Here is a 64,465-nt window from a genome sequence, read left to right as displayed (position 1 = left end):
TTAAAAAAATTACATAATTAAAGAAAAACTAACTCCGTGCAGTCTTCCGCGCCCATAACTCTTCAATTAAATCCTTTTGGAGTTTAATATGAGCATCCGTTTGGCGCATGTCGGCATGTGCTTGGAGGAGGCCGGCTTCATCGCGAGGTACCCCACTCCGTATGTTGGGGGCGGCCACGCCGTGGCTTGGACCGGCTTCATTATCGTCGTTGGCCCAACTAGTCAGTTGTACACCTTCATCTTCGACAATCATGTTGTGCATGATAATACAGACGTACATTATATCAGCAATGCAGTCGACATGCCACAAACGCGTTGGACCCCTAACTGCCGCCCATCGAGACTGGAGCACACCAAATGCCCGCTCCACGTCCTTGCGCGCCGACTCCTGTCGTGCCGCAAAATAGGTCTTCCTCTCATCTGATGCGCATCGGATCGTCTTCACAAAGACGGGCCACCTAGGGTATATCTCATCCACCAAGTAGTAGCCCATATCATGCCGGTTGCCGTTGGCGACAAAACGGATGGCCGGACCGATGCCCTGGCACTGCTCGTTGAAAAGGGGCGACGAGTTGAGGACGTTGAGGTCGTTGTTCGAATCGGTTACCCCAAAATACGCATGCCAAATCCACAGCCGGTAATCAGCTACGGCCTGGAGGATCATTGTGGGATTCTTTCCCTTGTAGCCGGTCGTGTAGAACCCCTTCCAGGAAGCGGGACAGTTCTTCCACTCCCAATGCATACAATCTATGCTGCCTAACATTCCCGGGAACCCATGCTTCCACTGAATATTTCAAGAGCTCTTTCTACTTTTGTTCTAGTCTAGTAATGGAATTCCATTTTAATGAAGAGGTTTAGATGTATTCCGACTCAGGGAGTGACGCACAACAATTATGCGTCGTTATTAATGAACGACGCACAACCCTTATGCGTCTTTGGTTAATGACGCACAAGGGTTATGCGTCGTTCAAAGACGCATAAGAATTATGCGTCTTACCCTAGTGACGCATAACCCTTATGCGTCACACTGGTAAGCATTTCCGCCTGTCACCTGGGTGACCCGGGTTCGATCCCCGGCAACGGCGCAATTTTTTAAGTGATTAGTATTTGATAAAAATGAGTTATTCTAAACATTTATTTTTGGCAAATAGATATTACTCTTATAAAAGAATTATGCGCCTTTGCCGGGGATCGAACCCGGGTCACCCGGGTGACAGGCGGGAATGCTTACCAGTGTGACGCATAAGGGTTATGCGTCATTAGGGTAAGACGCATAATTCTTATGCGTCTTTAAACGACGCATAACCCTTGTGCGTCATTAACCAAAGACGCATAAGGGTTGTGCGTCGTTCATTAATAACGACGCATAACTGTTGTGCGTCACTCCCTGAGTCGGAATACAACTAAACTTCTTCATTAAAATGGAATTTCATTAACATGCATTACCCAAAAAAGAATTGTTCCAATATTTCAATCACGCCCTGACAGAAAAACTTCTACATTCCTGGGCAGTCGTCTCACCGATGTGGAGGTACTCGTCCCACATGTCTGCCGCGCCTCCGTAGGCCAACTGCCGGATTGCCACAGTGTACTTTTGAATAGGTGTGTGGCCGGGTCTGCCAGCCGCATCGTGCCTGAAGCGGAAATACAGATATCGATGCTACAAAGCGTTAACAATACGCATAAACAGGGCCCTGCTCATCCTAAAACGTCGCCTAAAAAGGTTGGAGTTGAACCGCGACTCCTCTGCGAAGTAGTCTTCGTATAGACGCTGATGTGCAGCTACGTGATCACGATCAATCACTTCTCGGCGGTGGACAACTGGGCGAGGTCGAGGTACCGCAGGCTGCAAGGCTCTTTGCATCCATTGGTTTATCTCGCGGGTCGTATAGGCCTACAACGCTTCGGATAGAGAGAAAAATTAAGATAGAGAGAAAACTCGTTAAAACAAGTGGTGCGAATGAAAATGAAGTGCAAAGCGCGCATAAATAGTGTTTCGAAAATTAAAAAATAAAAAATAAAAAATCCGTTGGGTGATGCGCTCGGCGATCTGGAGCCTGCAATGGCGCCGAGCGGATCGCCCAGAGCATCGCCCAACGTCGCCTAGCACTAGGTGTTTTTTCCGGAAACCGGCTCGGCGGTTACAGTGGTTAGCCGAGCGCACCGCCTAGCGCCGGGGCTCGGCTAGGCGCCACTGTGGATGCTCCTACAAATGATTTAATGTCGAATAAAATATTACCAATTCTATTTACGTGTTCAAGAGTCCGAAATTATTGCATAAAAACGGCACTTAGATTTCGATAAGAATATTAGCACACTGCACAAACTCCTTCACTCTCTCTCTCCGACTCTACCATATTAGTTGCAAGAATAGTTATGGAAGAGAGTGGGCGGGCGAGTTTCCGATCCGTGGGGGAAGAAATAGTGAGCGGAAGAGGCAACTACCAAATGCAGCCGGCGACGATTTTCCGTGCTGAGTCGCCACCGGTGCCAAGTCAGGTGCCGTGGGGATTGGGAGACCCGGAGATGAAGCGGCGGAAGCGGGTTGCTAAATACAAAGTCTACTCTGTTGAAGGTAGGGTTAAAGCTTCCCTCAGAAACGGTCTGCGTTGGATCAAAAATAAATGCTCCCAAATCATCCATGCCTACTGATTCATTTTCCCTTTTTATTCATTTCACCCAATTCAATACAAATGTTTCATTTCTTACATGATTTTTTTAATTACTTTTTTTTGGGTTTGTAATTCATCTTTTATTTAATTTGTGGCATATACACATTATTGTGTGTGATTTCATATGATACAAATATTGTATCCAATGAAACATTTCATCATTGCATATTACTACTATTTAGCTTTTACACTAAGGGTGTCCACGATAAGGCGGACACGCCCAATAGCCCCGCCCCAGTTTTTGTCTATAGCCCCAATTTTATTGTCTATAGCCCCAAAATTTTGTGTCCGCCACTATAGTGGACACCTCCAATAGCCCCCAAATTTTATAATCAACTTTCATTTTATAATATTTCAAGTAATTATGAACAAATTTATCGGGCTCTTAGTGGATTAGAAGAAGCCGACTATACGAACTAAAAATAAAAATAAAAATAAAATACAAATTAAAAGTAAAATTAGAATTACACACTAAATTAAAATTAAAATCACACACTACATTGAATCTAGTACAAATCACTACCAAGTTTACACAACGCCACTACCTCCCCTACGTGCCCACACTTCTTCAATCAAATCGGCCTGCAGTGTGTTATGTGATGTGGTCCTGCGCATATCAGCGAAGCGTTGGATCAAATATTCATTGCTCCGTGGTACGCCCATCTGGATCGGCGCGGACGCGACACCGTGACTTGTACTTGCACCCTCTTCCAGCGCCCATCGCTCTGCCGCAAATCCTTCATCTTCTATTATCATATTATGCAATATGATACAGGCTAACATAATATTCGCGACATCATCTTCGTGCCAAACTCGTGCCGGACACCGTATAATAGCCCACCGCGATTGGAGGACACCAAAAGCCCGCTCAACGTCCTTCCTAGCACTCTCTTGTTTGCGCGCAAAATATTGTTTCTTCGGTCCTACCGGTTGGCGGACAGTCTTCACGAATACGGGCCACCGCGGATATATTCCATCTGTCAAATAGTATCCCCTACTGTACTGCGTACCGTTGGCTACGAAGCTGATTTCTGGCCCCTCCCCCCGGCACTCCTCGTTGAAGAGAGGCGACGACTGAAGAACATTGATGTTGTTGTTCGAACCTGCCACGCCGAAATACGTATGCCAGATCTTCAGACGGTAGTCCGCAACGGCTTCCAGTATCATCGTTGGATGTTTGCTTTTGAATCCAGTAGTGAACTGGCCTTTCCATGCCACGGGGCAGTTCCTCCACTCCCAATGCATGCAATCGATGCTTCCTAACATTCCTGGGAAGCCGTGCACCGACCCGTGGATATCAAGTAGGCGCTGACACTCATCCAGGTTGGGCTTCCGTAGAAACTCCCCACCGAAAATTTCCCGGATCCCCTTACAGAACTGCCTAAGCACCGTGAGGCTAGTCGTCTCACCCATCTGTAGGTATTCATCGAACATGTCCGCTGGTCCAGCGTAGGCAAACTGTCGGATTGCAGCGGTGCACTTCTGTTGTGTGGACAGCCCGATCCGGCCAGCCACATCACGCCGGAGGGTGAAGCACCGGTAACGCTCCGCCAAATTCGTCGCTATATAGTTGAACAGCCGCTGCGACATCCTGAATCTCCGGCGGAATATCTCGGGTGGATAACGGGGGTTATCCACGAAGTAATCATCCATTAAACGTTGGTGAGCACCGACTTGGTCTCGTGGGATTGTCCGCCGATGAGTAATGGTGCGAGGGATCGGATCCTCCGCATCCTCCGCCTCCTCCGCCAAACGGGCCGCTACCTCCTGGGCGGCCTGGTGTTGCACCTGTTGAATCAGAGCATTCCAGTTGTCTCTCCACAAATTGTTCATTTCCGACCCCAAATTGTAGTGAGAGAAATTTGTATAGATGTTGTGTTTGAATGGTGTGAAAATAATGAATGGAGTGGGATGTATTTATAGGTGAATTGAAATGTAAAAAAAAAAAATTCGCATGCAAGCGCCGCGGCTTCATCTTCGTGCCACTATAGGCGCCGCGCCTATAGGCACGGCTATAGCCCCCTCGCCGCGTCCTCGCCCCGCACGCGGCGATTCCGCGTCGGCCGTCCCTCCCCTCACCCGCCGCGTCCACCCCCGCGGCGGACACCCTTCCCACTATAAGCCGCCCCGCTTCCGCCCCGCCATCGCCCCGCTCGCGGCTATAGCCGCGTCCACCTTATAGTGGACGCTCTAATGTGTGGGCTTTGGTAACAAGGCTAAATGTTGAATTTGTGTTCCTAAAAAACGTTGCATCCTCTCAATAAAATCCGAATCTGTGATATGGAGTACTCCTTCCTCCGTCGTCTCCTTACATGTGACACATTTATTTTTGACATATATAGTGGTGCACTGCCACTAGTACTTAATGGTTAAATGAAGTGAGAACAAAATAGAAAGGGATAAAGTTGCTTTATTGATAATTAGATTTTATATGTGCATAGAGCTCTCAAATCTGGTTCGACCGGATAAATCGACTGACCAGTACTTATGTATCGGTAACTCAAGAAAAATCATTTCAATCTTAATTTATGTTGATTTTTCTTGTGTCTTATATTCAAATTTATATCAGTTTCAAAACTCGAAGTCTATTTTAAGTTTTTATTGAAAATGAAAACAACACTAACGGATACATCTGGCTTGATGTGATTTCTTCAAACGGAAATTAAAATTACTAGCTAGTATGATAATTTGCTGAAATCATCAGACCATGATGTTGTTAATTTTGATCCTAAATACGAGTGAACAATATACAAATTATGTACAGCAATAAAATTGATATTTATGTGCAGTAGAACAATTATATTACCATCCATTTGGTAATTTTTATAATTTATCTATGGTAAAATTTGTGTGCATGCATATAATAATTATTGCACAATTTCTGACATTCTGAGACCAACCTAAGATTAACCAAGCACTTTTATATATTTAATTAAATACTGAAACTCACAAGATTCGTTTTTTTTTTGTATACCACCTCCTCTACCGAATTCAAAATCCCAACATGTGATCATGTGCAGTTGTCATGCATATACTCCCTCCGTCCCGCACTACTCGCACTTATTTCCTTTTTAGGCGTCCCAAGTTACTTGCACTCTTTCCATTTTTAGTAAAAAATTTCACCTACAGCCGTCATTTTTTACTTTCCTATACACTCATTCCTTAATCTCCGAGCCGAAAAGGAAATGAGCGAGTAGCCCGGGACGGAGGGAGTACTATACTAATACTATGTACGGTTCTGGGAATAATTTGAAATTAACCTGTATACTAATAAATTAAGCAGTACAACTTTTTAACTGTAATAATAGTATACAATCTCCAGGCTTCCAAAATAGGGATTTGGAATATTGCATAGTGAAAAGCTTCGTTGAAGTAATTGCTAATATTTTAGAGTCTGATAATTAATTATATAGTAGGGGTTGATTCCCAAATATATCCATCTTAAATCAAATATATCCATTTCCGAAATACATGTACTAGCATATATACCCAAAGTATTAAAATTCAAGATAAGACAATTTAATTGAGATCTAACTCGTTATCCAATTATATATTATATCCATCTCTCGTACAATATGGTTGTAACCCCACATCCTCTACGCCCTAAAGTTTGTGCAAATCACTTCTTAGTAATGCCGCCGACTTCAGCTCCTAGTATTTTTTGGCAACCTTCTCCCATTTTATTTTTTTAATTTTTTTTTTGTTGTTTCTAAGGATCGGGTCTTCAGAGACAGAGACGTCAATGTAAAGATGCGGTCCAATAATTTGGACTCATGGGGGACTGGAGTACTTCTTGGCGTTGCCTCCTTCATGGTTCCACGTCATGTCGGAAACTCCATAGTCTTTGACATTGGCCCATACAACTGATAGGGACTGTCAATTGACCTCGTCGACAAGTCCGATAAAGTGCTATTCTACTCGTGTTCCAGTTGTCGACACCTTGTTGCTTGTTGGGGTCGAGATCAAAATCGGGATGGGATTATTGGCATCCATTTGAGGTTTAGCATATAATTTCAAATGAGCTAAAGGATATGATTTGGAATGAAGTTGCAAGTGAATTGTAGTATATTTATAGATTTAAATCTGGAAAAAAATCGCCCCCACCCCACTTCTATTGCGGTCTACCGCGCTGCAACACGAGGTTTGGATTCACAATTGGACCGCCATACGCGCGATACCGCCCAAGCAGTGTGAGGCATGGCCCACACCTCCAGCTTCCCAGCAATGCGTAGGGGCTAGACTAGACCTCTCCAATTGCGGTTGGCCCCATTTTACTAGGGGATGTTTGGCAAAATTGTATCTCAATATTAAATATGTAGTGTGTTTTGTTCATGAGATTCAATACTTTAACTTAATACTAGATGGATAATCACGAGATAGTTAATCATAACTAACCCCCTCTGACTAAAATAATCTCACAACTTTATCCTAGATTGTATCTTGGAACTATTTTATTTAAGAAACTGAACATCACCCCAGTGAATAGAAGAGTGCAAGTCTAGGCGACTAAACATATTTTTTGTTGTGAATGTGGCTAGTCACCACCAAACTTACTTTGGTCGTGTATGGTATTCCATATCTGAAAACCAATTCAAAACTAATTAAATCTATTTTTGATCGTGAAATAATAGTAGTCTAATCTACTTTATAATGAATTTACCTATGTATGGGGATATAATATGTGAGCGAGTTTATTAATGTTACGTCATGTGAAATTAAATACATTGATCCACCAAGCCACGCACATACATACATACATACCTACATGGTTAAAATTCATTTATACGTTACGAGTATTGTCGATGGATGCTTAAACTCCCCTATCTTGGCAATGGATTGAGTTCTGGTGGTGAATCGATTTATAAAATCGAGCGATGAATTCCTCCGCCTTGGCGTCGATCATCTCATCTCCCTCAATTGCATCGAACACCTCATCCTCCTTGCACAGATCCCGGAGATTATTTGCCGACGCGTACTGGCTCATCGTGCCGGAGGACGACGACGCCGGGGAATCCGCTCCGAAGGCGTGCACCATCGGCGACGCCGGCATCTCCTGCACGTGCAGCGGCCGCATCGAGTGCATGATCTTCTTCCACTCTCCGCCGCTGCTCTTCTCCTTCTTCTCGTCGGTGCGCTTGCGCAGCATGTAGAGCGCCGCCTTGAATATGCCGAACGCGCCGCTCTTTTTCTTCTTCCGCTGCCTCTTCGCCAGGATGTCGTAGGCCGGATTGGATCCCGTCATTATAGATAAATACTATATAAATGTATAACACACAGTAGAATGTGTATGTGTGTGGCTATGGTCCAGTAGTCTCTCTCTCCCTGCAATGCAGGGTAGAGATGTAGAAAAGGCTTATGGGATGAGTTTTGGGGATGCATATGGACTAGTATATATAATATCCTTTGTCGTAATTATCCTCCAATCTTGACCTTAGAATACGTACATCATCTATAGAGCTTTGGGGTAAAATGGGAAATTAAATTTGAGAGGGGCAAAGTGCTTTTCGCTGGTATAATTAATGGTCACCCGATATTGTATCGCCCTCACATACAATACAATACAATATATATGGTTCCGTCGTTACTTTTCATTACTTACATAATCGCATCTTATTAAAAACGAATTTATATAACTTACTCGTAGTGTTATGTGTGAATGCTACTATTCTTTAAATTTTTTAGCATTATTTATTAAATTATTTACGTTTAATAACGGTTTTTGACTAACTAAATGCAATTTCAAATAATGAGTGTGCATGTTTTAGTTTATAGTAATAAATTCGATCCAAAAATAGAAAAAACAAATGATACTAATTCATTGAAAAAAATGGGTTTTCTGCGTCAAGATGAAGTGATGTGATATTTGAAGTGATTAACCTTTTTCGCTACAAAAGAGCACAATTTCTTCAGACAATTTCGCAGTGCGGAGATACAAAACTTTATAGAGAGCAGACAAGGAAAAGTAGAAAAAAAAATCAGGGATCAGCGAAATTTCCGTAGCACTAACCAACGGCAATAATAAATGTTCGTCTCCGAGTACAACCTCATATGCCCAGGGTACAAACTAAAGCTATCAGACTTGCAAAATTGCCAGGAACACATGCTTACAATTGCCATAGATGACTTGTATAAAAACTAGCATAAAACAAAATAAACTAATTTCAACCAAACGTCACAGGTTGCATTGGCCTAACAAATTCCAGCTGTAGACATAGTAGACCTTTCGATAGCATAACTCATCAAGTTGATTATTCCCCTGCACCAAAACTACAAACTAAATTATAGTAAGAAACAACAATACACCTACACATTCTTCTCAATATAGCTTCAATAGGCAATGGACGATAGTGTTTCACACTACAAATCATTATATAACTCCAGCTTTCTTTTCATGATTCAACCCAAAGTCAACCAAAATATACAGCAAATGGGGTGAAGAATTAGCAATTTCAATACCTTGAAATTTAGTACTACCTTGTCTGCAAGAAGCAGCAGTACACCTACAAGCTTCCATTATGTGGATTTTGAAGATAAGATTCTAACTGTCCAGTTGCCGCCAAAATGAAACCTAAGAGTAGTAATTGAACATTACAATAAAAAAATCAATGCCTCAACTTAGTAAAACAAACCCACAACCATATTCATATTATGTATTTAGAGAGTATTATAAGAGTTGCAGTCCCACTACCTAAGAATAGTGGTGAGGGCCTCCCAGGGCGTGACTTGAACTCTGGATGGAATTGAGCCCCAACATAAAACGGATGGTCTGTGAGCTCCAAAACCTACATAAAAGCATAATTTGAAGATATAAGGGCATTATCAATCAGTTGTGACCAAACAAGGAGAATACATAAAAAAGAAAATTACACGTATTTGATAATTAGAGCAAGTCAAAAATAAAACAAATTAATAATACTATAAATGCTAGAAAGTAATCAATAGACAGGAATATATGACCTCCATCCGTTTTCCAGTTTCATCCTTCCCATCAAATTTTAGGCCAGATTCTTCCAAGTTATTGACCATTTCTGGGTTCACATGCAAAAAGTCACGATAAATAATGATGAGTTGGAAAGTTTAAGATAACTAGTTAAGTAATTGCAGTAATTTCTAACAAGCTAACCTCGTATCGATGCCTATGTCTTTCATCAACGTGCTCTGAGTTATGGTATCTGTAAAAGAAAATAAATAGTTAGAATATCTCAAGCATGAAATGAAACACTGCTAAGTGGCTCTACTACGAAAGATTGCAAGGTATATATGTATGTCAATTTAGCAATTAGAAAACCATTCTGGTAAAAAAAATACCAACAACTTGAACCAATAGCATAATGAATTGGCATAACAATTTTTTTATTAATCTTGTGTAACAATTAGGGATCAAAGAAGATCCATAGATTTGCAATTTTAGGGAGATAAAAACGGTTTGGCAGTTACAGCTTTGCGGCCAAGCAGTCTGGGCACTGAAATAGTGTTCTTCGACTACCAAGTCTCATTGTGCTTCCCATGTGAGTTTTTGAACCCTAGCAACAAGGAACATGTCATCTATCAAATAAGAGACTGTTTCAAATTGGAATAAACCATTAATTAAAATGAGAATGCCCACTACCTCTGGCATGAATATCACAACAGGATTTGGGGTATCCTTATCAAACTCAGAGCTGTTCGCCCTTTCCATGCCCAAAACCTGAATCTCATGTGATGGAATGAAGTCCGTATCTCCACAATGTGGTCATAAGAAAGGCATAGATGATTAAGGTATATCTTACATTTTTTGCAAACTCAATCACGGATATCTGCATACCCAAACATATCCCCAGATATGGAACTCTGTTCTCTCTGGCGTATTTTGCCGCCAGGACCATACCTTTGACACCCTGATCACCAAACCCACCGGGAACCAAGACACACGCAGCATTCTAGAAAATATAGATAGCTTTATTTAACAAATTTCCACAAAAAATCATGAAACCAAGAGACGTAAACCATATTAGACCTTATAAACAGTGTTTACTATAACAGGTGTAACAATTAATAGAGAAAATAAAGGACAGCTAAGTGAAAAGTCAATACCCTAAGAGTTCTCCAAGCTGTCACATGAGCTTCCGGTGTCTGCATTGAAAAAGTATAACTTGTCGCTTGTAATGGTTCTCAAATCAAATTATGGCAAGGTAGATTATCATTGAACTAAAATTTCAAATATTCATACAGATAATGCATTATCATCTTCAAGATCTGAAGCTGCAATCCAATCAATTGCTGGCTTCAATGAACAGGCAGTGCAAGCATGCAAAAGGGCCTGCGACAAAAGCAAGAGAATTAAATACCACCCACATGAAATCAAGATGCATTTTTCACAGCCCAAGGCTAGTAAATAACGGGAATTCCATATAACAGACTACTATATTAAGGTGAGATTACAAAAATTACCATTATGCCAAGAGATGCAAGCTAGAACAAGTTTAAATTGCATAGCTTATGATAGATTAAATGGTGAAAACACCTCTATTGAGAGAGGGGGAGAATGAGGAACCCACCTTGACCACTGACAGATAAGAATCTGCCATTCCAACATATTTCCCAACCATTGCAATTCTTACCTGTAATAGCACTGAGATTATTAATTCTGATATTCAAAAAGAACATAACTAGTATACATTAAAGGGGTACAGTGCTAACAGAGTTTGTGAGATTGTCAAAGGTTTCAGCTCTATCAGTCCACTCTTGTAAATTAGGAGGGTTGGCAACACTGAAACAAAGAACAACACCATGAAACAGAACTCATTCATGTTATATCTTATGCAGCTCTTCTTTTGAGTATTTCAGGATACAAAATTTGTAAATGAAGTTCTGTTTCAGATATAGAGAACATAGACCAATCAAACAACTGTCTGAACAACATATATCTTGCAAAGAGACATGGAAACTGCAGAATGTAATGCTAAAAGCAAAAATAGAACTCACCTCTGTAGGTCCAGATGTGTTAGAATGCATTGTGTGCATTTTGATTCTGCAGAGGGGAATTATAATTCAATTAAAAAATCAAGACCTGAATAGGGCAAAAAGATTGGAAGTGCACATTTTTACAAGTATAAGAAATACCCACCCGAAGCAGTAGAGGGATGTGCCAAATATTTGGCACGTCGTGTATATTAAGTATATTGCCAACCTATACATAGCATCGCACATAAAGTTAGTACAAAAAAACATTGCATATAGGACAGTGAAATAAAAGAAATTACAAATAGCAACTTACGGGGACATGGCAAAATTGTGACAATTTTTGCCTTGTATTCTCCAAGAGAGGCCTTAACATGAGGAAAAACCAAAATGAGAGACTAGTAAAAGTATGCTTAAGAGCTTCAAACCCTCTCAAACTTGAGCATTGGTGATCAGCCACATTTTTGGGTTGGGTCTTGCATGAGACAGTCTAAGGGGTTAATATCCATAAGACGGTACACATGACACCAATAAAATTACAAAAATGCCACCAGGTATGGGTTTCAGTGTGGGTGTTGTCTGAGGGATTTAGACCAGTGGGATGTGGTCTCTACAAATTTTTGCTTACTTTTAAGTCTCCAACTTATCTTTAAAGATTTAGCTTAAAAAGGAAAAATTCTTGCCCACGGAAATAATATACCTCTGCAGAGCGGCAAGCCAGAAAATGTGGGGCCAAGCCTAATGCTCTCAACTCGCGTACACTATGCTGTGTAGGTTTAGTTTTCTGCATACAGTGGAATGTGGGAAGACAGGAATTTAGCTTTCACAGCAGCATGTAAACAGCAGGGCGGTATAGAAGTAAAAAAGTAAAGAGCACAAAATTTACTTGTTCGCCAACAACTCCGAGAACAGGGATAAGGCTGACATGAATCAGACAGAAATTATTTCGTCCTAAAATAGAAACAACCAAATTGAAGTGAATAAACTAAAACTATGGTAGGTGTCTAACTCTTAAAGCAATAGAAAGAAATGAATGATAAGTAACAAGAAGGAATATAATATATGGAAATATTGTGTTCCACATGAAGATAATTCTTGCAATCTTACCCACGGAGAAAAGTAGCTGTCGCAGAGCTTCAATGAACGGCATTGCCTCAATATCACCTAGAGAAGGAACACTGAGATTACTGAGAGAAAACAAATACGAAGATTGACTTTAAATAAAGAATTAGGATCTTGGCCAGAAAAATCTGTACCTACAGTTCCACCCAATTCTATAACACAAACATCTGCAGGACCTTCTTTCCCATCCACAGGGATATGTGATACGGATTTGATCCAATTCTTAATGGCTTCAGTAATGTGGGGTACCACCTGAGCTCAACCCAGAACATAGCAAAGCACTACAATAAGAGTCAACATCACCCGATCTGTCCAAAAAAAAACATTTAAAAATTACAACAAACTGTACTGTCTCCGCTCCTGTTCGAGGACAGACTGAAAAGTGATTTTAAAATTAGCCTCGATGAAAGAAACATATAATCATGTCCACTAGGAATCCAACATTACTAGTAAGTACCTGATATATCTTTCCGGTAGTAATATTGTTGTCTCTAGTTAGTCTCAAATCCAGAAACCTTTCATAGTTACCTAAATCAAGATCCACCTACCAAAGAAGTTGCCGAAAAAGGAAATCAGATTGAAGCTTGGCATCTCAACTAAGCAGGATGAAGCCACATAAAAGACTATTCACGAAAACTTTATACAATTCTAAAATAAATGTATAATTCTTGTGAGACAGATTGTGCCTAACAAGTTTAATGCAAGCATAAAGCTGATACTTTTGGTTTGCAAGGTTGGGAATACCTCTCCTCCATCATCGAGAACAAAAACCTCCCCATGCTCAAACGGGGACATCGTACCAGCATCTGTATTCAAATAGGGATCTGCAAGCATATAAAGGGAATAAGCAGGCACCAGTGAACAAATTGTGCAAAAAATCCACATTGCTGAATGAACACTTAAATTGAAATCCCAAAAGATAATACACAAACAAGACTACATAACAGAGTTAGACAAAAAAAATGATGCCAGAATCAATCTTCTCAAACAATAGAAATGCCTATCAATAGTAGGTATGCAAATCAAGACTAACAGGAAACACAATAATCTCGAAATGGAACTCCAAACACATTAATCTCGAAATGGTTTTACAGACAATTTGCCCTATACATTATGCAGTGGATTTAAAGCATTATTTTTTCTAAAAAAATACACCCGAAATTTCATTGCAATATGCAATAAAGTATCGAGAAAACCAATGTTCATTCTCATCCAAATCTGAATTGACCAAATTCGGGGTAAATACATTTCTTATACATAATATTTCACCTTTGTTTTATATTAGTACAAAAAGTTTGAACTTTACATAAATCATACAAAAAGTTTCATACGTGTTTCATGTACATTCTGTTATATGTGTTTAAACGCCGTTAACTATTTGTCTATGTGAAGTACAAAATGTTTCATCATTGTTTCATATTGGTACAAAAAAATTTATGATTGTTTCATAATTGTACAAAAAGTGTCACCATTGTTTATGGTTTGTGCGCCACATAAGTAAAAAGTTAATGCCGTTTAAACACATATAACGGAATGTACTATATTTAAACAAGTATGAAACTTTTTGTATGATTTATGTAAACTTCAAACTTTTTGTACTAATATGAAACAAAGGTAAAACATTTTGTATGAGTTATGTATTTACCCCACCAAATTCATCTCGATTCCAAACAACCACTTAACACATCAATCAACACGTCCACACTCTGAAAATAGTATACTACATGGCGCAACCAAAATTGAAATCGTAAACAAATAAATCCCTCTTGCAACTACGTTCAGGAGCCATTACTTCACGCGAAATCCTATTTTCAAAATCCAAGGTCCAAACTAACGCCATTACAACAGGAAATTGAAAAAATACAATAACTAACGTTAAAAAACACAACCTTCACAAGGAAAATAACTAACGCACCAATTTAAATGGAGGTGAGGCGCAAACCGCAAGCTTTCAGCACAACGCCGATGCTGCTGGCGGTCACGCCTTTTCCGAGGCCGCTCACCACGCCTCCGGTGACCAAAACATACTTCATTTCAAACCGCTTTTTTCCCTATCAATTGTAAAAATGTGGTCTACGAGGAAGGAATCGAATATTGAATCGGTTATTCGGCGTGTCGAGATAAGAGCGGGAAGGGGACTCGTAGAATAATGAAAGCTCTCCGCTATGTCAAACTGCAGTAGCTATCCCTGTTTCCACAACGGCTTTCAGTTTCCACTCGTATTGATAATCGATAGAAAAGCAAAAGCCCTAATTTCTAAAACCTTTCGAATTGATAAAAATGGTGAAATGTGGAAAGGGATATCTCTTTCGACTGAGTCCATGATGGCCCATTGCCAGTGGGCCTATAAGCTGCCGATGATGTTTTATTCACCATAAAATAGTCTCTTGAAATCGTGTGCGTGTCACACTTGTTACATTCACATTGAAAATCAACAAGATGCACACAAAACGTAGAACAAAATTCTTATTCTAGTACAAATTTACAATACATCAAATGCAAAACTTGAAATAAAAAAATAGAGAGAAAACAGAGATGATTAATCAGAATGATATTTCAGTTGCTAGCAGTCGGTATTAGCTTGAGCATATGCCTCAATGGACTTGAAAGTGGCCACGGCCTTCTCTTTTCCTCTTCCCTGATCTTCTACATATTATATTCATGTCTACTCATCATTGAGGAAAAAATAAGTTAAAACGACAAAAAAAATGCACTATAATTAACAATGATCAGCTTCAGACTTCAGCAGAAACCACAAAACAAAATGTAGTTTAGTACTAAAAAAGTTAATAAAATCAGCAAATCCATAAACAAGAATGATGATTTAGCGAATTTTTGATGGGAATAAATGCAAGTAATAAATGAAGATCACAACACGGAAAATTACGTGGTTCGATTTACTGAGGTAAATCTACGTCCACGGGAAGAATAGAGGGCAAATTTGTATTGCTTGATCGAGCTTACAGATTACAATACTGATTTGCTATATGAGATTCTGGATCTAGCGAACTTAACCCTCGTCTATCTGATCTAAGTTCTATTTATACATTCGAACTAAGATCGTGGTTTGCAGCCCTGGTAGGGGGGGTTGATAACTGCTTAATACCACTAAATAGATCGTGGGTGTAATGGAGGTCGTGGAGATCCTGCATGGGTCCACTATCTCCTTGTTCGGTCGAATACTGAGACCGAACTGCTGAACTTTGCCGATCAGCTTTTGCCGATCTGAGAGTTGAGCTCGATTGGTCGGCTTTTACCGAGCTATAGGCTGTGACCGAACTCTTTGGTGGTGCCGAACTGATACTACCGAGCTATAGGCTGTGACCGAACTCTTTGGTTGTGCCGAACTGATGCTCTTTCTTGGGTTTTGGGCTGATGGGCCGTCACTGCTATTGGGCTCGCAATTATTGTTTAGTTGTTTAGTTCGTATCCCATCACCACCCCCCCCCCCCCCGAAAAGCGAAGTGAATCACTTCGGCATTTTGGATAAGTGTAAGGGGGAGGCTGACGTCAGGGGACGTGCTCTGCACGTGTCTGCATTAAATGTGACAGCAAATCCGGCCAGAGAATCCAGAAAAAGTGGGATTTGAAACGGTGCGACGAATTTGAAAAATATTTCCTTTCTTCATCATTGGAACACTTTTGCGATTATTTCTTCTGCATTCTCTCTCTTTTTCGTAAAATTTTCTTCCGCTTCTTCAAGAATTTCTTCAGAGACTTTCGACCATCAAAGAGTAAGAATCATGTCTTCTTCTTCTGAAAATGTTTCTGAATCAGGTAGTGGTAGGAAGGGGGGTAAGGGATCTTCTGGCCGGAAAAAGTCCGGGGAGAAGACGGTAGAATATTTTCACAGCATTTTGAGTAAGGATACTGTGATATCCTTACACAGAAAATATTTTCTTCCTGGGGGGTTAGTGGTGATTCCCGACGACACTCATAGGGCTAACTCGCCGCCGGAGGGTTATGCCACCGTTTACGAAGCCTGCTTAGAATGCGGGCTTCGTTTCCCTCTTCCCCCCGCCTTTGTAGAGCTTCTTGAATTTTTCCAACTTCCTTTAGGTCAGGTGACTCCAAATTCTTGGAGGCACTTATCGGCCTTTGCTGCCGAGCTGCGTAGACTAGAAAAGGATCTGTCTCTGAGGGCAATCCTTAATTTCTTTCAGTTTAAGAGAAAGGGATCCTGGTTTTACTTGATCCCTTTACAGGCCTTTAGAGCCTTCTGTAAAACCAAATGGCCGATGTGGAAAAATCGCTTCTTTTTTTACAATAGGACAGCGGCTCCGGACTTTTCCTGGAGAGGGCCGAAGTCCGTAATTCCTCATCCTCGGGTAGAACCGTTGGACGAGCTCGAGGGCGGGCTCAATAAGATTCCCATGATTAGGAAACAGTATTTGGAATCTGAGCTCGTCAAGGGTGACTTCGTGTTCGACTCCTCGTCTTCGGACGAAGAGACTGAGGGTGAGGATTTCTTTTTTATGCTTTACTGCTTTAGCGTCGAAAACTAACTTTGTTTTCTTGCTTTTTGGCAGTGAACATGCTAAGCAGGCTTGGTCGCAAATCCTCCGAATCAAAGGAGCCGGAGAAACAGAAAAACACCAGCTCGGCGTCTGATGCCGAGAAGAATCCGAAGAGGCAGAAGACCTCTTCGAGTCAGTCTTCGGATCCAAAAAAGCCGGGATCGACCTCGGCAAGGGGGACGGCGAAGACTCAGAAACCCCCAAAAGCGCCAGAGAGAGACATTGTCCAGGGGGGTGTTGGATCAGGAGTGGTTACGGCCACTTCGGAACATATCTCTGAGCCCTTTTTATGGCCAAAGGACTTTGTAGAGGTGAATTTTCTTCTTGATTTTTTGGCTTTGCTTCTTTCCTATATTTTTTTGTGGCCCCTCTGTTGACTTTTTCCTTTTTCCATTTTCAGAGGAACAATATGCTCTGCAAACTCGTCACAGTTGAACTCTCTAAAGCGTCCAGCGATTACGATGAGATGCAGAGGAATTTGAATGCTGCTCGTCACCAGGCCGAACAGGCTCGGGCAGACTTTGAGAGGGCAAGGGCCGCTATGATCTCGGCTCAGGATGAAGCCCAACGTGCCAAAGACCAGCTCATCATCCAGAGAGAGCGGTCGAAACAGGGGGAGGCGGCTGCCGTGGTTGCTCAGGGGGAGGCTCTCCGTGTTTACACGGAGAAACTCTTTTTGAGCAATCAATTTTCGGCCCTTATCGGTGATCTGCTGAAATTGATGACCGATAATGCTGAGCAGGAACCCGAAGTCGTCTTGCCGCTGTATGGCCGAGAGATTGCAGCGCGTCTCCAGAGTCTGCCGCTCCTTGAGGAGCTTGCGTCTTCATCGGTCCTGCTTTCTGCTGAACGAGTCCGTAATTGCCGTGCTGACCGTGACGAGAACATGGAGGCCATCTTTGCCTCCTTGGGGCCTGTTTCACCCGCTTCAATTTTCAAAGAAGAGGGTGAGCAGGAAAATGAGGCTGGCAAGGAGACCGAGCAGAAGGATCAGCAGACCGGCGACGGGCACGCCGAGCAAGAGGTGCAGCAGATCGGCGATGGGGGCGCCGAGCAGGAGGGAGAGAGGAGGGAGGCCGAGGCTGAGACCGAGGTCGACAAGGAGAAAGAAGCTGAAACCCACAGGGAAGCCGGAGACGAAACTGGCGAAGTATGATTTCGTCTCCCTTCTCTTAGTTTAGTTTCTTTCTTTCTATTTGTAAAATGGCCTTGAAGCCCTCCTTGTGTAAATTTTTTCTTGTGAATGGAAAAAATTCTTCTTTCTACACTCGTGTCTTCCTTATAGCTCTTCTTAATCTCTTTTACTCCTATTGTGGTTTACTGCCTGCTCGGTAAACTGAAATGCCGAACTGACATAGCTGCTTCGTATTCTTAACTCTAAGGAGCTGGAGGTACTTCACTGGAAGCGGCTATACTCTTTGGCTTTAAATGAAGCTGAGAAAAAAGCTATAGATGACCAGATGAAGTATGATGAACTCTTGGCTCGTTTAGTGGGGCTGGAGTCCAACAATAAGGACTTAGAGTCCATAAAGAAAGATCTGGAGGCCGAGCTGACTACTGTCATCGCTGAGAGGACTGCATATGAAGATTTCATCTGCGGGCGCGGGGGAATGACTATATCTGAAGTTCAGAATCAAGTTGATGAACAGTGGGAGAAGCTTCATGTACTCCGGAAGAACAATGTGCTGGAGAGCTCGGCTTGCCAACAAGTTGTGAAATCATTGCGGCGCTTGGCTTCTCTGTATGACATCATTCTTTCCCGGCGTCCCTCAATCGAGAGATTCCTTAGCCGTTTCCCGCTAACAGATGCTCACACTCCAACTCAAACCTCTAATCCACTTACTCAAATTTCTACTCCAAATCAGCAACGGACTCAGGAGCAACTGGAAACGTCAAGACAAGAACGCCCTGAAGTTCGTAGAGGAGTTGTGAATATGAGTGAGCAAGATCAGCGAATGCTTCGTGAAGAGACTCTTCGCCGCCGAGGTGCTAGAACTTCCCGGACTCAGGGAAGAGGCGGTAGGTCGATCAGAGCATCTCGCCCACCTACTTATTCTTCATCTGCTCGGAACGCCCGAACTCAGCATCATGAGGATTTTTCGGATAGGTGGCTCAACTTTAGCAATCGTAGACAGTAGAATAGTCCTTTGTAATAGTGTAACGCATTCTCGTAGGGCAGCGGAATTGTATGCCCCACAAGACTTAGTAAATGAAATTTTTTCATTTCGCTTCTATCACTGCGTATTTACAGTTCAGCGATTTTTTATTTCATTTATTGTACTCGTCCTCGGTCTTATGAAGTAAACTCTTCTTTGACCGGACTTAGTTAGTGTCCTTATTTGGCGAGTTTTATCGCTTGGATTGGACTTTCCCTAGTTAACCGAAGTGGTTTTCGGCTTATTGCAGTTCGTTTCAGACGAATTGCTTGTTTCTTAAGCTGAATTGTGGAATCTTGTATCTTCCTTAGAAGCTTGGACTCACAATTGTCTTTAATACATGCTCTAAAAAAAAGGGGATCAGCCTTTAAGGAGCAATATACCTCAGTAACATTTATAAGAGACAAAACGCACATAACCCTAGGACCGAACTAGACACAAGAACAATAAAAATATGAAAGCACATAACCCTAGGACCGAACTAGACACAAGACTGACCGGACCTTGTCTCTTACAAATAGAACTTCTTGAGGTTGGAAATATGCCATGTTCGGGGTACTTGTTCTCCTGACATGTGGGTTAATTTATAAGACCCTTTTCCCAGGACTTCTGACACCCGATACGGACCTTCCCATGTGGGTTCAAGTTTGCCTAGCTTTTCTGCTCGGCTTACTTCATTGTTTCTCAATACGAGATCTCCCACTTGAAACTGCAGCTTTTTTCACCCTTTGGTTATAATACCGGGCTACTTGCTCCTTGTACTTGGCTTCTTTTATGAAGGCCAATTCTCTTCTTTCTTCGGCAAGATCTAGTTCGGCTCTCAGCCCGTCGTCATTCAGTTCTGTTGAGAAATTAAGGGTTCGGGGGCTGGGTATGCCGATCTCAACCGGAATTACGGCTTCAGTGCCGTACACTAGACTGTACGGAGTTTCACCGTTGGAGGTTTTTGGTGTAGTTCGGTAAGACCATAGGACTTGAGGAAGATTTTCTACCCATTGTCCTTTGGCTTGTTCTAACCGAGCTTTTAATCCTTTCACCAAAGTACGGTTTGTTACTTCCGTTTGTCCGTTTGCTTGTGGGTGAGAGACTGAAGTGAACCGCTGTTGAATATTCAACTCTTGGCACCAATTCTTGAATGTTTTGTCAGTAAACTGAGTCCCATTATCTGAAATGAGGATATGGGGTATGCCAAATCGGCAAACTATGTTCTTCCAGACAAAATCTAATGCCTTTGAGCTTGTTATCGTAGCTAATGGTTCAGCCTCCACCCACTTTGTGAAGTAATCCACGGCAACGATCAAGAATTTCATTTGCCGGGGAGCTTGTGGTAGTGGTCCTACTATGTCTATGCCCCATTGCATAAAAGGCCAAGGGCTTTGCATAGCACATAGATCAGTCTGCGGCGTCCTTGGGATATTTGCATGGATTTGGCATTTCGTACATTTCTTAACTAGCTGTACTGCTTCTTGTACCAAAGTTGGCCAATAATATCCCCATCTCAGAACTTTTTTAGCTAATGCTCTAGCTCCGATGTGGCTACCGCAAGATCCTTCATGAACTTCTCTAAGGATGTAATCCGTCTCTTCTGGTCCTACACATCGCAATAACGGTTGAAGGTAGGACTTTCTATATAGGACTCCTTCATGAAGTTCATACCGACATGCTCGGCATGTGATTTTCCTTGCTTCTCTCTTATCCTCGGGCAGTTGTCCTTGATCTAGATACTTTAATATTGGCGTCATCCAGTTTGGTGAACTGGTTACTGAGTGTACTTCAGCTTCATCAATGCTTCTGTGCGGTAATTCCTCCACCTTTGAGCTCGGATATGAGGCCAACTTACTTAAAGTATCTGCTCGGCTATTTCCCGCTCTGGGAATGTGGATTATCCGAAAATAAGAGAAATTTCGGCTAATACTTTGCGCTTTGTCCAAGTATTTTTTCATCCTTTCACCACGGGCTTCACTTGTACCCAGCATGTGATTCACTATGACTTGTGAATCACAATGAATTTTGAGAGATTTGACAAGTAGATGTTGCGCTAACTGAAGTCCGGCAAGAAGGGCCTCGTATTCGGCTTTGTTATTAGTGGTTGGGAATAAGAACCGAAGTGAATAAGTTACTTCGTGTCCGTCGGGAGCGATAAGTAGAATACCAGCTCCACTTCCTGTCTTATTCGAAGCTCCATCTACGAATCCAATCCAACAGTCCGGCGGCTCTACTTCGGGTTTCTGGGGCTGTGTTAGTTCATCATTGGTAGGATTTTTCTGTTCGGCAATAATAGGGATTGCCTGATCGAACTTTGCCTCTACAAGAAAATCTGCCAAGGCTTGTCCCTTGATGGCTTTCCGAGGTAGATATTCTATTGAATGTTCTCCCAACTCTATGGCCCACTTGGCAATTCTGCCTGATGCTTCTGGCTTAGTCAAAACTTGCCGAAGTGGAAGATCGGTTAAGACGCATACTTTGTGAGCATAGAAATATGGCCGCAGTCTCCTTGCTGCATTTACTAATGCCAGAGCAATTTTTTCCAGAGGTTGATACCTTGTTTCGGGACCTCTTAATGCTCGGCTTGTAAAGTAGATAGGACGCTGTTTTAGGCCTTCTTCTCGTACAAGCACCGCGCTAATGGTTTGATCTGATGCTGCTAAATATAAGAATATCACTTCGGCATCTGTTGGAGCAGAGAGAGTAGGAAGTTCGGTTAAATAACTTTTGAGTTCGTCAAAAGCCTTTTTCTGTTCGGCTCCCCACTCAAACTTTGGTGCCTTCTTCAAAACATTGAAGAACGGCATTTGCTTTTCGGCTGCTTGGGAAAGGAATCTATTCAGTGCGGCTAGACATCCAGTTAGCCTTTGCACATCATGTATGGACTTCGGCATTGCCATGTTCTGAACAACTTGAACCTTTAGGGGATTTGCCTTGAGTCCTTCCTTTGAAACCCAACAACCCAGAAATTTTCCCGAATCTACCAAAAAGGTACATTTTTGGGGATTGAGTTTGAGGTTGGCTTTTTTGAGCACGTCGAGAGTGGATTTGAGATTGTTTTCGTACTCCGAAGTGCTTCTGCTTTTAACAACTATGTCGTCAACATATACTTCAACCTCTTTTCCGATCAGGTGCCGAAATAGCTTATCTACCATCCTTTGATATGTGGCTCCGACATTCTTTAAACCAAATGGCATCTTTTTATAAGCAAAAATACCGAAGTCAGTAATGAAAGCCGTTTTTGAAGCATCATTCTCATCCATTAAAACTTGGTGGTATCCTTTATACAAATCAAGAAAACAGAAAATTTCGAAGCCTATCAGAGCTTCTACTTTTTTATCTATGTTGGGAAGGGGGTAGCAATCTTTAGGACAGTGCTTATTTAGATCCGTAAAATCTATGCACATCCGCCATCCTCCTTCTTTTTTCTTGATCATCACAGGATTGGCCACCCAAGAAGGATATTTTACTTCAAATAATACATCCGCTTTCAGTAATTGGCGGACTTCGTCATGGATGACTTGATTTCTTTCTGCCGCAAAGAGTCTTTGCTTCTGTTTTATAGGCCGGACTGAAGGATCAATATTTAACCGATGTGTAATTACCTCGGGAGACACTCCAGTCATGTCCAACGGAGACCACGCAAAGACATCTTTGTACTCTTTGAGGAGCTGGATGGTCTTTTCCCGGAGTAGAGGTGTTCCCGCGAAACCGATCTTGACCGTTCTGGATGGATCATCTTCGTATAACTGAACTTTCATCGAGTTCGGCTCCGGTGTGACTTCGTTCATTTCGCCTGCCTCTGACTCCGGCTGCTGTGATTGCTATGCTTGATGGTGCCGATCTGATTGTTCGGCACTTTTAAGCGCAATCTGCAAACATTCTTTTGCTCTCTTTTGATCACCTCGGATGACTGCTATCCCTCCTTTAGTGGGGATCTTGATTGTGAGGTGATAAGTAGAGCAAATGGCCCGAACTGTGTTGAGCCAGTCTCTTCCCAGTATAATGTTATACGGGGATCGAGCTTTTACCACAAAAAACTCGATCACCGTACTGGAGCTAGTAGGCGCTCTTCCTACCGTAATCGGAAGGCTGATAATTCCTTCAGGGCGGGTGTCCTCCTGGGCGAAACTTTTCAGAGGAATTGGGGCCGGACTGAGCCGAGCTGGATCCACTTCCAGTTTATCAAAACATTCTTTAAAAAGAATGCTAACCGACGCTCCTGTATCCACAAACACTCTGTGGATCAGTTTGTTTGCCACTCCAGCTTGAATGACAATAGCGTCTTGATGAGGAGAAATGGCCGGGACGGGATCTGCATCTGAAAATGTAATTACTTCCTCCTTCTTCAGCCTTTTATGTGTTGGCTCCTCTCGATTGAAGCCTCTGCGCTCTGATTTTAGAGACGATTTAGTCTTCCCGGCATGGAGAGCGTCAATAGTCTGGATCACTCCATCATATTGCGGCTCGTCATCGTCTTCGGGATCCTGTTGCCTTTTAGGATCCTGAGGAGCGCAGTTCGCACTTCTCTGTTTCTTATTCTTTTTCGGCGGCTTGCTTTGGTATTTTTTTAACGTCCCTGCTTTCACAAAAACATCAATATCTGCTGCCAAATTTCGGCACTCCTCGGTATCGTGACCGTGGTCTTGATGGAAGGAGCAATATTTATCCTGACTTCGGCGCGTGGCCGATTTCGTCATCGGCTTTGGTTTTTCGAACATATCAGAATGCAGTTCGAAAATTTCCGCTCTCGACTTGTTCAATGGTACGAACTGAGCGGGTGGTTTCTCAGGATTGAGACGTGGTCCCAATCTGTCTTGTACCGGTGCCCTTTGAATTCTTTCAAAAGGAGTTCGGCGAGGATGTCCCTGATCGCTATGATCGGGCTTCCTCTTGTCTCCTCTGGAAGAGCTGTCTAAAGACCGTTTTCGACGGTCTGCCTCATCAGCACGAGAAAACTGGTCCGCAATGTCCCACATCTCTTGAGCTGTTTGCGGACTGCATTCAACGAGCTTTCTGTAGAGAGCTCCTGGCAGAATTCCATTTTGGAATGCCGAAATGACAAGTAGATCATTGAGATCATCTACTTGTAGGCATTCCTTGTGGAATCTTGTCATGAAGTCGCTAATCTTTTCATCGCGACCTTGACGTATAGAAAGCAGCTGAGCCGAAGTGATTCGGGTTTCAGCTTTCTGGAAGAACCTCCTATGAAAAGCATCCATTAGATCTCTGTAAGATCTAATGCTGCCTTGAGGGAGGCTATCAAACCACCTTCTTGCGTTCCCGATGAGCAGCTCGGGAAACAGCTTACACATATGAACCTCATTGAGACCTTGGTTCGCCATATTATACTGATAGCGTCCCAGGAAATCATGAGGATCCACTAACCCGTCATAAGTCACTGACGGAGTTCGGTAATTCTGTGGCAACGGAGTTCTGGTGATATCATCCGAAAATGGAGTCTTCAGCGCTCCATACATAGCGAATCCGACATCTCTACGGTATGGTGGAGATGGAGTTCTCCTGTGATTCCGGTAACAAGGAGGAGAAGGAACATATCGGTGGTGAGGATTCTTTCTCCTGGAAGATACGACACTACTGCGGTAGTGACTTTCATGTCTGGAGGGGGAGGGAGAATCCGCCGTTTTCTTCTCCGGCTTCTGGCTCTTTTGCAGGAATGTTAAGAACTCATCCTGCTTCTCAGCCAAGAACAACTTGACAGCCTCATTCAAAGCGAGCTGCTGGGGAGGCTCGGTGCGATGACTTTTTGAGTGGTTTGTTCTTTCACCGTGAGAACTGGAGGCAGATTTCTCCCGAGGCTGTTTTCCAGACCTACGGGCTGGACTAGCTTCCTCACGTTCATCACGGACGGAAGTATGGGTATTATGTGATCTGGTACGCATTTTTTGGTGGAAAAGGATCAAAAACTCGCTTTTATCACAGTTTTGGTTCTCTGTTTCCCACAGACGGCGCCAGTGATGATTTAGCGAATTTTTGATGGGAATAAATGCAAGTAATAAATGAAGATCACAACACGGAAAATTACGTGGTTCGATTTACTGAGGTAAATCTACGTCCACGGGAAGAATAGAGGGCAAATTTGTATTGCTTGATCGAGCTTACAGATTACAATACTGATTTGCTATATGAGATTCTGGATCTAGCGAACTTAACCCTCGTCTATCTGATCTAAGTTCTATTTATACATTCGAACTAAGATCGTGGTTTGCAGCCCTGGTAGGGGGGGTTGATAACTGCTTAATACCACTAAATATATCGTGGGTGTAATGGAGGTCGTGGAGATCCTGCATGGGTCCACTATCTCCTTGTTCGGTCGAATACTGAGACCGAACTGCTGAACTTTGCCGATCAGCTTTTGCCGATCTGAGAGTTGAGCTCGATTGGTCGGCTTTTACCGAGCTATAGGCTGTGACCGAACTCTTTGGTGGTGCCGAACTGATACTACCGAGCTATAGGCTGTGACCGAACTCTTTGGTTGTGCCGAACTGATGCTCTTTCTTGGGTTTTGGGCTGATGGGCCGTCACTGCTATTGGGCTCGCAATTATTGTTTAGTTGTTTAGTTCGTATCCCATCAAAGAATCTGGCTAGTAAACATTCCAGTTGTTCGAGCAATATTAAATTAGATATCAAATAAGAAAATGTCGGCAAATATATTAACCAAAAGTCTCCAATCATGACATTCCTTGTCAAGAACAATGTCATCTTCATCTCTTTCACATGATTTTATTTTCTGCAGGATAAAGCTCAATACATAAAAGAAAATGACTTGGTTATTTTTTGCAATGCATTTAAAGAAAAATTTGCAGGATTTATTTAGAAGAGAAAACACGAAAAACAAAAATTGGCTGAATTATATTGAATTAATTGCCAACTAGTACTATTAATTTCTGCAGTACATACAGTAATATAGTAGTAGTATCTCAAATTGGGTCACAATATTTTATTAAAATTACTATTAAAAAATAGTGTAAGTATGATTGGGCAGACCTTGTAGCTTTAGAGCGTATCCGCGAATGGTCCTTATTTTACTATTAGACCTATTAAAAACATTTAAGTATTTTTTCATAGCCCATTAATAAAATTACAAATCCCAAACTGTATCTTCATAAATTAAACTAAAGAGAGTAGGAGTACTACATTAGCCTAAGTTACTTTTATAAAAAAAAATGAAATGACTCACTTATAGTGTAACATTATAAGATAATAAATACTCTACAAATCATCTAAAGAGGGAAGAATGGAGTATATGCCAAAGTAAGTACACAATGGACTAGGGGAAACATGGGTGTGAAGTAATTAGCAAACAATGAAGATTATCAGGCCTAGGGAACAGCAAAGAAGGTGGAAATCATGTGCCCCACATCTCCATCCACTCTTATAGGGGGCGGACAGCCCCCTCCCACCGCCGCCCCCCTTCTCGAACCGCCGCGCCGCCGCGTCAACCGCGGCTACTGCAATAGACAGCCGCGGCTATAGCCCCACTCCTTCTCTCTCTGCCGCGTCCTCGCCCCGCACGCGGCTATCTCGCGTCCGCCGCCTCCCTCCCCCTCGCCGCGTCCGCCTCCGGGGCGGATAACTCCGTCACTATAAGGCGCCCCGCTTTCGCCCCAAACGCGACGTCCGCCTCGTCCACATTATAGTGGACGCTCTTAAATTTGTAACCACTAATAAATGGGGGTATGGAATATTTATGTTTATTAATCAAAACGATTACAGTTTATCAAGTCATAAATTCATAGTCACAATTTTATGAAACGACATTTGAGTCAACAACTAGTAAAATTCTCCATATAATCCATATCGGGAAAAGTAATACAACATCCAGATTTAAATGATGACTTCATAAATATATTGATCGGACTAGGGCTGGCTAAATATACCGAAAAAACAGTATATCGATCGTATCATACCAAAAAATATCAAAAAATATCGAATTTTTGGTATAACGAAATTTTCGATTCGATACAATACAATACCGTATCGTAAGTTTTCGATACGATAACGATATGAATTTTTTTATACTGCGGTAAACTGTTTTATATCGAATATACGATATATATCGATATTATCGGTATACCGAAATATATCGAAAATCAATATGTATTGAATTATCAATACATACCGTTTATACTGATTATAATAATAATATAATTAATTTTTTAAGGTTAAAAGTTTAAAATATATAAATAGATATCCATTTAATTACGATATACCGTTCAGAACGGTATATCAAAATTTCGATACGGTAACGATATAAATATTATCCATGCTGAAATTTCGGTATATCAAAACTTTCGATACGGTAACGATATGAAATCCTTTCATATCAATATTTTCGATACGATAACGATACGGAATTTTCGATACGATATATCGTATCGACTCAACCCTAGAGTGGACATCCAAATATCACTCCGCTTGATAAATTTGGGCATTTAAATATGACTACATTTATATTGGAGTAAGTAATACAACATGCATCAATCTAAGACAAACAACTCATGAGTATAATTTTGGTCTTTGGAAAATTTGACGAAAATGAATACGCAGCATTTTGGTAATAGTGGACACAATTCATGTCATTTATACGTCTCTCACTTGTTATATCATTTAATAAATCTACCCCATAATATTCACAAAAATGGAGGATCACACTATAGATAAAAAGTCATTTTCTTTCCAAAATTGCGCAGACATGATAAATAGGGCAAAGCTTATCTTGTCATTTCATCAGTCGCACCAAGCATGAGAAAACCAAGTAGAGTGAAACTATAGTGGACTTGTTGCATATGAAACAAATTAAATAGGAATAACTGATACATAATTACATATACATCAGCACAACAGTAATACATGCGCAGAGTTAAACTCTTAATTATTCATGGACTTCATACGACTTTTAACTATTGGAGCATCTATAGCGGCGACCAGGATGGCGTCCGTCCGTGCCAGTGACACGGAGACGCTGTCTACCGCTGCGCTCGTGCCGCTGGCACGGCACTGCTCGATGCATCGAGCACGTCCGTGCCAGCGAGCAGGTGACGTGGCAGCGTGTGATTGGCCAACGGCATAGCCGTTGGCAATTTAATTTTTTTTAAAAAAATCTGATTTTAATTAAAAAATCTGATTAAAAATAAAAAAAAATATTTTCCCACTTCCCAAAAAAATTATATCCGTTTTCTACCCACTTTTAATTTATTTTTCAAATTTTTTTCCCCAAAAATACATATTTTCATCTATAAATAACCACACTTCCACAAAAAAAATTCACACCACACTACACAATTATCATCCAAATTCTCTCATTTCCATTCTCAATTCTCATCCAATCTTTCATTCACTCTTACTCTTACAACAAAACAATGTCCGGCTACGACGATCACCCCCCGGGCTCCCACGGTTGGAACCCCGATTGGTTTGGTTCACAACCGTTTCCTAGTCCGGAAACGGAATATTCGGCCCCTCCTCAAACCCAATGTTCGGAAGTTTCGGGTGGCTTCCGGCCTTACCAAATCGACGACCAAGATGCCCCCGAAGGGCAATACGGGTGGACACCCGAGCCTAGAGCGAGGTCGAGCGGCCCTCCCAAACTCGGACTTCTCCTACTCGCGGTGTCCGCACACTGTACACTCCGGCGGAGATGGAGCGATTGTTCAGAGCGTTCTTGTCAATCTCTGAAGATCCGGAGATTGGGACGAACCAATCCGGTGATCATTATTGGTGGCGCGTCTGTCGCCGGTACAATGAAAACCGGCCGGTTGGAACAATCGAGCGCAACGAGAGTATGGTGCGCAACGCCATATACAGAGCCAACGAAGAAATCCAAAAGTTCCAGGGGTATTACCTGCAAGAAGAGCGGTCGGCGGGGAGCGCCTTAAGCGAGGTCGACATCATCAGTTCTGCCTTGTCGACCTACCAATCCATGAACTACAAGCCGTTCAAGTACATCAATATTTGGCAGGAGACGCGGTTGCATCCGAAGTATAGGGGAGGCGTAACATCCTCCTCTAGCGGCTCCTCCAAACGGTCAAGGTCGGTATCCCTATACGACGCCGGCTCCGAAGACGTGGCTAGCCAACTTACCGGAGTTAACTTGGGTAGCCCTGACGCCGGCCCGAGCGGTTCCCAAAGCCGACCGCAAGGAAGGAAGAAGGCGGCGGCCAACCGCCGTCGCGCCGCGACTCCATCCGCCCCTGATCCCGAACCCGCTCCCTACGTACCACCTCAACCCCCCACCAACTCGTTGTGGGGGGTTTTTGGCCCAACTCAATTTGGCCGATAGGTTAAATATGACCCCCGAGCAATTTCGATCGCATGTGGCAATGATACGGGGTCTCCAAAGAACGTTGGGGGTATTACCGGATGATGATTAGTCTTCACCGGGGGTATTTTTACGCTTAATTGTGTAACTTTTATTTTTTAGTAGTTTAATTATGTAATTTTCATTTTTTAGGATTTTAATTATGTAATTTTTATTTTTTAGGAATTTAATTATGTAATTTTTAATTTTATTGTAATTTGTAATATTATTCTGGGTATTTTTAATGAATTTTAATTTTGTGGAAATGTTTTTATTTAAATTGAATAATAGAATGATGGGACCCTTGTGCTCGTCCTTGCGGAAGAGCACGGATGTGGGTGTTGTGCGCTTACCTAAGAGCAGGCAGAAAAAGTGGAGTCGGGCCGACATCCGTGCTCGCTGGCAATAGCACGGATATGGATGCTCTTATACTTATCTCTTAACTAAAAATAACACCTCATGATCCATCTCACCTTTTACCAATTCATAGATCCTAGTATATATTATTTTATTTAAAATGCAATTAATAAAAACATTTCATTAATAATAAAATTTCATTAAAAATTTTAATCATGATATTACAAATTTCTAAAAGTAAAAACATACCTCATTTAAATCCTAAAACTTTTAAATACTCCACCAGTCTCATGTTACCTGCACTTTTCATTTTAGGTAGTAAATTTAAAATTGATTTTTAGTGTAATTAAATTAGAATTTGAAGTGTAACGAGATATCACTTAATAAAGGAGCTCTTAACTTAATCTAACATATTAATTAAATACATTAATTATAACTTAAGTTAGAAATAGTGTAAATAGTTTGTGACGAGCCGAAACGGAACAATGCAAGTAGCATGGGACGGAGGGAGTATAATTTAAATCCAATAAAATAAAAAATACTTCATCTGTCTTCCATTAATTGTCCACTTTTACCTTTTATTATAAATGGTAAGTACACCTCACATTCATTCTACTAACTCATTCCACTTACATTTGTTATAAAACTAAAATATAAAAGCGAGACTCATAGCTCACTAATTTTTTCAATCCACTGTCTTTTACACTTCTTAAAACCTGTACCGGAACCAAAGTGGACAGTTTTTTGGGAGGGACTACATAATTAAAATCTTAAAAATAAAGAACCACAAAAAAACTAGTCTTCTGTCTGTGGCTGCATGTTCAAACAAGACATGAGGAGCACAATTGCTTGGTGATGTGTCGCTCGTTTTGACCGCATCATACGGGAAGTGTCTATCGTTACAGCGGCGAACAACGTTTCCATTAAAAGAGTTATGGAAATAGGGGGGTCACTTGGTTTCGTTCGTCTCATCTCCTACTTCTAGACAATACTTTAATTAAGAATGCAAATAAAAAAAATTATTTAGAAAAATGAGTGAGAGATAGTTGTTTTATGTGAAAAATAATGAGTGATGCATGACTATTTACAAATGATTTATGGACAAATTAGAGGTTAAAAAATGAGCAAAATTAATAAAAACAAATTTGAAAAAGGTAATATTTGAGATTGTGGTTTTTTTTAAAATTTTTCGTTTTTTTTTTTTGAAAAATGGTTAGAAAATCGACGCCCCTCGCGGGAGGTGAGCGGGCATCACTGGCTCACCGCGCAGCTAGGCGCGCCATGTGGCGGGGTGCGATGCCTCCCTAATAAGAATGCGTCCTCTACGGAGAGCAACCCTCCAGAACGAGCCACTCGCAACAGCGTCTCGTCCCGCTGCGGAGAGCATCGTTGCGAATACAATATTATCATATTATCAATATATAGAAATAATATAAAGTATCCAAAAGCCCGTAGGGGCGTAGCAGTTGGCAATGAAGGGGCAAATCTTGCTGCAATGAGCCTGGGTTCGAATCCCACGGCTGTCGTGTAGTTGCTTCCATCTCTCAGGCACAAGTGTGAGGCCTTGAGAGATGGGCTTCTGGCAGCCAGTGGGTTAAGGCCTCCCCTTTAACGAGCTACTGCGTATCCTGATTGAACCCCCCTCACATGATGTCTGGCCAGAGTGTGAGGGCCGTCAAGGCGACAGAATCGTCTTTTTTGCTGCATTATAAAGTATCCAAAAATATAATAAAGTTTGCTAACCTGCGGAGAGCAGCCCTCCAGAACAGAGTCACTCGCAACAACATCTCGTCCACCGGACCATTGGAACCGGCATCGGCGAAATCGGCGTCAAAATCGGCGTGGCCATGCCGATTCGCGTGTTGACGCCGATTCCGACGCCGATCCTCACGGCGCCATTGTGGGTCCCGGATCGGCGTCAAACCGGCGTCAGATTTTATTTTTTATTTTTTTTTCTTTTGAAAACACTATATATATGTACGCCTGTATTATTATGCACAACATGATTGTCGACTGCATTGCTGATATAATGTACGCCTGTATTATTATGCACAACATGATTGTCGAAGATGAAGGTGTACAATTGACTGATTGGGCCAACGACGATAATGAGGCCGGTCCAAGCCACGACGTCGCCACCGCCAACGTACGAGGTGGGGTACCTCACGATGAAGAAACCCTCCTCCAAGCACATGCCGACATGCGTCAGACGGAGGCTCATATTCGACTCCAAAAGGATTTAGTTGAAGAGTTGTGGGCGCGGAGGATTGCAAGGCGTTAGTTTTTTTGTAAATTTATGTAATTTTTTTAAAAGCATTTTTTTTAAATTATTGTACTTTTTGAAATTTTAATATTATTCTTCGAATTTTCCGTATTTGTCTCGTAAATTAAATTCCGTATGTTGATACGAGTGTAAATTAAATTATATAATTGTTATTAGTGATGTGGATAGGTAGTGTGAATGCTATGTGAGGGTTATTTGATGTCCAGTTGATGTGGCAAGCTGATGTGGCAGGAGAATTGTAGTGCTGATGATGTGGCAGTGTAAAGACTATGTGAGGGCTATTTGACGTCCAGTGTTATTGGAGATGCTCTAAGAGGCAAACGCAACGCAAAGTCGCAAGGCCCCAGACAGAAAAGCACAGAAAAATTGCCCTCGTCCTGCTCCCTCTCTGCAACTGCGTACAATAATTGCGTGTCCAACAAGATTAGTCAGTCTTTCCCTCAGAATCCCCATTTCCCCCTGCTCCCCTCCTTCTCTTTCTCTTTCCAATAATGCTTCTCTCTCCTCTCCCCTCCGCCGCTGACCCACCGCGCCTCAGCCACGACGTCGACAGCTCCTGCTCCACTCCTTTCGTCAGCGCTCCCTCCAGCCCCGCCCATGCTCCGCCCTCCGGCTACTTCCACAGCGCTCCAGCCAGCCCCATGCATTCCAAAATCAAATCATCGCAGCCGGACTACGACGCGCCCGTGTTTCTCACGTCTGATTCCGGTTCATTCGAGTTCGAGTTTTCATCTAGGTTTTCTCCTACCGGTTTGGGCAGCGGCTCGATGACGTCGGCGGACGAGCTGTTCTTCAACGGTCAGATCCGGCCGATGAGGCAGTCGTCGCATTTTCCGAGGCCGGTGTTGGATCTGTGCGGCGGCGAATACGCCAGAGATCTGAAGGTGTGCGAAGCTGCAAAATACTCGCACCGGAAAGCTAGATCCATGTCACCACTACGCACCGAGTGGCAAGGCTTCAGCAGCGGCGACACCGCCGGAGTCCGGGAGAGCGACGCGAAGGAGATCAATGAGTCGGCCGAGACGACGCCGTCCTGCTCGGCGTCATCGTCGCGGTCGTCGTCGTCGTCGTCGTCGGGGAGGAACTCGAAGAAGTGGATATTTCTCAAGGATCTTCTGCACCGGAGCATGAGCGAGGGTAGAGCGAACAGCAAGGAGAAGTTCTGGTCGGCTATCTCCGTCTCTCCGGCGAAGGAGAGGAAGAAGGAGACGGACGAGAAGAAAGGTAGAGTTGAGACGAAGAGAGAAGCGAAGGCTCCGGCGGTGGGGAAACCTGCGAATGGCGTGTGGCGGATGCCGTCGGCGCACGAGCTGCATTACACGGCGAATAGAGTGCAGGCGGAGGAGATGAAGAAGAAGACGTTTCTGCCGTACCGGCAAGGCTTGTTTGGGTGCCTAGGGTTCAGCTCCAAGAGCTATGGCGCCTTCACTGGATTTACCAGAAAACTGAATCCAATTTCATCTGGTTGAGATCGATCCACTTCAAACAATAATTATTATCAAATCTTTGAATTGTGGATATTTAATGTAGAGTATGTGTGGGATGTTTAATTTCCTATTCTATGGAAAAGAAAAAAGAAAACATTGCTGCTATAATCACATTTATTTGTGATTTTTGTTCCAATTGATTTACCATGAATGTATGTAGCTTGATTTATTTAATCTAAATTTGCTGAATCAAATATAATGAAAGCTAAAAGCTTGTATCCTAGCGTGTAATTATATAAAGTTTGAATAATAAAATCGCTGAAGGGAGTACTTGTCACATTTCATTTGAAACAAACCTATGCTGATTGGGCATAGTCGCATAGATGATAGATGTGCATGTTTGAATACTACCCATCTCAGTATTCTTTGTTATTCGTGGAAGCTAGACTGATTCTTTCAGTATAAGTAAGTCTATTTCATTTTATTAGCTAGTTACTTTTGTATAATTTGGAGTATGAAAATATTAAACCTTTATATTAGATACTTTTGTATATTTTGGAGTATGAAAATACCATTACTTGCATACTCCATTTATAAATTTTTTACTACCTCCACTCAATTAAGTTGAGACAAAACTTTTGGGCACGAAGATTAAGAAATTGTGTTAAACACACCAATATAGCAATATATCAAATTACTGAATCATTATTCATTACTATAAGCTGCTTTAATTTTATTTTACTACACGATTTCTACAAGTTAAACCCATTTCTTCAAATTCATGTATCTAATATTATTTTCAACTTAGAAAAGTATTTCACCCGTAAATTAAATTCGCGATCTAAATTCTATTTATATCTCGAATAATATAGAGTATCACCACATGTGAAGCCATGTCAAACTGTCTCTCGCATTAAGCTACGTGCTTCATGGATTTATGGAACTCCCGGATCCATTGAATTCAATGTGCATTGGTCCCCTCAAATAATATTATAAGAGCATCCGCGGCTGTGCTCGCTCTGACGGACGGCGTCCGTGCCGCTGGGACGGCACCGCCCTGCTCGTCGTGCCCACGAGCAGCTGACGTGGCATTTCAATTTTTTTTCTTTTTTTTTAATTTTAAAATCGGATTTTAATTAAAAAAATCCGATTATCGTTGGCAATTTCTTTCTTTTTTTAATTTTAAAATCGGATTTTAATTAAAAAATCTGAATAAATATAAAAAAAATATTTTCCCACTTCCCAAAAAATTATATCTGTTTTCTCCCCACTTTTAATTTATTTTTTAATTTTTCCTCCTAAAATTTATATTTTCATCTATAAATACTCTCACTTCCACACAAAAAATTTCACACCACACTACACAATTCTCATCTAAATTCTCTCATCTTATCATATCAATTCTCAATCTTTCACTCTTACTTAAAAAAAATGTCTGGCTTCGGCGATCACCCCTCCGACTCCCGCGGTTGGAACCACGAATGGTTCCGCTCACAACCATTTCCTAGTCCGGAAACGCATTTTTCGGCCCCTCTTCAAACCCAAGGTTCTCAAGTTCCGGGTGGCTACCGGCCTTACCCGGTGGACGACCAAGATGCCCCCGATGGGCGATACGGCGGCTCTCAAACTCCTCCTCTTCCTACTCCTACTCATACTCCTACTCCTCGTGGTGTCCGCACCCCGTACACTCCGACGGAGATGGATTAATTATTCAAAGCCTATTTGATTATCTCCGAAGATCCGGAGATAGGTACGAACCAAAGCGGGGATAGGTTTTGGTGGCGCGTCTCTCGCCGGTAGAATGAAAACCGCTCGGTTGGAACCATCTAGCGCAATGCCATATTCAGAGCCAACGAAGAAATCCAAAAGTTCCAGGGGTATTACCTCCAGGAAGAGCGGTCGGCGGGGAGCGGTAGGAGCGAGCTCGACATCATCAGTGCCGCTTTGGCGACCTACCAATCCATAAATTACAAACCGTTCAAGTACCTCAGCGCTTGGCAGGAGGTGCGTGTGCATCCGAAGTATAGGGGAAGCGTATCATCCTCCACCAGCTTCTCCAGCAAACCGTCGAGGTCGGTATCCCTATCCGACGCCAGCAAGGATGAGGTGGCTAGCCAGCTCGCCGGAGCTAATTTGGGTATCCCCGACGCCGGCCCGAGCAGTTCCCAACGTCGGCTGCAAGGAAGGAAGAAGACGACGACCAGTCGCCGTCGCGCCGCGACTCCATCCGCCTCCGCTCCCACTCCCTTTGTGCCACCTCAACCCCCACCAACTCATTGTGGACCCTTTTGGCCCAACTCAATTTGGCCGATAGGTCAAATATGACCCCCGAGCAACTTGATTCACATTTGGCAATGATACGGGGTCTCCGAAGAACATTGGGGATAGGGCTAGATGAATAGTCTTCCAAGAGGTATTTTTAGCCTTTAATTATTATTTTTTATTTTTTAGGATTTTAATTATGTAATTTTAAATTTTTAGTATTTTAATTATGTAATTTTTATTTTTTAGTATTTTAATTATGTAATTTTTAATTTTTTTAAATTTGTAATAATATTCTGGATATTTTTAATGCATTTTAATATTGTGGAAATATTTTTATTTAAATTGAATAATAGAATGGTGTGACCCTAGTGCATGTCCTTGCGGAAGAGTGTGAATATGGGTGATGTGCTCTTGCCTAAGAGCATGGAGTAAAAAAGTAATAAGAGTGAGTCTGGGCCCACATCCGTGCTATTTGGCAATAGCACGGATGGGGATGCTCTAACCAACATTTTTTTGAACTCGTGATTTAAGATTAAATTTCAGATTGCATCAACGTCAAACTATACTTTTGTTTTTGCAATGCTAGATTTGAAGTGTTTAACCATTTATTTTTTGTTAATATCTAGCATCATTTACAACGCTTCCCGTCTGAGTTGGGATGATATGCAACATTTCTATAGTAAATTTCATAAAATATCTTATCCTGCATGACTTTGCTCCCTTTTTAATTTGTGAATTGGGATCACCTCCCACATCACCTATAAAACAAATATTATTAGTATAATTTGTAATTTTCACACAACGTTTAAACTATTGTTATTATTTTTAAATGTTTTACCAATAAAAAAGTTTACACTCTTACAATGGTAAAATAGTCATTTCTTGGTAAACCAAACTACCAAAAATTCTGATTAAGATTTGTTACTCAATATATAATTATAAACTCTATCTGTCCTATAATAACAATCTTACTTCACTTTCATCATTAAAATTTTTGCAATTAATTGGGGGACAGAGAAGATTACGGAGGATGAAAAATGATCATGTTAAGATATATAATTTGATTTGCATATTTTATGCCTTGATATGATTAAAGTTTAGGGGATTGCCACATGTTATGCATTGTACTCTACTATAATTTTCTTCATTCTATGCTCACATTGCGAAATTGTAGGTACATAAGGCATCCCAAAGAAAATCCCGAGAATGGGGGATATTTATGAGCCTCAAAGAACGTCAAACTAAAGACGTTAACCAAACGCTTGTTGGGAGGCAACCCAACATTGGTATATTTTTTATTTAGTTTGATTTGTTTTCTTAGTTTACTCACATCTCCACCGACTTTTCAAACTTATTCTTAACATAGTTTTGAATAAGTTTGGGGGATGAAGTGGTGGACCGTGAGTTTAGTTGTTTTTGTTTGTTTTTTTTTGTTTTTTTTTTAAATAAACCCGAGGTGAATCTTGTCATGAGCATAACATAGAAAATTTAGAAATACTCATTTTTAGGAACATCAGACCGAGTTGCCTATGATAAAAATTTCGTTTATGTGTTGGTTGAGTTGACTTGATGCATTGATTTGAAGGTTTAGTGAAAAGTTGCATAAATAAATAATTGATTGTTTGCCTTGAATCATGCTCATACCTTGTAAGACTTGAGCCATAAATTTATTTCTTGTGTGATTTATCTGCATTCATGTATTTGTTTCTAGAACTTGCTTTTAGTCTGCCTAAGTTTACATAGTGTTTAAATGATAAAAGAGGACATTAGGCCATCCTTCTTAGCTACTTTATATATCCAAATTTATGATCTTATTCAAAATATTTTTCCCTAGCTAGCCACTTTGAGCCTTTAAAGCCTTTTTCTTTGGAAGCTAAATAAAAGGGAATATCCATACACTCTTGGTGAATTTTAGTTTATATTTTGTGAAAAGAGTTGGAGAGATAAGGTAGAAAGAAAAGTAGTGTGCTTAGTTGTGAAAAGTGCATAGACATGTGTGGTTTGAATGAGATAATTGGTTGTGCATAGAAAGAAAAAAAAAAAGAAAAGATGTACAAAAGAAAAAAAATCAAAGGAATTTGGGAAGTGAGAAGAAATTTAGACAAAGTCCAGAATTTACTGAGATTCGAATTGTTGGTGCGGTGCTATGTTTGATGTAGTAGAAATTGATCACTTTTGCTATGTTTGGGATTAGTCACTTTTTAGCCATATTTCCTCACCTTACCAAAGAGCCTACATTATAACCGAAAATAAAGACCTTTCGGATTTTTTATTTTAATCACATAAAGTAGAGGAGGGATTAGACATCGAGCAAACCTATGGTAAACTTTGCATGTGTCATGATCTCAGAGCATATATTCTTTACCATATACACTTTGAGAGTGAGTGATAAACATACTTCTAAACACTTGTGAGCGCATGTACTTCAAGGTGATCAATGAGCTAGTAATGAAAATGCACTAATAAGCTTTGCTTGATTTGATTTGTATTCTTGTCAAACTCTTTATTTCTTGTTACAATTTTTGAGGCAACTATGAAGTCTAGTTCTTAGCATTCGTGTTTCTTTAGTAGTTTTTCTCTTGTTTTGTTTGAGGACACACAAATAATTAAGTGGGGGAGTTGACAAAAACAGATTTTGCATGTTTTTAAGGACTAGATTTGACTTGTTTTAAATGTAAGTCATGCAAATTATGTTCTTAAATTGCATATGTTATACATTTGGTATTTTTGCCCTGTTTGTTGATAAATGATAAAAAAAAATATAGAAAAAGGTGAAAAAAGGCCAAAGTGCAGCAGCCTTTGTTCGAGCCCATTCTGCCAGCGATTTTGAAGTCCAGTCAGTTCTTACTATATGTCATTCTCTTCGTCTTCGAAAGAGCTTCGCGTGGATATCTTGCATGTCTCAATCGGAGTTTTGTGAAGAAAGTTATGACAATTCTACGAACGTTGCGCAGTGCAGTCAAAGCTGACGAGAATTTATGCGGAAATTCACGGAAGAAAAGAAATTATTATATTGTGAAGCCAAATCTCTCCTATTTCTTGTAGGGCACGAAATTTATCAAAAATAAACCTTTTTCAGCCTATAAATACCTCTGAACCTAATTCATAATCTTTATCTCATAGCCTTCAATCCTTCTCCCTCTCTACACTTCTTCCATTCCATATTCCACCCTTAAATTCATCCATCTTCCATTGGAGTGGAGTTCTGCAGATCCAGGCAAGAGAAGACTGAAGATTGAAGATTCAACCTTGGGTTTTATCAGTTTCTTTCATGTCTCGTACTTTATTTGTAGTTTTTACTTGTCTATGAGTTAAACATCAATTGTGGAATTTTTGGTGAAGATATTCGATTGATTTTCCTTGTTAGCTATTGTAGTTATTTGATTTATCCTTGCGCTTTCTATATTCAATTGATTAGTTACCTCTTGAATACATGTTAGAGTTGATTAGAGTACTCGGGAGACGAAATAGTTGACTTGGAAAATGGATAATTCACACTTTAATTCAATAGAACTCGGGAGAATTGAGGTTTCATATGAGGTCATTGGTCTTAACGATCTTTTAGGAGTTAGATGTTAGAGATTTAAAGGGGACTTTGATTTCAACACCTAATCTACGGATTTCTCACATCGGGAGAGGGTTTAATCCAGTTAAGTGACCGAATTAATAACTCTAGAGACCGTAATTCAAGAAAGTTGATTGTGTTTTGGATCCTAATATTATACATTCTTATGCCTGCTTTGTAGCATTGTTTATATGCTTTCTTTTTATTTGTTTATTTATTTTTCAGTCTAGTTTAATAAAATCAAACCAAAAAAAACATCCGTGTATTTAAATAGTATATGACGCTTAGTATATGATAGTCAGTTGCAATCTTATTCTCGGTGTTCGATATTCCGTACCTTTATCTATACTAGATCTACCCCTTGCAGGTATTTTTAGTGCTAATAAATAGTGCATCAATTAAGAGCCCGTTACCGTAAACGGAACATTGGATGCTAAGAGCGTCCACTATAGTAGGACGCGGCTATAGCCGCGTCTTGGGGGCGGTGGGCGGCGGTGGGCGGGCGGCTATAGTGGGGAAGGTGGGCGGACAACTTTTGGGGCTATTGGGGGGGGCGGACGCGGGATAGGCGCGTTCGCGGCGAGGACGCGGCTATTGGAGGGATGTGAAAATGTAGAATTTTGTATTTTGAATTTTGGGGCTATTGGAGGTGTCCACTATAGTGACGGAAATAGAATTTTGGGGCTATGGACAACAAAATTGGGGCTATGGACAAAAACTGGGGCGGGGCTATTGGGCGTGTCCGCCTTATAGTGGATACTCTAACATGACCCTACCCAATTTACGACCCATTTCCAATACAAGGATCCAACCCTCAAACCGGGACAGGACCCGACAAACATTGGAAAACAAATAATAGTAGTAATATTTTAATTCAATTTAATCAAATCCCGAATTCCAAATTTCCTGAAGCAGCCTAAAAAAGTGAACGACTGAGATCGTCCGTCCTTTACTTTTTCGTTTTTTAATCTCTTCTTCCAATCACTTCGCTTTTTCCAGGGTCAAATGCTAAATTTGCTTTTTTGTCGCACTGCAATTTCATTTAAATTTCGTTTTGGGGATGTTATGAAGTGACGGGAGTGTGCGAAACAAATTAATTATCGTGGGAAATGGGACCCGAAGGTAGCTCCGCCGCTTCGCCGTCGTCTTCCTCGCCGGCGCCACCGAGCGCTAAACGAGGCAGAGATCCGGAAGATGAGGTTTACGTTGATAATCTCAACTCTCACAAGCGGTATCTTAGCGAGGTCTGAATTTTCTTTCTATTTTTCTTCTGGTGGTCTCTCTCTCTCTCTTTTTCGTGTTTCCGCGTCTAGCTTCCTTGACTGCATGTTCTAATGAGTTATTTTGAATATATATATCTTTCCAACTATGGATCGATGCAAAGTTTGTGCAGGAAAATTATTTTTTCAATTATGGATCCATTGGAATTTCGAGCAGGAAATTGAGGTGATTCCGTTGCAATTATTCGAGTTAAACACTATGCAGAATATTTTGAGTTTTTTCTGAATTCAAAGTGATATTTTCGTACGAACAAGTTCAATTGAGGCTATTTAGTTTCGTATTTTATGCGCTTTTTTATGGCATTTCAACATGTATGTTCATTACATTTTGCTTAGCTGTTGGGATTGTGATCGGCGTGTGACTAGAATTGTGGCTGAAAATAGATATTGTTGTTGGAAATTCGCCTCTTCTTTCTGCTCTCCCCCTTTTTCGATGCGGTCTAGTTCATGGATTTGAGTCCTCCTCACAGAAAGGTCACTGGATTTGAATCCCACAGAAGCCCTTGGTCAATCTAACTAGAGTGGGTACAGGTAGCTAAAATCGGAGTGGTTTAGTTAGTGGAGTAGATGACCTTGTCATTGGCTTTGAACCCGACCGATGCCCTAAGTAAATTGAACTAATAGATTGAATCCAACCGATGCCCTAGGTCGATATAACTTGTTGTTTTTCCACCTCTCATATGGGATGCTTCTTCATCTGTTTGCTATGCTCCTGGATGAGGTGTAATGTGTGTGCATTTTTTATGGCACATATTACATTTAAAACTGGTTCTTGCAGATCATGGCTTCAAGTTTGAACGGGCTGACCGTTGGAGATACACTGTCTGACAATCTAATGGATTCTCCTGTAAGGTCTGATACGATGATGCCGTATCTTAGGTGAGCATGGTTCCTTCTGTTGGTATTGTATAAAGTCATAGCATATGTCTTATTGGGTAGTTGTTTGGTAAAGTCACACGATGGGGATCCAAGTAATATTTCGATTAGGATGACTTGGAACTAGAAATCAACTAAATCCTCGGTGACTCTTAGAGTATGCATTAATACTCCTTAAAGAATACTTTGAAACACTAAGGGGTCGACTAAGTGTTGCTCCATCTTGATGTTTGACGGTTTCTTGTGAGGATGTTGATTGTCTGATGAGGGTACGTAAAGTCAATGTAGTTTTAGTTGGTTTGAGAGTGCTATATTTTCCTATCTTCTAATGCTTTGACATGCATCCACAACCTTGAAAGTTGATTTTTGTAGTCATATGTGATTTCAGGGATGAAACATCTGTACAGTATTCACCAATGTCTGAAGATTCAGATGACTCGAGGTACTACGAGAGTTCTAATACCTGTTCTTCTCAGCCTGAGAGTGCTCCCACTAGCCCCGTATCTCCTTATAGATGCCAAAAGCCCTTCGTGCCAGGACCTTCTACCACCTCATATCCTTCCCATGGATCCATCGTTTCTTCTTCAGCTTCACCACAGTCTCGGCAGCGTGGTTCTGATACCGAGGGTCGTTTCCCATCATCGCCCAGTGACATATGCCACTCAGCTGACTTGAGACGGGCTGCTCTTTTACGATCTGTCCAAATGAGAGCGCAGCCTTTAGGGCTGGCTCAATTTGAAATGCAGCTTAGTCCCGGACAAGAGACCGGGAACAATATAGAAGTTGAGGAGCGGCCATGTTCCTACTTGAAGCTTGACGTTGATGAGAGGGGGGACTATCCTATCGCCGAATCTACACCTTTGAGCATGTCTGAGAGTGAAGACAAGAAGAAGTCTTGTGGGGCTCTCGGCGTGGAGATGAAAGACGACGAATCTGCTGGCGAATGAATGAAAACAATGTTGCCCAGTGGCACTTGGTGGTTGGCTTTTGATATGTTTTGAAGTCTCACCTGACATAGCTAGAGAGAGAGCAAAGAAATAGTCTCTTGTCTCATTGACTCATTGATGTATGGCCACGTTGCTTGCCAGTTGAGTCATCATCGATCAGCTTCACTTCAGGTTATGCTTCTGCGAGTATGAAAATTTCTCATCTATGTTTTGTGATCTCAGTCATGGCGGATTAACTAACATATTTTCTGGAATTGAACCAACCAAATTTGATTCGGTCTTTGTAAGTGATAAGAGATGCATCTTTTAAGCCAAGAGCAGAGTTGCGTGTACGTATTCGAATCTTCGTCAGCTTTTATGATATAAGACCACACTTAATGGATAAATATGATGGTGGTCTATTTAGTTTCAGTTTTAACTTTATTGGCAATATTTGCAGTTACATCAGCTTGTTTTTTTAGACGCTGAATTTGCATCTATACATAAACGTGATTTAGATGAGCTAGATATGCTCAAGTATTTTTTTTGCGGAGCTTTATATGCAAGTGAGATTCCGGACGTTGAAGAAGGCATGCACGCCGTTCCGCTTGACGTAGTATTTTCCTGTATTGAGTGTCCTTCAGAAGCCACAAATGTGATTTGAGAAACGATACAATTATACAACCAAGATCAGTACAAAAAAACTTATGAAACGTAAGTAAGCAGAGTGGTAAAATACTACCAGAAATGTGGCGAGTCAAAACGTGTCTTTAAATGGCAAACGATAGTAGTGACAGCCGGTTTTACAACCGATTTGATTGAACCGGCCATTCGACCCAAACTACACGAAATAAAGTCAAGATGAATAAAATAACGGTTCTGATTGGTGCAAGGCTGCAAGCAAGTAGGAGCGTGCTCTGATTGGCCAGTTCTCACATGACCGCGTTGTGTATGGAAACCTTCCTCACTCGAACTATCGCACATATGAAAAGCTCATACTCTTCTTCCGCGGTACAGCTTCTCTCTGTTACTCGCGAAGAGAGAAATCTCTTGGCGGTGTTCCACTTCTTACGTATACGTCCAATCGGTTATACTAGTATAGTACTGATTCAAAAAATTCGGTAATTTCTTCAAGCTGTTCGCATTGCTGGCGTGAGACCCGTTTGGAAGCCCTAGCTTTTCCGTTTGTAATTTTGATTTCCGTGCCTCTTGTCATGGCACATCGGAGATCAAAGTTATTGCTGTTTTTTTGCTTCGCGGCATACTGCCTGATCGCCATTGCAGCGTAAGCGTTATGATTTTCGATTCTGTTGTGAACAGATTGAAATCTCCGGTTTGATTTATTTTACTGATTTTTCACATCTAACAGGAAGAGCTACTATGATGTTCTCCATGTTCCGAAAGGCGCCTCGGATGAGCAAATAAAGCGTGCGTATCGGAAGCTCGCGTTGAAGTATCATCCGGATAAAAATCAAGGGAACGAGGAGGCGAACAAGAGATTTGCAGAAATTAATAACGGTATTCCATTTTTTTGGTCATGATTTCCTTTTTGTCAATCGAAACATCTGGGAAAAAATGTTATCATCATTCAGCAGTCGGCATTAGTGAATTATTCCTAAAAATGTGATTGTTTTGCATCGTCCGAATGTGTAGCTTATGAGGTTTTGTCGGATAGCGAGAAGAGAGGTATATATGATAGATATGGCGAAGAAGGTCTCAAGCAGCATGCGGCTAGTGGTGGGAGAGGAGGAGGAGGCGGTATGAATATTCAAGATATTTTTAGCTCGTAAGTGCTTTCACATTTATGTTTATTTTAACTTCTCGTTGTGAATACTATGCTGGTTTACTTGTGTGCATTCCATCATTGTAGCTAATTGAATTTATTATTCTCAATTTGAAAACGAAGGAATATTGCAGCTTGTGTTTGGTAAACATAGTACTTTCTATTGCTTCTTGTTAAGGAGTTCAGCGTTACAAGCTTGCCCGACAAGTTGAAAGTTAACATCATTCTTTTCTCTGATTTAGATTAAGTTTAAGATTGCATACATTTGCTGCCAGCTTGACTATTGTTAATATAAGAAAATATCAAAAAGCTTACTTAAGGAAACCCAGACATACTATAGTGAGTTTTGTCTGTTTGTATCTTGTGCCTCTGAATTAGGCGAGAGAAGTGTGAATAACTTGTAGAACTATTACCCCACTAATGTGTTAACTGCTACTTATTTAACAGTTTAATTGCGTGGTATTACCATCAGGTATGAAACTCTCCCAATGGTCTTTTGCTGCTTAGTTTTGTTACTCTGTCCCTGTGTCATTTTCTAGCTGTTGCTCTATCAACGTTATCTTGAATTGAAAGTTTCAAACATGACTATTCAGTTTTTCCATGGACATTGCTATCAGTGAACTCCATCTAACACACAGTGCTGTATTTGTAGGTTGATAATCAATTTGTACAATACTGTGTTTGTTGTCTAAGGTAATTTATGGTACGACCTTACTTAAGTAATCTATGTTCACCATGAAGAGTAACTTGAATCAAACTGATACTTGTCCACTAAGCTTATACTCGACATATTGTAGTGTTGATGCTTTCTGTGTGGATTGGAATTGTTCATGTATGACCTTATCCCTTGTTTGGTTATGCAAATTGAAATATTGTTCATGCTTTCATGAGATAATTTTCTGATAAAGTAACACTTTTTAGTTTCTTTGGTGGAGGTCCCATGGAAGAGGAAGAGAGGGTTGTGAAAGGTGATGATGTAATTGTTGATTTGGATGCCACACTTGAAGACTTGTATATGGGGGGTACTTTGAAGGTACTGAATGTTGAAACAACAATATATACATATACCTCTACAAATATATTTGAAATTATGAAGAGATGATGATATAATGTCTATAAATGTGCAAAGTAGAATATTATACTGCCCAGTTGGCTGCTTGCAGCTATGGTTTTGGCAGCTCATATATAAAAGGAAAGGATATGTTTTTTTGAACTGTTTATAGTCTGAATATGGCTTTTGCATGTTTGATATTTGATTCATTCTGGTTGTATATGTCTTCATCTGCATGAAATGTTGACCTGCCTATGCCTATTCGTAATAAATAAATAAAAACTTTTGTAACACACTATAAAAATTTGGATTTTCATAACAATTGCATGGCTGCTCATAAATATTTGGGATGTGCAATCTATCAGGTTTGGAGGGTAAAAAACGTAATAAAACCAGCTCCAGGGAAGAGGAGGTGCAACTGTAAAAATGAGGTTTACCACAAACAAATTGGTCTTGGGATGTTTCAGCAAATGACAAAGCAGGTATATCTTTCGCCAATGAGCAAATGCAATCACATTTTGAAGTGCAAGATGTCACTCACCAATCCTGTTTTATTTCTTTTCCAGGTATGTGAAAAGTGCCCAAATGTGAAGTATGAAAGGGAAGGTGATTTTATTACTGTGGATATCGAGAAAGCAATGCAGGATGGACAAGTAAGCAATCCCCCCAACAGTTCAAAATTTAGTTCCAAGTTTCAACGTGGCTTCTAAAAATCTGTCATACTCGACTGGTTTTACCTCCGTTGCTCTCATTTCATGAATTATCAATCCCACTCTCTTTAAGCACTAATCTCCAAAGTTTTTAGATGCCTGTATAGAGTCAAACTAGGTTAGCTAACCTTAAGTTCAGCTAGTAATGAATATGCATGGAAAACAAACATAGCCTTTTTCTTGAACAGCTTCTCTAGTAAACACGATTAGCAACTTTGATCATTTTTATGCTGAGTATGTCAACTAAAGCAAGACAGATCTCATTTTCGGACAGGAAGTGGTATTTTATGAAGAAGGTGAACCAATCATTGATGGCGAAGCAGGAGATCTTAAGGTTCGATTCATATTTTTCATTTTATTATTTTTGGGGCAGACTGGCCGTAGATTGACTGACTCTCATAATTTTATTTCATTCTTCATTCTGACGGTTTGAAACTCATATGGCAGTTTCGCATACGTACTGCATCTCATGACCGGTTCAGAAGGGAAGGCAATGATCTGCATACAACAGTCACTATTACTTTGGTAATGTTTCCATATTGGAGAATCTTACATTATGTGAGATCTGTTGTGTTTAAAGGTAATACGTAATGCCAAATTAAAACTCCCTCTCTATCTCAGGTTCAAGCTCTTGTTGGTTTTGAGAAGACTGTCAAACACCTGGATGAGCATTTGGTGGACATCAGCTCCAAGGTGAATGAACATTCTTAGTCGCAATATTTACATATATTCGTATAAGATCATGAATTGTCGCATTTTGATTTCCAAGGATTTCTGAATTTTATAACAGGGAATCACAGAACCGAAGCAAGTGAGGAAGTTTAAAGGCAAAGGCATGCCGTTACATTTTAATAACAAGAAGGGCGATTTATACGTGGCGTTTGAGGTTGTTTTCCCGACCTCATTGACGGATGAGCAGAAGACAAAGATCAAGGAAATACTAGCGCAGCTATAGTAAGATTTATATATTGTAGCACGATTTGAGTTTTACAGATCTTTGGTTGTAGGAACTATTTTCATACTCTTCACAATTTTGTTAAAATCGTAGAGATCCTCTGTGGAGAGAGAGATGTAACCATTCTGATTCTTTCTTCCTTGTGCTACTGAAAACTCAACTTCTGCGACTACAAGCCCGTGACCTGCTCGGTGGTTGGGGCCGGGATGCAAATAGTGTTGCTGCCGGTTCTGGTTCCAAGGGGAGTGGAACCATAAGCAGACCGGGTTTGCAGTTCCGGTTCGAATTCATGGGCTTTAGGAAAACAATTTGGATAGGTTAATTTGTTGACACCTTTAAATATCATCGGGCCTAAATAATTAAACCAGTTTCTCGAACTGAAAATCTAGATTATAGTAATTCGGACTTTTGTAGAATTTTTTTCCATAGACTTAGATGTATGTAGGCAAGTTGCCTACATAAATTTGTGGAGGAAATCAAACGCTTATAGCGTATACCATAGTAATTTAGTAACTAGTAGATGGGGGCCTTTTTAAATTTTTTAAGAAATCTATGAGATCTAATAGTACTCCTATTTTTCATCCTCGAAGCCCTAAGGTGTGCTGTTTAAATTTTTCTGAATAGGCCATTATATAATTGATTTTTTTTAATCCAAATAAAAAATGTTTATAATAGGCATTGGGATATCTCAAAATTTCAGACCTATTTTTTGTAAACAATGAATCTGTATAAAATTTTTATAGTATCTAGATTAATCCGAAAAAGTAAATGCCCCTTACCAGTGTTATATACTATTAGACAAAGTATATCTGAAGGTTTAAAATGCATGAATCATGTTTTTTAAATCTTACATTTCCTCTTATCCAAGGTTTATGCTGACCAGAAGTTGTCCAACGTGCTTTTATTTACAATCGTAATTTTGTCAAGAGCTACTTGAATGAAAGCGGACAAATCTTATGTGATACCAATTCAAATCCGAACTTAATTTGTCTTAACATAAACAATTACTCTTTTCACTACCACACATTAAGAAAGTCTTTTCATTCCAAGTTGTCATCTTTAAGTATTGTGTTCGTCGCATTTCAAAAACTCGTGCATCGTTATTTTACGTGATTTTCATGTGTGAGAGTTTGTTGCAACTTTAGTTTATGTTTAAGAGGAAGCATCAAGAGTGTTGTTCACAAACTTTATTTTTATTTTTTTTCAATAGATAAAAAAATATAGGAGTATAAATTTTTAAAGGCTATGTCATAACGAACTCAAACCCGAGATCTTTGGCATTAGAAATTAACCAAGGTTGGCAGATCCTGTGAGTTGGGTTGTTATTGTTCGACCTAACCCAATAAAACTTAACTCAAATCCAACCCGAAAACCTAGGATTCTTATGGGCCGACCCGATAAGGACCTACACTCAATGATGCTTGACCCAAATCCATTATCTTTGTGCGTGTTCGTGTCAATTTTTTGTGTTGTATCACAAAATTTCAAACCCTACCATTAACGATGCGATACATTCAAGTTGACACGCCACAATAACGAGCCGAACTTGATAAGTATTAAACAATTTAAACTTGATGTTACAAGATAAAATATAAAACTATTACACAATTAAATCATATGATATAACACAAGTAAAACTTTATCATGATTTAAATCTAAAATAATAAAATTAAGTATAATAAAATTATATAATATAACACGAGTAATACTTGTATTATTTTTTTATGGGTTAGCTCGAGCTTAACCTGAACTAACCCGAAATCATCAGATTCGTGTTTGGTCAAACCGATAAGGACCCAAACCCATTAACTTTATGTGTTCGTGCCATGTTAAAATTGTTAGCACATTGGAGCAACATGCATCACACATTGTTCACCATATTTCAATTTTATGCTAGAGGGATCACATGGTGAATGGGTTGTGTTCGCACTTAGATAGCAAGTTATAGTCTTGTTGTCAATCGTTCACTACTAGTGAAATTTTGGAGAAGTTCGAGTGCTTAATAAGGTGAAGTCTTTTTGTGTAAGTTATCTTTACTTTATCTTCAAATAGTGATTGTTTTCGGTTAGCATAACGTGGTACTCCCTCCGTCCGCGAATAGGAATTCCGGTTCATAATTACCATAAATGGTAAAGAAGCCCCGCATTTCACTGACTTATTCCACTCATACATTATTTAAAACTAATATATACAAGTGACACTCATATTCCACTAACTTTGTTTCACCCACTTTCTTAAAATCCGTGCTGAAATTGAATGTGACTCCTATTCGCGGGCGGAGGGAGTGTTATATAGCTACTACTCATGTACTCCATATCTTAAATTGACTAATATTTTGAAAATGGCCACCAGTTTTTTTAAGAATATTAACTCTTTTAAAAATAAAATATGTACACTTAACTAATAAAACAAAATGTATGAGTATAGAAATCTCAAAATATATATTTTCAGAAATTGATATAGTTGGTGGAAATTAGTTTGGACAATTAAATACTCGCAGTTACTAAATCTCATGGGCCATCGTTTAAATTTTATGAAAAGTATTGACTCTATTGATTTGAAAATAGGTGCTCACAAAATATATTTCCAATTTCAAATTTGTTTCATTCTCCCCTTCGTGGATGTCAAATGAATTTGTATGGTGAATAGTTTGTCCGTTTTCTTAATTTACAACGACTATACGACAGTCTAATTACATTTTGCATTAATTGTTGTTAAAAAAAAGAAACTTCCACATACAAAATAAAATAACATTAATCATAGATCTTGCCTCATGGTTTGGTTTACTTGATGTTATTTTTCAGAGAGTTGTAACAATTTGAATATTCATCCACAAATAAATCAAAGAACATAGCCACGTTCACTACACGTGTCTTTATCGCTGGAAGAAAACTGGCACCGGCAACCTAACGCCACAAATCTAGCCCATACACCACTTTACCGACACGTCACGCGATCTTGGTAGTTCATCCGTAGCATAATGACATGGCTATAATGTGGGCTCCATTTCTCTCACCACGTCAGATATGGCGAGGAAAACAATCAACATACTTTTAATTCTTTTCCTGTTGAGGTATAATTAATTAATTAATTATATTCTTAGCTCCATGTTATTATCATCGCCCAATTAGGTTTATGTCACGTAATATTCGAAAATATGCCATACAAAATATACACTATTATTTGCATTTAACATGAACCTATGTACTATTACTTCACATAATATTTTCGCATAGCATTAATACTTTTTATGAATGTATGAAATTTTTTATTTTGTTCCTATTTATCACTTTATATTATTTTTACTATATTAACTGTGATTATAATTATTTTTTATTCAAAATCTATATTAACTGATTTCTATTGATATTTTGTCGAACATATTTAAAAATTACTGTAGAAAATTAGAGAACATCTAGGGGGTGAGAGATCCGTACGACTAAGAACCCCTAATTTGTATGTAAAATTGCCATGTCTGCCCTGTCTGTTTGCCTCTTACGTCGCCCCGAAGACCGAAAAAAATAGCATGTCATTGTCATGTCCGTCTAAAACCAAACTAGTAAAATAAATTCCGTATTCTAATCTTGGACCCGCCACTGCGTGTGTTCCCTTCTTTATCGTTTAAACTACTAGAAAAAAGTTGGAAAGAATCAATGTTAAACTAGTAACAAATCATTACAAAACACATATTCTAACAATTTCCGCCAGATATATAAAGAAAAAGAATCGTTTTAGTAATACTCAATAGCTAATAAAATTGAATAAATGTACATCCTATTTTCTCCATGGTAGGCATGTTAAACATTATGTTTTGAGTCTTGAGTCCGATCATAACATTCTCACATGTTACACAACAACTATTTTATGAAAGTCAGTTTTAGATTTAAATATAAATATCTGATCATACTTATCACATAATCCATGTGATGTCACCATGTTAAATATCATGAAAGGTCGATAAATGTATAATTTTTCTGAATAAGAATTATAAATTAAAATTAATTTTTATAGTATGATTACCTATATTTAAAATAACATTAAAGTATAGTACTAGTAGTCAAGACATAATTAGAGAAAAAAATATATTAAGAATTGATTAGTGGAGACACGACGTCGTTTAATTGGTAAGTTTCCAGTTATTATTTAATTAATTTAATGCCCTTTTCCATGAAAAGTGGAGTAATTGTAGTTGCTGGCTGGCATTAAAGAAGAAATCAAATTACAGAAAGAAAGAGGGAGCGAGACACAGTTTGGTCGTCTGTATCTGTATTCTTTTAGCTGCACTCTCTCTAACCTCTTCAGAGGAAAGATTGTGGCTGACGTTATCATTCTCCGACTCCCTATACACACACAGACACAAATAATCTTGTACACTACTCCTATTTACAGAGCAAGATTTATTTAGAAGATCAAACCGCACCAAAAATCCACAATGGATGCTTTGTGGTTCAAGGTGGGGATCCACGCCATGGCGGCGCCTCCGATCGCAGCCGCCGATCTCCGCCTCAGCGATAGGCCGTCGATCTCCGCGGCGCAGCCAAAGAATTCGCCCTGGGGTTTCACTTTCCGCCACCCCCTCAGATCCCTATGGCCCGGCGGAAAAAACCGGTGCGAACCGGCAATCGCGGTCGACGACGCCGTTTTGGTGGACGAGAGGGATGTCGTCAGAGAAATCGAAGAGGAGGAGCGGAATGGGAATGTGAATGGGAATTGGGTTTTTAAGATTTTGCATGTGAGATCTCTGTGGAAAGAGGAGGAAAAACACGGTGATCTGGTTGAGGAGTTGGGGGTGAAATTGCAAGAAGACGGCAAAAATTGCGGTGGAGAGAATGAAAGCTGCGATGTTTGCTGCTACGACGATGATGATGATGATGATGACGAAGAAAAGAAGGAATTTGATAGAGAATCGTTCTCGAAATTGCTGCGAAAGGTGCCTCTTGCTGAAGCTAGATTTTATTCGCAGATGTCTTATTTGGGGAGTTTGGCTTATTCAATATCCCAAATTAAGGTATACTCTATTTGTTGCTTAATTGTTATATAATCTATCAATGTAGGAATGCTGATTGAATTGTATGATGACTATTTCATGAAGTAGCAGTTTTTGGGGAATTTGGACTAATTTTGATCTTCTTTATTGAGTCAGTCTTGATTCTTGAGGCTTTCTCCAGTAGAAATTAGGGTTGTAGAGTTTGATAGCTTTGTGATAATTAAGTGTTTTATTGTTGATGATTATGACATACTTATATCATAGATTGAATCCTAGCTTTGTTTTTTGTCCGAGTTGTTGATTCATAGTTGACTTCCGTGGTGCTGATTGGTTTATGTGGAATGGTGTTGCAGCCAGGACATCTGCTGAGACACCACGGACTACGGCTTGTGACTTCATCGTTGGAGAAAAAGGAACAAGCGATGAGAGTTGAGAAAGAGAAGATGTCAGCTGAAGAGAGGCAAAGAGAACTAAAGACCGCAGCTGAAGCTCAGGATGATGAATCCGATGGAACAGAGAGTGGAAATGTTGGTGAGGCGAAGGCTGATGGAATAAGACTGTATGCTGCCTATCAAATTGCAGCCACTGCGGCTTCCTATTTGCACTCACACACCAGAAGCATTCTCCGGTTGAAATCATCCAAATCGACAGTGAGTGACGAGGACCTGGATGAGGAAAGCATGAATGAGGATGTGGCCTCGTTGATGGCAACCACAGACTCAGTCACTGCAGTTGTTGCTGCAAAGGAGGAAGTAAAGCAGGCCGTTGCAGATGATCTCAACTCCACGAAATCCTCACCTTGTGAGTGGTTTGTTTGTGATGATGATCAAAATGCCACAAGATTATTTGTCATACAGGTAGGGGTGTGATGCTCTCCTTGGTTTATCCACGTTGCGACTAGCTTGTTATATGTTAATGTTGCTAACTCGAACTTTCCAAACCTGTCGTTTCAGGGGTCAGAGTCGCTGGCTTCATGGAAAGCTAATCTATTGTTTGAGCCCATTCAGTTTGAGGTAATTATACATAATCTAACCATATCACAAAATTTCTCTTATAATTTCTAGTTGTTGGCCTTCAAATGTATATGATGATGTCTGACAAGTTGCTTTATAATCACTGTTCATCGATGTGTGTTTCGCGACATTGAAAATCTGATGCATTGTGTCTTTATAGGGTCTGGACGTACTCGTGCACAGAGGTATCTACGAGGCAGCGAAAGGGATTTATGAGCAAATGTTGCCTGAAATCCACGAGCATCTCAAATCTCACGGTGAACATGCCAGATTCCATTTCTCAGGTCACTCACTCGGTGGAAGTCTGTCGTTGCTAGTAAATCTCATGTTGCTGATAAGGGGCGAAGCGCCTCGTTCTTCTTTACTTCCTGTGATAACTTTTGGGTCACCGTCAATCATGTGTGGCGGGGATCGCCTGCTGCGCGATCTGGGGTTGCCTCGCCATCATGTCAAATCGATCACGATGCACCGGGACATCGTTCCACGAGCTTTCTCATGCAACTACCCCAACCATGTTGCTGAATTTCTCAAGGCTGTGAATAAGAACTTCCGCAATCTTTCATGCCTCAACAAACAGGTATATATATATATATATATATATACACGAACAACTGTTTAAGAGCATTTTAATCGATACACGAACAATGTTGATCCATTGCGATGCATGAAACTAACTGTCTTCACAATTTTCCATCAACAGAAGGTGTTATACACTCCAATGGGGGATTTCTTGATTCTCCAACCAGATGACAAATTCTCACCCAGCCACGACCTCCTCCCCTCGGGCAGCGGCCTCTATCTGCTGACCTGTCGGGAAGCAGACGATGATGACGAAGCAGAGAAGCAGATCCAAGCTGCACAGGCCGTATTCTTGAACTCGCCTCACCCTCTTGAAATCCTGAGCGACCGTGCTGCATACGGCTCCGGTGGCTCCATCCAACGAGACCACGACATGAACTCTTACTACAAATCCGTCAGGAACTTCATCCAGCTCGAGCTGAAACGCATCAGGAAGGCGAGGAGAGAACGCCGCAGGAAAGCCTGGTGGCCACTCGTTGCACCGGGAGGGATAAATGCCGGCATCATAGTTACTAGGCCGAGCAGCATGGTCAGGCAGGGGCAGTTGAACTTCTCCGGCGTCGTTCACACGGGGCGGGAGTCGTTGAAACGGTTTAGTCGGTTAGTTGCTTCTCAACACATGCATCTGCTGGTGGTGTTCTTGTTTCCTGCTAGATTATTAATATTGGGAGCCTTTAGTTTGGTCAATTTTAATTGATCAAAAACACCTTTTGCAAACTTTTGGTGATGATTTTTCACAAGGGTTTGCAATAATAATAGAAGAAGATGATTCTTTATTCGTTTTACCAATGGAGGGGCAATAATTTGGTTTGCAGTGGGGAAATTGCAGACGCTATGGAAATTTACACGATTATTGGTCTTATATATATGAATATCTATTTATGTATATGTACTTCAATTTGGATGACTTTGTTGTGTTACATACATTAGCATTTTATGACAGTGTATTGGCTCGAATGTAAATTGAAGTAAGATATCAAATACAATTGGTAAAATATGGGAGAGAGAGAAACATTACGAGTTTGAGTTTGTCACATAGGGCATTGTCACAACAGCAATTTGCTAAGAATAAAAAAAACATTAATATTGAACAACATGCCTTTTTATATGAAATTGAGTCAATTATATGGGGAAAAGAGATTGTTGAAGTCCAAGATTGAAAGACAAAAAAAGTGGTTAAAGTGATGGTTAATGACGATTTTGTAGTTAGTAAATAGTAGTATTATTTTGAGTTTTACCAATATTTATTGATTGAAATATTGCGAACGATAAAAAGGCTCGTCAAAACATCGATATCAATGTTTGCAGGCAAAATGCACGTTTAAGGTTTCACTGACAACACATGGCCAAAATAAAATAACGTTGGAATAACAGCATAATGATCGCTACATGCAACAGAAACTTACAAAAAATTGTTGTCTACCTAAATAAATTTCAACCTCACAGTTGTAACACTGTTTCTCAATGACATCAAAATTGAATGGCAATAGAATGTTGCTGCAATTTCCAAACTTGACGTGAGAAATGTGTCTATTAAAGGGACTATTTAAATACTTCCAAGAAAAGAAATTCTTACCTAACTATAGGAAAATTTCTGTTTTATTTTGGCAAATGAAAGCATTTCTATAAATGCTTCTACAAGGCCGGTCATGATATAAAAAAGAAGACATGGAGCGAAAGTCATAGAGACACCTCAAATTCACTATGCACCAACGAACTTAAAAATTGAGCGAACATAGTTCTAATGTTGGTTGCTAAGGTCATCCACAACCCATTCTTCAAAATCAATTTATTCAGTACACTATTTATAGCTCATAAGCTCCACCACGTTTTTACTCGAGAAACATCACCCTCAATCCACCATTCTTTCACTTAAAACATGTTTTGATCATCCTCATTTATTGATTCATCACAAAAATCTTAACTTCCAATATCAACCATAAAGCAACATATTGTCAAAACAAACAATGTGTAATCTGATTTTTTATTGACCAAAGGAACACATAAGTATGCCAAGAGAGAGCAGTGTGCCAACTTCCCTAACTGTAAAATGTAAACATTTTTCAAAGTTCAGTCCTGAAATACACATTATTTCTTCGGAAGAGGTATAATGTTTGATGTTACATGTAAATACAGCCAAGCATTTTTTTTCCCTAATGAAATGGATATGCAGCATATTTACAGATTGAGTTTACCAGCTAAATACCACGAGTGGAGGGCAAGACTACCAAATGCGAAGATATTAGCAAGAGAAGATAATCCATGGATCATACCAAATTTCTTGTTCATGGCAGCAAGCTTCGGATTTTTCTTTGCAACTTCTTGGTTCTTCGTCCAACCAACTTCTTCCCCAATATTTACTTCTCTCTCAATCTTGTGCCTTTGTTTCATCATCTGCTTGCACCACAAATGAAATCAGATTCAACATGCTGGTAGCTACACTAACCGGAAGATGCATGATATAATGATGCCTAGTGCTTTCCTATCAAATTGTTCACATCAATAAAATAAAACTATAGCTAAATGAATCAAAAATTTCAACTTTCTTCACATAAAGCAGCAGAGCAACAGCCAAGAACACCGAAGGGGAATAGAAAATATATAAAAAAAAATCCATTCCCTCCAATGCCTTCTCCTCATGGTTACAAATATGCAACTAGAATCCTACAATATACCCCTCCGTCCACGAATAGGAGTCCCGTCTACATTATTCTCTCTCTTACTTTACCATTTCTACACTTTAACTATTTATTATCATTTTTATAAAACAAGTGCAAAAAAGTAAACGGGACCCCTATTCGTGGACGGAGGGAGTAATAAACACATTTGAGGTCACGACTCTAATCATATTCACTATCAAAAAAACAACAGAAACCTGAGACATGAACAAAATCACAAAGCAAAAAGGTCAATCAAGTCCAGCAGTTGCAATTCTTGCACTAATCATACACTCCCCTGTGGCTAGATGCAACTAGAATCCTAGATATAATAAACATGTTTAAGGTCATGAGTCCAATCATATACTACATCACTATCAAAAGAAACATTGGAAACTTGAGACATAAACAAAATTACAAATAAAAAAGGTCAATCAAGTCCAGCAAAGCAATTCTTGCACTAATTGCTAACAGCTCTAGAAGCTAATTGTTTGTACCTCAATGGTCATGGGCGTAAAAATAACAAGGTTGCTCAGGTTGAAAGCAAAGGCAGCAAGCAGGAATCCGAGCTGGTATTTCTCAGTCGACCCCGACGTCTTCCATGGGTGCAAGTATCCAAAAGACCCTACTGCCACTGCACAGCACACTCCCACCATGGAAAAGTATGCTGGAAACATCTTACTCTGTAAGTTGCCAAACTGATGCCTAGGCAGATTCCTTACAAAAAAGATAAAACCAAAAATGAGTTTTATAGGAATAATTTCAGTATTTCACAAGCATTAGTCAATAGTATAACTGTTGTGACATAATAGAGCAATTGTGTAATCGAGACAAACAGAAACGTAAAGAGAAACAAATTTTGCGTGGTTCACCACCACGGGCAGAAAACAGAGAATAGATTGTATTTAGATTGTTTTTCAGATTACAAAGTTATGCGCCCTACTTCTATATAAATAGGCACACAGACGACGGGTTAGGCCCAATAAGACAATTAGGGTCTAAAACAGAAACATATCATACCCGTTCGGCTAGCGGCAAACTATACCCATTCAATGCATACTAACAATAACTCATTTCTAAGTTAATTCCACTCGCCAATTTCACCCCATGCTGAAAATCAACCATTAAAACTATTGGATTCTCTTACCAAATAGAGGGATGCATAGTTAAAATAGGAGTAATATCAAAAGCTATTTGCATTATCCTTAGCATAATCGATAATCCTACATAACAACATGGGCAAGACTATATTCGCAAATGAGTGACGTATATATACTATACACACTCACACAGTGTATTCCTCCCCAGGAGATTAAAATTACTTTCAATTACACCGTTTCAATGAACAATTATAAACAAGGCGTAGCAGTTAAAAACTTCTAAAACAAGACCGCATACGTTCTGAGATCGGCTACCAAAATGAATCCATATTGCTAAAAATAGCATCAATTAACAACGAACAAGCGGTCATTTGACTCTTTCCGATTGAGAAAAAGCAAAATAAAGAAAAGCAGAATACTTACTTGAACATGATGATGCCGCCGATGAAGGTAACCCAGAGAGCGGCGCCCCAGGCGGTGGAGAAGCAGAGCAGGTGCGCCAATTTCAGCGAGGAGAGGAGCAACTGCGAGTGCTGGCCGTCCGATTTAGATCCGAAGGTTTCTGGCGAGAAAACGACGCCGATCGCCAAAAACGCCACCGCCGTGAGAAATCTAGTCAGCCACGCCATCTTTAACTGGTTGAGTGAATCAGAATTCAGGTACAAATGAAGTGTAATCTGCAGCTTCTCACTACTGATTGGGAAGTATTCACTTTCCTCTCTATAGAAACCTCACCATTCAAGTCTGGATTGTTGAATAAGAAATCGGCTTTAATTGACTGGATTGCCCTTTCGATTTACTCCGATTTTCTTTACACCATTCTATGCTTTAGGAGCATCAGCAATGGCGGACCTCCACGCGGAATTCCCACCGGCGTGCGAGAATTCCATGGCGGACGTCCGCCACTACACGTCCCCTGCACAGATACGGAATTCCGTGAAGGAATTCGCAGTTCTGCGGAATTCCGTGCGGACGTCCGTCATTATGTTGACACCTGTGTAATTCCGCTTTTTTTTCATTAAATATATTTTTTTCGGGAATTCCGCTACGTGAGAATTCCTTATGACGCGACCGAATGTGTTTTTGAGAATTACGCCAGAAATTCCGCTCCATTGCTTATACTCTAGAATCTACTCCGTTTGTCGATGGCTAAATCGACATTCAACTAATAGAGCGCCGCTCTACGCTGTTTGCATTAAATAATTTCTTTTCATTTGTGAATCTTTTCAATACTTTAGTAGTAGAACTTCATTTTCATCGTCTCTAGTATATTGAATAAAAAGTACTCTATACAAAATAATTAATTCAAATTTATACTCTATATATAAAATAATTAATTCAAATTTATACTCTATATGCTAATTATTGACTGGAAGCCCAATTATATAATGATAAATCATTTGAGTATTGCTTTTAGATTTAATCCAGATAACTAGTTTTGTTCGTAAATTAACATGAGGCTTGTAAAAATCATGGATTAAATATGCCCGGTCAATGGTTTTGACCAAAGAATAAATGTGACGAGACATTTAATTTTGTGAAATTAAATGATATAGCGTCGATCTACATTTTACGTAGATAAATGTAGTATATTCACTTTCTCAAATCCGATTTCCGGTGAGTGAGAAATAGTGGATTAAAGTTGGGCATAATTAGCTTTTAATTAAAGCTTGGAGCATATGCTTAGGGAATAATTAACTAGTGTTAATTATCCCACATTGGAAGATTAATACATCTTTAATGTGTTTAAATTAAGTGACTTTATGTTACTTAATAATTATAGTGGATCAAGATGGGTGAAAAAGCCCACACGCGCGCGCCGCCGCCGCCGCCCGCCCCGCCTGAGCCCGTGCTCGTGGGCGTGGGCGCGGGGCCCGGGCCCGAGCCCGATCTCGATCTTGATCTTGATCTTGATATTGGGCTTGGGCTTGGGCTTGGGCTTGGATCTTGGCAATCGGTTACGAATCTGCCATGATGAGCCTTCATGGCTCGGTTGACCCTGCATGGTGGCTTGGCCTATAAATAGGCTAGCCATACCACTGCATTAGGACACACAATTCCAAGCATTCTCTGCATCATAAGCTCTCTCCCTCTCTGCATTGTCTTTCTGTCGAAGCTTTGCCCTCTCCTCCATCCAGTTCGCCGGAGCTCTACTGATTGCGGTGCTGCATCAAAAGAGACGTAGTCGTTTTACCTTTGGGGACGAAACGCCAAACCGAAGAGCACTACCGGGGCGTATCTCATCTTGCGGGAAGAGGCCTCCTCGACTCGGCTAAACATTCACGGTTTATTTGTTTCATTGTAATTCAGTTCAGTTTCGTTTCTTGTATTCCTTCTTTGGGTTGTATTACGCCCGGCTTTTATCTCTTGTAATCAGTAGAACCAACAATCGCAAGACGAGATAACTTGCTTTTGAAGGGTTTTTGACCTCTAAACTGAACTTAAAATTTCGAAACTTAATACACCTTTGCTGGAGATGTCGACGGAATCCAACACCACCGCTGCCGCCACCACCGCCGCCATTCCTTCAACCATGGCGACCACTGGACCTGTCAACACGTCGTCGATTCCGACGATGATGCCCACTCCCGGGCGCTATCCTTCTTCCTCAACAACCCCTTGGGAGTTCGTTAACCCCCTTGGGCTCACTGGTGGATCCACTTCGAGTGGGTCGGTTGGTTCCACTTTGAGTGGTTCCTTCGGGTCCTTTAATGGATCGAGTGCTGGGGCCTTCGGGTCTCACACGGGTGTTGGGGCCTTCGGGTCTCACACGAATGCTAGGGCCTTCGGGTCTCATGCGGGTGCTAGTCCCTTCGGGGCTGGTACGACCATGGCGGGCTCTATGCCTAACGTGAATGGTGGGGGCTCTATGCCCAACCACGTTGTTGGCTCCTTCGGGGGCAACGGAATTGGTTCCTTCCAAGGACCAACTGCGGCACCTTTGGCACCAAGAATGATGCCACCTGCCGAGAAGCCACCAAAGTTTGGAGGATCTGACTTCAAGCGGTGGTATCAAAAGATGTTGTTCTACTTGACAACATTGGGCGTCGCCAACTTCCTCACGGAGAACGAGCCGCCCGCGCCAAGCGACCAAGAGACTAGGCTCGAAGTCATGGCGGACTATGAAGCTTGGAGAAAAGGGGATTATCTATGTAAAAATTTTATTTTAAGTGCATTAGATGATAGCCTCTATAATGTATACTCCAATGTAACCACATCTAAACAAATGTGGGAAAACCTAGAAAAGAAGTATAGCATAGATAATGCTGCAGGGACGGAACAAGTTGTAGCATCCAAGTTTATGGACTACAAAATGGTCGACTCTCGACCCGTCATGGAGCAAGTCCAAGAGCTCCAAATGATCATCCACTCATTAGTGGCTGAAGGGATGACCTTGCCCGACAAATTCCTAAGGTGCACGATCATTGACAAGCTCCCTCCAAGTTGGAAGGACTTCAAGAGTTATCTCAAGCACAAGCGAAAGCAGATGACCCTTGAAGACTTGATCGTGAAATTGCGCATTGAGGCTGACGTGCGCAAAAGTGATCAAAAGGCTAAGGGCTTCACCCCAAATGAAGCCAAAGCCAACCTGTTGGAGCGGGGCGGTCCCTCCAACAAACGCCCTCGCCCAAACCGTCCAAACGACAAAGGGAAGGGAAAGCAGCCTTTAAAGAAGTTTGAAGGCGACTGCTACAAGTGTGGCAAACCAGGCCACTTTGCTAAAGACTGCCGCAGCAAGAAGAAGAAGCCGGCTGCCCACGTCGTTGAGAAGGAGTTCAAGGACTGGGATGAGAACGACCTCATTGCTGTGGTCACTGAAGAGGTCAACCTTGTTAACAACAACAAGGGTGGCTGGTATATTGATACCGGCGCTACTGCACATGTTTGCGCAGATAGGAGTATGTTCTCCACCTACAACAACGTTGAAGGGAGAAAGATAAACATGGGGAATCAAGCCTCGTCTGAAATCCTCGGAGTTGGTGATGTAATCCTCAAGATGACGTCTGGCGTCTCAATCACCTTGAAGGATGCACTGCACTTTCCGGACATCCGGAAGAACCTAGTTTCAGGATCAATACTAGTGAATAAGGGTTTTAAACTTGTACTTGAATCCGATAGGTTTGCATTGTATAAGTTTGGGAAGTCCCTCGGAAAAGGTTATGTAACCGACGGACTTTTCAAGCTTAGTGTAGCAACACTGCGTGTTCCAAAGCCACTGGCTAATAAGAATAAAGCATCTACTTCCTCTTATTTGATTGAGTCTTCAAATTTGTGGCATTGTAGATTGGGACATGTGAATTCAAAAGCTATTAAAAGATTAGTGAATTTAGATTTACTAAAGGCTAATGAATTGGATACCCAAGATAAATGTGAAATTTGTCTTGAAGCAAAAATGACTAAGTTGCCGTTTCACTCGGTTGAACGAAGCACAAAACCCCTTGAATTAATTCACACGGACGTATGTGATTTAAAGATGGTGCAAACAAGAGGTGGTAAAAAGTACTTTATCACTTTCATAGATGATTGCACAAGGTATTGCTACATTTATCTTTTAAGAAGTAAAGATGAAGCAATAGAAGCGTTCAAAAATTATAAGAACAAAGTTGAGAATCAACTTGGTTGTAAAATCAAAATGATTCGAAGCGATAGAGGAGGCGAATATGTAGCCCCGTTTGAGGAGTTATGCAACGCAAGTGGTATAATTCATCAAACAACTGCTCCATATTCACCACAATCTAATGGTGTTGCAGAACGCAAAAATCGAACTCTAAAAGAGATGATGAATGCACTGCTTCTAACTTCAGGATTACCACATAACATGTGGGGGGAAGCTGTTTTGACAGCCAACTATATCTTGAATAAGATCCCTCTCAAAGGAAAAGATGTCACTCCTTATGAGTTGTGGAAGGGAAGGAAGTCATCCTACAAATACCTCAAAGTGTGGGGGTGTTTGGCAAAGGTGATGATTCCTCCGCCCAAAGAAGTTACAATCGGACCTAAGACGGTTGATTGCATCTTCGTTGGATATGCACTTAACAGTAGTGCATATCGATTTGTTGTTCACAAGTCTGAAATATCGACTATCACAGTAGGAACAACAATTGAGTCGAGGAATGCTGTATTTCTCGAAAATACATTTCCTTGCAAAGACAAGGAAAAAGTCTCAACCAATTCTGAGACAAGAATTGAAGAAGCCACTAGTTCTAAACAAGTGGAAGAAGAAGCCACTAGTTCTAAATCAGCAGATGCGGAACCTGAATCGCGCAAGCGTGCAAGGCCCGATCCAAAAGATACAGTACTAAGACGTGGTAATAGAGTCAGAACACCAAAAACTTTTGGTCCTGACTACATTGCTTTCATGTTGGATGAAGAACCAACATCGATAAAAGTAGCCTTTGCTGGCCCAGACGGGCTACATTGGAGAGAAGCTGTTCAAAGCGAAATTGATTCAATTTTGCTAAACCACACATGGGTGTTGGTTGATTTGCCCGAATGTGCTAAACCTTTAGGATGCAAATGGGTTCTTAAAAGAAAGTTTAAGGCCGATGGAACAATTGATAAGTATAAAGCCCGATTAGTAGTAAAGGGTTTTAAACAAAAGGAAGGACATAACTTCTTCGATACCTATTCACCTGTAACAAGGATTACATCTATACGAGTGCTTCTCGCTATTGCTGCATTGCACAATCTTGAGATTCATCAAATAGATGTAAAGACCGCGTTTCTAAATGGTGAACTAGAAGATGAAATCTATATGGAACAACCCGAAGGGTTTGTAGTACCTGGACAAGAGAAAAAGGTATGCAAGCTCGTAAAGTCCCTATATGGATTGAAACAAGCGCCATTGCAATGGCACTTGAAGTTTGATAATGTGATGTTATAAAATGGGTTTAAAATCAACGAGTGCGACAAATGTGTCTACATCAAGAGCACTAATAACGGTCATGTTATAGTGTGTCTCTACGTTGATGATATGTTAATCTTGGGTAGTAACACTCAAGTAATTAACGATACAAAGGCCATGTTAAAGAGAAACTTTGACATGAAAGACATGGGTCTAGCCGATGTAATTCTTGGAATGAAGATTCTAAGAACGAATGATGGAATCATCTTAACACAATCACATTATGTTGAGAAGATATTGAATAAATTCAAAGCCTATGATGGCACGCCGGTTAAGACTCCAATTGAACTCGACGTTCACTTGAGCAAAAACAAAGGCGAGCCCGTTGCACAAGAAGAGTATGCACGGGTCATCGGGTGCATTATGTACTTGACTAATTGCACTCGACCTGACATTGCTTGTGCCGTGAACAAGTTAAGTCGTTACACGAGCAATCCAAGCAAAGAGCATTGGAGAGCTCTTGTGAGGGTTTTGAGATATTTAAAACACACTCAAAATCTTGGGCTACACTTCTCGAGATACCCCCCGGTACTTGAAGGGTACTGTGATGCCAATTGGATATCCGATAATAGAGACTCACTTTCAACAAGTGGATATGTCTTTACTATTGGGGGTGGTGCTGTATCGTGGAAATCCACAAAACAGACCTGTATAGCCCGATCAACAATGGAATCGGAGTTCATTGCCTTGGATAAGGCTGGTGAGGAAGCCGAGTGGCTTAAGAACTTCCTTGAAGACATTCCATGTTGGTCTAAGCCAGTGCCACCAGTGCTGATCCACTGCGATAGCCAAGCAGCTATTGGAAGGGCAAACAATGGCTTCTATAACGGTAAGTCTCGACATATACGTCGACGACATAACACCGTGAGACATTTGATCACAACAGGGGTGATTACAATTGACTATGTGAAGTCAATAGATAATCTAGCGGATCCGCTAACCAAAGGGTTAAACCGTGATCAAATGAATAAGTTGCTAGAGGGAATGGGTTTGAAATCCACAAACTAAAAGAACTATCACAGTGGTAACCC

General features: G+C 40.6%; 6 protein-coding genes and 1 pseudogene across 10 annotated transcripts; 4 read left to right on the top strand and 3 right to left on the bottom strand.

Moving 5' to 3' along the window:
* Positions 1 to 7,482: 7,482 nt before the first annotated feature.
* Positions 7,483 to 7,914, bottom strand: LOC121772601. The gene has a single exon (XM_042169773.1). The coding sequence runs from the start codon at positions 7,912 to 7,914 to the stop codon at positions 7,483 to 7,485; it is 432 nt and encodes a 143-aa protein (XP_042025707.1).
* A 740-nt stretch (positions 7,915 to 8,654) lies between these two features.
* On the bottom strand, positions 8,655 to 14,785 carry LOC121786857 (annotated as a pseudogene).
* Positions 14,786 to 32,655: 17,870 nt separating this feature from the next.
* LOC121766740 lies at positions 32,656 to 34,001 on the top strand. Its single transcript, XM_042162997.1, has one exon. The coding sequence runs from the start codon at positions 32,847 to 32,849 to the stop codon at positions 33,822 to 33,824; it is 978 nt and encodes a 325-aa protein (XP_042018931.1). The 5' UTR covers positions 32,656 to 32,846; the 3' UTR covers positions 33,825 to 34,001.
* Positions 34,002 to 40,500: 6,499 nt separating this feature from the next.
* LOC121786836 lies at positions 40,501 to 43,101 on the top strand. Of its 4 annotated transcripts, XM_042185460.1 has the most exons (4): positions 40,717 to 40,856; positions 41,006 to 41,058; positions 41,671 to 41,771; positions 42,157 to 43,101. In XM_042185460.1, exons 3-4 carry the CDS (start codon positions 41,674 to 41,676, stop codon positions 42,713 to 42,715), a joined length of 657 nt encoding a protein of 218 aa, XP_042041394.1. In that variant the 5' UTR covers positions 40,717 to 40,856; positions 41,006 to 41,058; positions 41,671 to 41,673; the 3' UTR covers positions 42,716 to 43,101. The 4 variants fall into 4 exon arrangements, with proteins under 4 accessions (XP_042041386.1, XP_042041388.1, XP_042041394.1 ...); XM_042185452.1 differs by lacking the exon at positions 41,006 to 41,058 and having other exon boundaries at positions 40,501 to 40,856; XM_042185454.1 differs by having other exon boundaries at positions 40,716 to 41,058.
* A 164-nt stretch (positions 43,102 to 43,265) lies between these two features.
* Positions 43,266 to 47,325, top strand: LOC121786826 (dnaJ protein ERDJ3B-like). 2 transcript variants are annotated; one of them, XM_042185442.1, is made up of 11 exons: positions 43,266 to 43,705; positions 43,830 to 43,979; positions 44,064 to 44,212; positions 44,348 to 44,480; positions 45,399 to 45,510; positions 45,894 to 46,010; positions 46,095 to 46,181; positions 46,513 to 46,572; positions 46,686 to 46,763; positions 46,860 to 46,931; positions 47,029 to 47,325. In XM_042185442.1, exons 2-11 carry the CDS (start codon positions 43,909 to 43,911, stop codon positions 47,191 to 47,193), a joined length of 1,044 nt encoding a protein of 347 aa, XP_042041376.1. In that variant the 5' UTR covers positions 43,266 to 43,705; positions 43,830 to 43,908; the 3' UTR covers positions 47,194 to 47,325. The 2 variants fall into 2 exon arrangements, with proteins under 2 accessions (XP_042041376.1, XP_042041382.1); XM_042185448.1 differs by having other exon boundaries at positions 43,266 to 43,979; positions 47,029 to 47,192; positions 47,287 to 47,325.
* A 4,070-nt stretch (positions 47,326 to 51,395) lies between these two features.
* Positions 51,396 to 54,658, top strand: LOC121760581 (phospholipase A1 PLIP2, chloroplastic-like). Its single transcript, XM_042156227.1, has 5 exons — positions 51,396 to 52,201; positions 52,534 to 53,037; positions 53,134 to 53,193; positions 53,354 to 53,770; positions 53,894 to 54,658. The coding sequence occupies exons 1-5, from the start codon at positions 51,626 to 51,628 to the stop codon at positions 54,467 to 54,469; spliced, it is 2,133 nt and encodes a 710-aa protein (XP_042012161.1). The 5' UTR covers positions 51,396 to 51,625; the 3' UTR covers positions 54,470 to 54,658.
* Positions 54,659 to 55,724: 1,066 nt separating this feature from the next.
* Positions 55,725 to 58,307, bottom strand: LOC121760571 (transmembrane protein 205-like). Its single transcript, XM_042156218.1, has 3 exons — positions 57,953 to 58,307; positions 56,927 to 57,146; positions 55,725 to 56,166 (listed from the first exon to the last, which is right to left on the bottom strand). The coding sequence occupies exons 1-3, from the start codon at positions 58,156 to 58,158 to the stop codon at positions 55,951 to 55,953; spliced, it is 642 nt and encodes a 213-aa protein (XP_042012152.1). The 5' UTR covers positions 58,159 to 58,307; the 3' UTR covers positions 55,725 to 55,950.
* Positions 58,308 to 64,465: the final 6,158 nt, after the last annotated feature.

Source organism: Salvia splendens, chromosome 2 (genome assembly GCF_004379255.2).
Source record: "Salvia splendens isolate huo1 chromosome 2, SspV2, whole genome shotgun sequence".
NCBI classification, from domain to species: domain Eukaryota; kingdom Viridiplantae; phylum Streptophyta; class Magnoliopsida; order Lamiales; family Lamiaceae; genus Salvia; species Salvia splendens.
The sequence above is the reverse complement of the archived record's forward strand: the minus strand, read 5'-3'. Positions and strand labels throughout refer to the sequence as shown.

Bases quoted from the DNA above. Each gene is read 5' to 3' on its own strand.
- LOC121760581 (XM_042156227.1), top strand. From the start codon at position 51,626: ATGGATGCTTTGTGGTTCAAGGTGGGGATCCACGCCATGGCGGCGCCT. The intron at 52,202-52,533 runs GTATACTCTATT...ATGGTGTTGCAG, and splicing joins ATTCAATATCCCAAATTAAG to CCAGGACATCTGCTGAGACA. The intron at 53,194-53,353 runs GTAATTATACAT...GTGTCTTTATAG, and splicing joins TTGAGCCCATTCAGTTTGAG to GGTCTGGACGTACTCGTGCA.
- LOC121786826 (XM_042185442.1), top strand. From the start codon at position 43,909: ATGGCACATCGGAGATCAAAGTTATTGCTGTTTTTTTGCTTCGCGGCA. The intron at 43,980-44,063 runs GTAAGCGTTATG...CACATCTAACAG, and splicing joins TGCCTGATCGCCATTGCAGC to GAAGAGCTACTATGATGTTC. The intron at 46,932-47,028 runs GTGAATGAACAT...ATTTTATAACAG, and splicing joins TGGTGGACATCAGCTCCAAG to GGAATCACAGAACCGAAGCA.
- LOC121760571 (XM_042156218.1), bottom strand. From the start codon at position 58,158: ATGGCGTGGCTGACTAGATTTCTCACGGCGGTGGCGTTTTTGGCGATC. The intron at 57,147-57,952 runs GTAAGTATTCTG...CTTTTTTGTAAG, and splicing joins GGCGGCATCATCATGTTCAA to GAATCTGCCTAGGCATCAGT. The intron at 56,167-56,926 runs GTACAAACAATT...TGGTGCAAGCAG, and splicing joins TTACGCCCATGACCATTGAG to ATGATGAAACAAAGGCACAA.
- LOC121772601 (XM_042169773.1), bottom strand. From the start codon at position 7,914: ATGACGGGATCCAATCCGGCCTACGACATCCTGGCGAAGAGGCAGCGG.
- LOC121786836 (XM_042185452.1), top strand. From the start codon at position 40,722: ATGGGACCCGAAGGTAGCTCCGCCGCTTCGCCGTCGTCTTCCTCGCCG. The intron at 40,857-41,670 runs GTCTGAATTTTC...TGGTTCTTGCAG, and splicing joins ACAAGCGGTATCTTAGCGAG to ATCATGGCTTCAAGTTTGAA. The intron at 41,772-42,156 runs GTGAGCATGGTT...ATGTGATTTCAG, and splicing joins ACGATGATGCCGTATCTTAG to GGATGAAACATCTGTACAGT.
- LOC121766740 (XM_042162997.1), top strand. From the start codon at position 32,847: ATGCTTCTCTCTCCTCTCCCCTCCGCCGCTGACCCACCGCGCCTCAGC.